The sequence below is a fragment of the Scomber japonicus genome, chromosome 19 (genome assembly GCF_027409825.1).
Source record: "Scomber japonicus isolate fScoJap1 chromosome 19, fScoJap1.pri, whole genome shotgun sequence".
Classification (NCBI taxonomy): Eukaryota; Metazoa; Chordata; class Actinopteri; order Scombriformes; family Scombridae; genus Scomber; species Scomber japonicus.
In genome coordinates this window covers 5,001-62,500 of record NC_070596.1, presented here as the reverse complement: position 1 = coordinate 62,500, position 57,500 = coordinate 5,001, and the positions used below count along the sequence as shown (strand labels likewise).

General features: G+C 44.5%; 2 protein-coding genes and 26 non-coding genes across 28 annotated transcripts in view; 11 read left to right on the top strand and 17 right to left on the bottom strand.

Moving 5' to 3' along the window:
- LOC128379791 (NACHT, LRR and PYD domains-containing protein 12-like) overlaps positions 1-9,956 on the bottom strand; it is a 178,950-nt gene extending 168,994 nt beyond the window's left edge. The window contains exons 1-3 of the mRNA XM_053339429.1: positions 9,917-9,956; positions 6,449-8,258; positions 4,823-4,993 (exon numbers count right to left, since the gene is read on the bottom strand). Coding sequence (XP_053195404.1) covers positions 4,823-4,993; positions 6,449-8,208 — 1,931 coding nt within the window. The 5' untranslated portion in view covers positions 8,209-8,258; positions 9,917-9,956. The remainder of the gene's footprint in view (positions 1-4,822; positions 4,994-6,448; positions 8,259-9,916) is intronic.
- Positions 9,957-19,481: 9,525 nt separating this feature from the next.
- On the bottom strand, positions 19,482-20,723 carry LOC128380620 (NAD(P)H dehydrogenase [quinone] 1-like). The gene is made up of 6 exons (XM_053340493.1): positions 20,720-20,723; positions 20,426-20,608; positions 20,214-20,344; positions 20,024-20,137; positions 19,852-19,953; positions 19,482-19,781 (listed from the first exon to the last, which is right to left on the bottom strand). The coding sequence occupies exons 1-6, from the start codon at positions 20,721-20,723 to the stop codon at positions 19,482-19,484; spliced, it is 834 nt and encodes a 277-aa protein (XP_053196468.1).
- Positions 20,724-22,706: 1,983 nt separating this feature from the next.
- On the top strand, positions 22,707-22,788 carry trnas-uga (transfer RNA serine (anticodon UGA)). The gene has a single exon. It is a non-coding gene; the product is annotated as a tRNA-Ser (tRNA).
- Positions 22,789-23,300: 512 nt separating this feature from the next.
- Positions 23,301-23,372, bottom strand: trnae-cuc (transfer RNA glutamic acid (anticodon CUC)). The gene has a single exon. It is a non-coding gene; the product is annotated as a tRNA-Glu (tRNA).
- Positions 23,373-28,816: 5,444 nt separating this feature from the next.
- On the bottom strand, positions 28,817-28,888 carry trnad-guc (transfer RNA aspartic acid (anticodon GUC)). The gene has a single exon. It is a non-coding gene; the product is annotated as a tRNA-Asp (tRNA).
- A 273-nt stretch (positions 28,889-29,161) lies between these two features.
- On the top strand, positions 29,162-29,234 carry trnav-cac (transfer RNA valine (anticodon CAC)). Its single transcript has one exon. It is a non-coding gene; the product is annotated as a tRNA-Val (tRNA).
- Positions 29,235-29,966: 732 nt separating this feature from the next.
- trnal-cag (transfer RNA leucine (anticodon CAG)) lies at positions 29,967-30,049 on the bottom strand. The gene has a single exon. It is a non-coding gene; the product is annotated as a tRNA-Leu (tRNA).
- Positions 30,050-31,333: 1,284 nt separating this feature from the next.
- trnal-cag (transfer RNA leucine (anticodon CAG)) lies at positions 31,334-31,416 on the bottom strand. The gene has a single exon. It is a non-coding gene; the product is annotated as a tRNA-Leu (tRNA).
- A 144-nt stretch (positions 31,417-31,560) lies between these two features.
- On the top strand, positions 31,561-31,631 carry trnag-gcc (transfer RNA glycine (anticodon GCC)). The gene has a single exon. It is a non-coding gene; the product is annotated as a tRNA-Gly (tRNA).
- A 1,013-nt stretch (positions 31,632-32,644) lies between these two features.
- Positions 32,645-32,717, top strand: trnav-cac (transfer RNA valine (anticodon CAC)). Its single transcript has one exon. It is a non-coding gene; the product is annotated as a tRNA-Val (tRNA).
- A 570-nt stretch (positions 32,718-33,287) lies between these two features.
- Positions 33,288-33,370, bottom strand: trnal-cag (transfer RNA leucine (anticodon CAG)). The gene has a single exon. It is a non-coding gene; the product is annotated as a tRNA-Leu (tRNA).
- Positions 33,371-34,026: 656 nt separating this feature from the next.
- On the bottom strand, positions 34,027-34,098 carry trnad-guc (transfer RNA aspartic acid (anticodon GUC)). Its single transcript has one exon. It is a non-coding gene; the product is annotated as a tRNA-Asp (tRNA).
- A 273-nt stretch (positions 34,099-34,371) lies between these two features.
- On the top strand, positions 34,372-34,444 carry trnav-cac (transfer RNA valine (anticodon CAC)). The gene has a single exon. It is a non-coding gene; the product is annotated as a tRNA-Val (tRNA).
- Positions 34,445-35,176: 732 nt separating this feature from the next.
- Positions 35,177-35,259, bottom strand: trnal-cag (transfer RNA leucine (anticodon CAG)). The gene has a single exon. It is a non-coding gene; the product is annotated as a tRNA-Leu (tRNA).
- Positions 35,260-35,403: 144 nt separating this feature from the next.
- trnag-gcc (transfer RNA glycine (anticodon GCC)) lies at positions 35,404-35,474 on the top strand. Its single transcript has one exon. It is a non-coding gene; the product is annotated as a tRNA-Gly (tRNA).
- Positions 35,475-36,142: 668 nt separating this feature from the next.
- On the bottom strand, positions 36,143-36,214 carry trnad-guc (transfer RNA aspartic acid (anticodon GUC)). Its single transcript has one exon. It is a non-coding gene; the product is annotated as a tRNA-Asp (tRNA).
- Positions 36,215-36,487: 273 nt separating this feature from the next.
- On the top strand, positions 36,488-36,560 carry trnav-cac (transfer RNA valine (anticodon CAC)). The gene has a single exon. It is a non-coding gene; the product is annotated as a tRNA-Val (tRNA).
- An 894-nt stretch (positions 36,561-37,454) lies between these two features.
- On the bottom strand, positions 37,455-37,537 carry trnal-cag (transfer RNA leucine (anticodon CAG)). Its single transcript has one exon. It is a non-coding gene; the product is annotated as a tRNA-Leu (tRNA).
- A 144-nt stretch (positions 37,538-37,681) lies between these two features.
- Positions 37,682-37,752, top strand: trnag-gcc (transfer RNA glycine (anticodon GCC)). The gene has a single exon. It is a non-coding gene; the product is annotated as a tRNA-Gly (tRNA).
- A 452-nt stretch (positions 37,753-38,204) lies between these two features.
- trnad-guc (transfer RNA aspartic acid (anticodon GUC)) lies at positions 38,205-38,276 on the bottom strand. The gene has a single exon. It is a non-coding gene; the product is annotated as a tRNA-Asp (tRNA).
- Positions 38,277-38,712: 436 nt separating this feature from the next.
- Positions 38,713-38,795, bottom strand: trnal-cag (transfer RNA leucine (anticodon CAG)). The gene has a single exon. It is a non-coding gene; the product is annotated as a tRNA-Leu (tRNA).
- An 883-nt stretch (positions 38,796-39,678) lies between these two features.
- On the bottom strand, positions 39,679-39,750 carry trnad-guc (transfer RNA aspartic acid (anticodon GUC)). The gene has a single exon. It is a non-coding gene; the product is annotated as a tRNA-Asp (tRNA).
- A 273-nt stretch (positions 39,751-40,023) lies between these two features.
- trnav-cac (transfer RNA valine (anticodon CAC)) lies at positions 40,024-40,096 on the top strand. The gene has a single exon. It is a non-coding gene; the product is annotated as a tRNA-Val (tRNA).
- A 732-nt stretch (positions 40,097-40,828) lies between these two features.
- trnal-cag (transfer RNA leucine (anticodon CAG)) lies at positions 40,829-40,911 on the bottom strand. Its single transcript has one exon. It is a non-coding gene; the product is annotated as a tRNA-Leu (tRNA).
- Positions 40,912-41,788: 877 nt separating this feature from the next.
- On the bottom strand, positions 41,789-41,860 carry trnad-guc (transfer RNA aspartic acid (anticodon GUC)). The gene has a single exon. It is a non-coding gene; the product is annotated as a tRNA-Asp (tRNA).
- Positions 41,861-42,133: 273 nt separating this feature from the next.
- trnav-cac (transfer RNA valine (anticodon CAC)) lies at positions 42,134-42,206 on the top strand. Its single transcript has one exon. It is a non-coding gene; the product is annotated as a tRNA-Val (tRNA).
- An 894-nt stretch (positions 42,207-43,100) lies between these two features.
- Positions 43,101-43,183, bottom strand: trnal-cag (transfer RNA leucine (anticodon CAG)). Its single transcript has one exon. It is a non-coding gene; the product is annotated as a tRNA-Leu (tRNA).
- Positions 43,184-43,327: 144 nt separating this feature from the next.
- On the top strand, positions 43,328-43,398 carry trnag-gcc (transfer RNA glycine (anticodon GCC)). The gene has a single exon. It is a non-coding gene; the product is annotated as a tRNA-Gly (tRNA).
- Positions 43,399-57,500: the final 14,102 nt, after the last annotated feature.

Genomic DNA, 57,500 nt, shown 5'->3' with positions numbered 1-57,500 from the left:
TAACTTTGTATTTGGGTTCCAGTGATTCAGCAGTAAGCTTCCTAGCTAGCGCTGCATGTACGTAGCTGCTAGGCTAAATAGTAAACTTCACTGTTAGAGTTTTATTTGATTTCCAACATTTGTACAGAGCTGACCATGCTCCTCTGATACTGATGATTCTGGACAGGAAACACTTATTATCAGTAAGGACTTCATCTTCATCATTAAGGGCTTCATCTTCATCATTAAGGACTTCATCTTCATCAGTAAGGACTTCATCTTCATCAGTAAGGACTTCATCTTCTTCAGTAAGGGTTTCATTTTCATCATTAAGGACTTCCTCTTCATCATTAAGGACTACATCTTCATCAGTAAGGACTTCATCTTCATCAGTAAGGGTTTCATCTTCATCAGTAAGGACTCTTCCGGCTTCCGGTGGCGCGGCCCTGCTGCGACTCGGGCATGTGAGACGCACAGCGTTTTTGTCTATTTGTTTGTACGTCCAGTGTTTGCCTGTAGTGATTAATCATGGGGGAAAAGAAGATCGCGGCACTATTAATACTACTGTTGGTGTTCGCGACCGCCAATGGATTACAACACAATGATGGTAGCGGCGCCGCACTCTTCAGGGGGCTCGATCAGCTGGCGGGGATCCAATGCAGGGAATGGCTGCTGTCCTTGTGGGGAAACTATACACCTGCCCCGGGCCTGCTAGACAAAGTTCCAGTGGAGCTGTTACGACGGAGGTCGCGGAAACGGGGTAAGAGAGGTGGAATCCAACACCGGCTTCGCCAGAGACGCACCAAGCCACCGCTACCCTCTATTCTGTTCAGCAACGTACGCTCACTCAGGAACAAGATAGAAGAATTAAGGATCAACACCAAAGTTTGTCACGAGTACCGGGAGTCCTGCCTCTTGATCTTCTCTGAGACCTGGCTGCAGAGTGACGTTCCCGACCAGCTAATAGAGGTACCAGGCTTCCTAAATGTTCGCAAAGACAGGAATTGTAACTCCGGGAAAACGAGGGGAGGTGGGATCTGCGCATATATCAATGACTCTTGGTGCCGAAACTACGCCGTAAAGGACTCGCTCTGCTCTCCCGATCTTGAACTATTGTGTCTGAGTTTAAGACCCTTTTATCTACCCAGGGAGTACGGAAACATTTTTATCTGCATTGTGTATATTCCACCTAGTGCCAACGCGGCCAAAGCAGCCTCGCGCATAGCCGACTGTGTCCATTCACAGCTTGAAATGAAGCCCGACGCACCTATGTTCATATTGGGTGATTTTAACCATTGCAAAATGGAATATGCCCTCCCTGGATTTCACCAATACGTTAGTGCAGGCACACGTAAGAATAACATTCTGGACAAATGCTATGGCAACATCAAAGACGCATATGCGTCAAAAATCAGACCTCCACTAGCGAACTCCGATCACAACACAGTCCGGCTGATTCCAACGTATAAATCTACCCTTAAACGCAATAAACCCACTATAAAGACTGTTACTGTCTGGCCGGAGGGTAGCAAAGAGGAGTTAAGTGGTTGTCTCTTTGCCACAGACTGGTCCGTTTTCTATCAGGACAACGATGATATAGACATTATAGCCGAGGCCATCACTGGATATATTGGTTTCTGTGTTGATACCGTGACTATACAGAGAACGATTAAATCATACCCGAATAACAAGGACTATATCACGCCTGAAATTAAACAGTGTTTACGACGGAAGCAACAGGCATTCAGGAGCAATAATGCTATTGAACTTAAACTAGCGCAAAAGGAGCTACGAGTGATGCTGAGGAACGCACGAGAGCAGCACAGCTTGCGCGTTAGGGAAGCCTTCTCCAACAAGAACTGTAAACAGCTCTGGGATTCAATGAAAGACATTTTGAATTTTAAGAAAGGGGAAGCTCTGCATGTTTTAAATGAGACGGAGACAGCAAATGAACTGAATGATTTTTATCTGCGATTTGATTGTGATGCTAATGAGGTTTTGGAGGAGTGTAACAGTGTGTTGAGATCAGTAACATGTGATGAACAGAGGAGGATTGTAATCAACCCTGAGGAGGTCGCCAGGGTTTTTAGGGGGCTACATATAAGAAAGGCCAGTGGGCCAGATGGCATACCTGCCTTCCTTCTTAAATCTTTTTCCCAGGAATTAACTCCAGCTTGGAGCCCTCTCTTTCAACTTTCCATTGACACCTGCACAATTCCAAAAAGCTGGAAGAAAGCTATTATTATTCCAGTCCCTAAAAAACCTTGCCCAAAGGATAACAATGACTTTAGACCTGTGGCCCTGACTTCAGTAATAATGAAAGTTTTTGAGCGTATAATGGTGGGCATCTTAAAACATGAGGTAAAACATCTTCTAGACCCTTACCAATTTGCCTATCAGAACAACAGGGGTACTGATGATGCTCTCAATACAACAACTCATCTGGTACTTAAACACACTGAAAACCCCAAGGCTTATGCCAGACTACTGTTCATGGATTTTAGCTCAGCTTTTAATATGATTCTCCCCCAGATACTTTTAAAAAAGCTTAAACGAATGGAGGTGAACCCCTTCATTATTAAGTGGTACTTTGCTTTCCTCACTGGAAGGCAGCAACAGGTGAGGGTCAACTCTACTCTCTCTAGCATAAAGGATATTAATATGGGAGCCCCACAGGGGGGTGTAAGTTCTCCAATTCTTTTCACGCTATATACTAATAGCTGTAGAAGTGAGCGCAGTGAGCATTATGTTATTAAGTTTTCTGATGATACGGCTCTTTTGAGCCTTCTGTATGCTAATTCAGACACAACTGTGTATCATACAGAGGTACAGCGCATAGTGTCATGGTGTGATGGTCACAACCTTATTCTAAATGCGAAAAAGACAAAAGAGATGATCTTTGATCCCAGGGGCGGGGGTGATCATAAGTCGGTGTCCATCAAAGGACAGGTTGTGGAGCAAGTTACCCATTTTAAATATTTGGGTATTACTTTGGATTGTAAACTACAGTGGAGTTCTCATGTGGAGTATGTATGTTCAAGGATCTGTCAGCGGCTACATTTTCTGCGTAGACTAAGGGTTCATGGTGTGGATAAGTATATTATGTTGTTGTTTTATAGAGCTACTATTGAGTCCATAATACGCTATGGCATCACAACATGGTTCTGCAACCTGACCGTAAAACACAAAGCTCAACTCCAGAACCTTGTTAAGAGGGCAGGGAAAATAATGGGGACTCAGCCCCCATCCTCCTTAAAGGAGATTTTTGAGGATACAGTTAGGAAGTTAGGTCTTAAGATAGCTACAGACCCAACCCATGTCCTAAATATGGAGTATGAGCTGTTGCCTCTGGGCAAAAGATACCGACTCCCATTCTGTAGGCTAAACAGATTCAAGTTCTCCCTAGTACCACTATCAATCAAGCTACTCAATGATGGAATAGTGCAATAACTGAATGGGCAATAGTGCAATAACTGGTGGGACAATGGTGCAATAATGGGTGGGGCAATAGTGCAATAACTAGTGGCAGTGCAATCATCCCTATGGACTTATCTTCTTTCTTATACTATGTATTATCTGATGAGCTGTGTGTGTGTGTGTGTGTGGGGGGGGGGGTTGCATGTATGCACTGTAGCGCTGAGACTATGTTTGTTTTATAATGGTTTTTGTGTCTCATGTCTTATGTATGTCTATGTAAAACTCTTTGTTGTATGTATCGCCGATGCTTCTTGTGTACCCAAGACAAATTTCTCTCGTGAGAGAGACAATTAAACACTTACTTACTTACTTCGTCTTCATCAGTGGGACATTTAGCATTAGATCATCATTCAGGTCAGTGTCTTCAGCAGCAGATATGTTAGCTCATGTCTTTAACACTGTTTTATTTTCTATATAGATGCATCAGCAGCACAAACTAAAAGACATTTTATTTAGCATCACTGTTATTCTAACATGATGATGTAGATGATAGGTGATGTGGTCTATAGACTGGATGTGTCCTTTGATTACAGTCAGGTGGATAGTTACTGTCGATGGAGGAAGGACTAACAATGTTCAACTGCTCAATATGATTTAAGAAGCCACTTTTTCTATCTGAAGATTAATTCATTCACCTATTTATTCATCCTTCAATAAGGTCTAAAGATCATATTATAATGCACGTTGATCTACCGACTGCTTCAAACAGCGTTTAGATTCTCTCAGGTTATTTATTAATGATGTCATGTACTCAGCAGACATGTGAGGTCATTATCAGCTCCTCTTCAACATCTAAACTGTTGGTCATGTACAGCATCCTGATGGCTCTACAATTAATGACAGATGAAAGGTGTGTAAAGCGAACAGCTATGGTAAGCTCTGCATATAACTGGTGGTTGGTGCTTCATGTTTAGTCTCACCATTCTTTAGCTGCTCTCTGATCTCTGGTCACTGCTGAGCTCCTTGGAGCTTCCAATCATCTCTGACTTCATCTCTGACTTCAATCAACTACTAACTAGTTTAATAAGTACAAGTTAGTCCTGATCTCTAGCATTGCTGGCTATGGCCCATCATGCAACAGGGCAGACTGGACAAGTTCACATTGGTAGCTGTTCAACTCATCATGCCCGTTAGCATCGCTGCTGCTAATGGAGCTCTGGTTTTATTATATCGGCTTATGATTGACATGTTTATTATTCTTAGTGTGCAATAAAGAAACCTGTCATGCTCATTATTTAGTTTCATCTCTTAGATCATTATTATTATTATTATTCAAGATAATCCTGAAAATTATGAACCAAACAGTGAAGGATGTGAATTAAATAAAAAGAAAACAATCTACCAAAGTTACAGTCAGTGAACTCACATCAGAGTCTTCAGTTTACAGTTTGGACTCTCCTGTACAGCAGACAGCAGCTTCTCTAATGAATCAGACTGGTTGTTGAGTCTCAGGTGCAGCTCTGTCAGATGAGGGTTGGACTTCACAGCTGAGGTCACAACTTCACATTCAGTGTCTGAGAGTTTAAAGTCAGTAAGTCTGTAATGACACAAATATTACAACATATTATCATGAAGTGGCTCAAGGTTCAGACTAACAATGAGAACACATGTTTGAATCTCAAAAACTAAAATAATGTATTAAAGTAAGTTATTAACAAACTAAATGTAAACTCCATGTGTAATGTGTAGAATCAGTAGTGTAGGGAAGTGCATGGATGAGGGGAAATGTGTGCTAGACAATAACAAACACATGAAGCAAAGAAAGAAAAGAGATGTTGCTGGTGGAAGAGAGAGGGAGACACTGAGCAGGCCAGCTTTGATAAGGTGATCCAGCCCAAAGCCCAGCTGATGCTTCAGACTGATGACTCTATTAAAAAATAAATAAATATGAATGTATTCAATATTTTGACGTTTACTGTCCACTTTCTTTCCTGAGAATCTGAAAAACTGATTCAGCACAAACACAATGAACAAACCAATAAGGTAGAATTATTTTAACATGATGTCATCAGAAAGATGTTATCAGTGTTTCAGCATTAAAATATAACACTGAGCTTTAATGTGTATCAGATCTCTTTAAACAGGCTAAATTCTGCCGTTCTGCTCTTATATATTGATCAGACCTCTGTGCATTTCCTGCTACTACTCTTCTCTACACCAACAAGAGAGAAAACAGCTGAGAGTTTCTTTCTGTGAGCAACCGAATATCAGAAAGACTTCAGAACGACACCATGTAACACCACTTCCCTCTTTACAATAAAAAGATGAACTGATGAGAAATAAAAGGCTCCATTGCTCGGTTCAACACACTCAGGGGTTTAGTTTCTATGACCAGTAGTTTACGGAGGCTAATGTTGCTTAACGTTAGCTAACTTTACATATTGTTGTATAACTGACATTACTGAATCAGTCTGCTGATTGGCTGATCCTCCGTGCTCACTATGAAATGTCTCAGAAACCTTTAAAAAAAAAAGATGATGAAAGCATTTCTCTCTGACTTCAGAAATCTTCTTTGGAAAATGAAACAGATCTTATTTTAAACTCTTAATCATAGTGTTAAAAACAGTGTGTGATTATAGTTGATTTACAGAAGCTGCTCATGTAATAATAACTTTACTGCATTCACTGATAACTGTAAAATACTGATATATCTTGTGATAAAATGCTGCTGTAATAAAACCTCAACCTCAACCTCTAAAGTCCTTCATGTGTTTCACCAGGTTTGAATGAATCCTCCAACACACAAAGGAAGAAAAGAGAAGAAAACACTGTCAAATCCAATAATGACTAGAAATAAATAGAATAACTGTTCATTAACTTAACAGCTATAAACATCAACATTATTTACACATCTGAGACTAAATATAACTGACATGTTATTTCAAATATAAACAACTATTTTAACTATAATAAAACATTTATATTATTTATATTTGAAGAACTAAACTACTAATCTACACTGATTTATAATGTTAATCACATCTGGACTTACTGAGCCTTTCTGCAGTTCCTCACAGCTGGGATCAGTCTCCGTTTTCCCTCCTCTGATGTGTTGTACTTCTTCAGGTCCAACTCATCCAGAACCTCCTCTGACATCTGCAGCATGTAGGCCAGAGCTGAGCAGTGGATCTCAGAGAGTTCCTTCTCTGATCTGTTCTCTGACTTCAGGAACTCTTGGATCTCCTGATGTACTGAGCCCTCGTTCATCTCCATCAGACAGTGGAAGATGTTGATGCTTCTGTCAGGAGAGACATACTCATCATCATCACTATCAATATCCTCACTGTTCATCTCCTTCAGGTTGTTGATGACTCTCTGGATGGTTTCTGGACTGTTGTCTGTCTGACCCAGCAGGCCTCCTAAGAGACTCTGGTTGGACTCCAGAGAGAGGCCATGAAGGAAGCGGACAAACAGGTCCAGGTGGCCATTTTCACTCCTGAGAGATTTCTCCATGGCTGTCTCCAGGAAGTCATCCAGAGATGAGTAACTGTAGTATTCTCCCAGGAAGTCCATCAGTACCTTTGTCTTCCTGCTGGTGTAACAGTGGTACATGTAGACTGCAGCCAGAAACTCCTGAACGCTCAGATGAACAAAGCTGTAGACTGTTGTCTTCTGGTGTTTCTCTCTTTTGAAGATCTCTGTACAAACTCCTGATAACACTGAGGCCTCTGTGACATCAAGACCACACTGCTTCAGGTCTTCTTGGTAGAACATGATGTTTCCTTTCTCCAGTTGTTCAAACGCCAGCCTCCCCAGCTTCAGAAGAAGTTCCCTGTCAGCCTCCGTCAGCTCCTGTGGACTCGTCTCATGTCCCTCATCATTCTTCTTCCTCTTTGTCTGAACCAACAGGAAGTGTGAGTACATGTCAGTCAGGGTCTTGGGCAGCTCTCCTCTCTGGTCTGGAGTCAACATGTGGTCCAGAACTCTAGCAATGATCCAGCAGAAGACTGGGATGTAACACATGATGTGGAGGCTCCTGGATGTCTTGATGTGTGAGATGATTGTGCTGGACTGCTTTTTATCACTGAATCTCCTCCTGAAGTACTCCTCCTTCTGGGGGTCAGTGAAGCCTCGTACTTCTGTAAACCTGTTAACAAATATCAGAGGGATCTGATTGGCTGCTGCAGGTCGGGTAGTTATCCAGATGAGAGCCCGGGGAAGCAGATTCTTCTTGATGAGGTTTGTCAGCAGCACGCTGACTGATGACTTCTGTGTGACATCAGACACAACCTCACTCTTCTTGAAATCCAGTGAAAGTCTGCTTTCATCCAGGCCGTCAAAGATGAACAGAACTTTACAGCCAGCAAGCTTCTCTGCTGTGAGCTTCTGTAATGTTGGATAGAAATGACAGATCAGTGTGATCAGACTGTGCTGCTTATCTTTGATCACGTTCAGCTCTCTGAATGGAAGTGGAATCAGCAGACTGATATCTTGGTTGTTGGAGCGCTGTGCCCAGTCCAGAGTGAACTTCTGCACTGTGAAGGTTTTTCCAACGCCAGCGACGCCGTACATCAGAACCACTTTGATGATGCGTTTCTGTTGGTCAGGTAAGACTTTAAAGATGTCCTGACACTTGATTGGAGCGTCATGGAGGGTCTTCTTCTTGGAAGCTGTTTCAAGCTGCATCACCTCATGTTGGGTATTAACCTCGTTACTCCTTCCCTCTGTGATGTAGACCTCAGTGTAGGAGCTGTTGAAGGGGATTTTCATTCCTGCTTCATCAGTTTCGTCAGTCACGTCTTGATATCTCATCGTCAGAGTATCCTGATATTCATCTAAAACCTCCTGCTTTCCACTTTGTGCTGAAAGAGAAGAAAAATCTAGATGTGAACATCTCTCAGTGTGTTTACATGTATTTATGTAAGCAGGTTACTCAGAGAAAGGTTAGCTGGGTAATCAGGGAACATGTTAACATGCACTGTACTGGTTACTGTCAATCTGTACAAGCAACAAATCAGTGATCAGATTTCTCCTCTACACTGACTTTATTCTCAAAGCATGTCTTTCTTATTCTATCAGTATTAGTAACAGAAGATGTTTATCAGTCCTGACTTTTTCTCTGTTTTGCTCTGTGTGTCTGAGTCACAACTTTTCCTCACAGCCTGAATGTGTCTGAATTCAACAAACAGTCAAATGTTAAGTGGTGGAAACTAAGTTATTTAGACTTCTAGAGGATCATTCGTGTTAGTTTAAGTTTTAGTTGGACTTTAAATTTAAGGATGAATCACTCTGAGTAATGATCTCTACTTTCATTCAGCTGCTGTCACTCTGATCTGCTCTACAGTCTTTGGTTCATGTTACGTGTTTACATGGCAGAGAAATCAACGTTCTCCAGGAGAAATCTACCTGGGAAATAATATAATAATAAAATAATACATTGAAATGTCTCTGATCTATAACCCTGATTACAGTTACCAATAACACTACTTTGTAGGATCACCTGTCAGAATTACATCACTCTCCACCTGACAAGAGTTCATTCATGTTTTCCACCGTTGCATCTAAAATCTTTTTATAATCCAATGGTCAGTGGAGATATCACCAGATTTAATGTGGACATAGATTCACATATTTAAACAATCATTTAGTCTGATTTCATGAGTATACACTACCAGTCAAAAGTTCTGGAACAGCCCAATTTTTCCAGTTTTTTACTTAAAAAATGTTTTCAAGTTTACCATCTTGGTCTTTTTGGTCCTAAGGTAGTTCTGGCATAGCTTGGACTTATGTTTTGGGTCATTATCTTGCTGTAGGATGAACCCTGACCAACTACGTGCATACCAGAGGCTACTGCATGGCATAGCCGACCCTGGATCCAGAAAAACATCAGGCTTCCTCCTCCAAGTTTAACAGTTAATGTCACACACTGAGGAACCATCCTTTCTACTCGACATAGTCCACAACAGCTTCTTCCAGTCTTCAGTAGTCCATTGGTGGTGTTCCATGGCCCAGGCAAGCCCCTTCTTCTTATTCTGACTCTTAGCAATGTCTAAGTCTTCTCTTCACAGTTGAAACTGAGCCTTGCTTACTACGACCGCTATGAAGCTGTGAGCCGCCGATCACCAAGCTGCCAGACCTTTTCCTTTCAGAGTTTGCCCCAGTTTCTGAGTGAAACTGTACTCACTGACACCTTGACTTTCTTCGCTTCTTTCTGTGTTTTTGTATAATTTTCAGTTTTGGGTAACCATACCTTTTTTTTTAACCTCTGGCAGTTCACTACTTACCTTTGTACCATTTCAAGCTATTCATTGGACTTGAACTGCTTGAATTTCAATAAAAAACTGGAAAATTTGGGGTGTTCTGAAACTTTTGACCGGTAGTATTTATCTCTCACACAGTTCTTTGTATCATGATGTAAACCTGCTCGAATTAAAGCTCAGACTTTAATGTAGAATCAGTTATTTTATCTAAGTTTAATATGAGTCTGATGAAAAAAATGCATAACTATTCAAATACTTACTGTGTGAGCAGTGAGGTGTCTCAGTTTTTGGCACTGTTGCCTCACAGCAAGAAGGTCCTGGGTTTGAACCCTTGTTGTCTCCGGTCGTCTCTGTGATGAGTTTAGATGTTTCCCCAGTGTTAGTGTGGGTTTCTGCTGGTTGCTCTGGTTTACTCCCACCATCAGAAACATCTGTGTTAGGGTTGATACTCCTGTCAGTGCCACTGCTCACTGCTCCTAGAGTATAGGATGGGTCAAATGCAGAGTATCAGCTTTGTTTCAGTGTATGTGAGTTCTGAGAAATGACAATAAAGGAATCTTAATGTAAAATGATTAAACTATATCAAGACACAGGCTGTTTCTCCTCAGATCTGCTGTCTGGATGTGATGTCATATTTGTCTCTTCCTGTGACTGACCTTCTGATCCTGAGCTGATGTTTGATAACTTCTTCACCAGATCATTCCTGCTGATCTTCTTTAAAACGCTCTTCATCACCTCCACAGCTCCAGCTAGTTCATATTTCTGCACCATCAGATTCACCACGTCCCTCCTCTTTGCCTTCTCCAGCTGGGCACATTGAATGGGTTCGATGTCGCCCACCTTTTCATCCTCGAGGGACCATTTGAAGTCCTCAAATTTATCGTCTTTTAAATCGTTGAGGATGTTGAGCAGGTCCCTCTTCTTCATCCTGGCTCTCTGTTAAAATCAGAGAACATTGATAAGAGAACAGTTGTGTTTCTGTCAGTCTGCCAATAGAAACTCATTGTGTGTTTGTACTGGATCTGACTCATTTGACAAACAGCCCAGTTTGGCTGCAGTCGTTTAAATGTCAGAGAAGCTCAAGAGGATCTTCAGTTAAAACATCTTACCACAAATCTACTCAGAAGCTGTTCTGGAGCTTTCTATCACATCCAGTTTTCTCAGTTATAGACATGTATGTGTTAAAACGGTTTTCTGTCTTTAATGTAGAGAATAAAAGCTAAAGTGTAATCTCAGCACAAGGTCCAGTTAGTGTTCTGCTTTCACAGCTCACCTGTTTGTTGTGGTTCAGTGAACTCTGGTGTCTTCACGTTCTGATTGGTTGGTTAACGCTGGTGTGAAAACTGTCACCAGAGAGCTCCTGAAGATGAGGGTCTGGTCTCAAAGTGAACTGTAGCAGCCGATAACGTTCTTCTTGTATCTACAGCTGAAAACATGTGAGAATAAAGAGATCTGAACTTGTAAATGTGTAAACTGTGAATGAATATGACACATCCTGAATATGAATCTCCTGTAAACTCACAGTGTGTTTGTAGAGTCTGAAGCATGCATGTAGTCTGACTGAATCATTTACACACATTTCTATGAGCTGCACAGCTTTGATAAACACATCAGCTGACTCTTTATATTAAGATGCTGAACCTGCTGCAGAAGATCTTCACACTAAACTAATAACTGATGGAGATGGTTTAGTAGAGAGTGTGTTGGTTCTTCAATAAGATATAAAAACTGAATCATCTTCAGGTCAGTTTAAATACAAACAGTCTCTTACTTTGTGTCTGAGGGTCCAGGTTCATTACTGAAGTTTAGAGGATCATCATCAGACTGCTCACTCTTCATCAACACAGCTGGATGTTAGAGACTCTGCTCCATCCTCATCTTCTGGAGTCTGAGAGATAAACCAGGAACATCTTACGTCTGTCAGTGCAGCAGCTCTCTCATGTTGTGATCATGTCTAAAAAAGAAGTTATTATTCAGTCAGTGTGACGACCTGCTTCAGTTAGAACTCCACTATCATTATTCAGCTCTGATTCTTCTACGTCATCAGTCCCTGTTACAGTAGGACGCTCCGAGGATCAACTCTGATAATCAGCCCTGTGTACGTGCTGCTGCTGTTTGCTCATAACTGATAAAAGATGATGAGGAATGATTCCTCGTATCAAAGTACAGTCACACTGATCTGATTGCAGTTCCAGAGAAATCAAAGTTCACTGTGAGTCTACAACAGTTTGACATTTACTGTAAATCCTCCGTCTACAGTGAAGTAAGAAGCCGGCAATGTTCCAGTCCTGATGAATGATGCTGATAATAAGTTATTTCTCTTTGAGAAGATCAATAAACTCAGCAGCTTCACTCTGTGATTTTAGGATTGTATGAAGAGTTTTGAGAACTCAACACCTTTTGGAGCTTTTTCTGTTGTAGAAATAAGAAACACAGTTCAGGTGTTTGTGTCAGAACTGGACCTTTTGTTTCTAACTGCTGATGCTGGACCCTCCTTAAGACCTTCATCATTTCAGCTCATATTCTACTTTTACTACATTTTCATAAACATGTTGAAATAAGTCTGAATATCAGCTCTGTGCTTCTTTTTCTATCTAAAACTGAATATTTATCTCCTGTAAATTCACACTTTATTTGAAGAGTGTGATGCATGCATGTAGTCTGATGTTATAACTTACAGCTTATAAAAATGAAGTCAATCATTAACATGACCATAAACCATTATCAGCACAATTAAAGCATGAACTCTGTGAACTCAGAGCAAAAGATTAAAGACAAACAGTCTGTACAAGTGTCACATTCAGTAATGAGAGAACAGGAAGTTCTCTTTGGCTTTAAACATCTTTTAAACTCTGCTTCTACACTCAAACATGAAGCACTCAATACATTTGATTCATTCATGAGTTCAAATATAGTTGTACATTCTCTCAGTAGTTTGGTAAATAGTGAAAATGTATTTTGAATCAATTGATCATTGTCTCTATTTAGAGCTCAGCAGTGAGTCACGTTACATCGCTGTGAGGACGCACAAACCAGGAAAACAACAGGAAACAACGTTTAACACCTCAAACTCTGTCATTTCACATTTAATCAACTAAACAATGAATGTGATCAATAATCATCAGATTGATCAATAATGACAGTAATCATTATCTACAGTCCTGATATTAACACTCACCTGCCTCACACTGTTTTCCTCCTTCTGCTCTGATGACTGTAACATGAAGTCTGTACAGACGTTCACCTTTACTCCCTACCTGTCTGCTCCTCCCTCCTTCTGCCTTACTGGAAGTCACATGACAGTCATAAAGCTGTGAAGCTTTATGACTGTGTGTGTGCTGCTTGGTACAAACAGACACAAAGACTTCCTCATGGTGTCATACTGAGTACCGTGTCGTGTTGCTGTCTGCAGTTGAAATCATTGTTTGTTGTGTTTATTTACATGTTTGTGTTTAGTTGCTTTCTTTAGTTATTATTTTGAGTGCAGCATTTTCTTACTTTGAGTTTATTGACTCAGGTGAACACAATGGAGGCAGTGATCACAGACTTGGACTGACAGCTGCTTCAGCCAGTCAACAGCTACAGGCTGGCCACACCGGCCAATGGTGACTCAGGGGAGGGTTTCTCTCCTTCTATACAGACAGAGCAGCAGGTTAGACTATGGCTGTGTCCCAATTTGGTCCAAATTGCGAGGCTGCATCCTCGAAGGACGCATTTCGAGGCCGATTACGTCACAACGCCGCGCGAAGGCTGTCCCAATTCGAAGAGTCCTTCAAATGCAGCCTTGAAATGCGGCCTTCTTTTCCCTCTTTTTCGAGGATGCATCGCTACTATCCTTCGCGGCCTCCCAAATCCCAAGATCCTTTGCGCGGCGCTGTTCAGTGCCGCGAAAACACAACAATGGCGACACCAACAGGTGAAGACTTTTCATTCAAGTGTATGTATTGGTTTGTTTTATTTAATTATTTGTACTTATTACTACTAATACTTTTATACTTTTACTAATTACTTATATTTTATTACTTGACTTATATCTTTATTTATATATATATATATATATATATATATATATATAGATATATATATATATATATATATACATACATATATATATAAATGGACTAAGATGAACAAATTTAGATTTTAATAAAGAGCTACGTTTGGGATTATCACTATTATATGTTATACTTCATTATTATCATTATTATGATAATTTTTTGCTATATTAGAACCCTTTTGTCTGTTGACATAGTAAAGAAAAAACATGTTTTACATTACATTTTGTTTTATTTTTGTTTTAGGGAGCAAGGAGCAAACCGAGCTCCTGATTAAACAAAGAGGGGAAAATGACCATCTATTCACGGGGGGCAAAAACTCCGCCACGGCGGGATGGAGGCAAGGCTGATGTCCATTTTTGTACATCTTTGCATCCCTGTGTTGATGTGATCTTGTGTTTACCTTTTCTCTTGCTTCCCTCTGTGTTTAGAGCAATACTGGGAAAGACTGGGCTGGAGGGGAAGGTCCAGCCCTACCAGGCCAAAAAAAAATGGGACAATTTAAAAAAAAATATATAAAGTAGCCTACAGGTTTGGATTAGTTTTACTGTTACTAAATACTTTTGCTGAAAATTGCTGACATGATTGATTTCCACTGCCTTAGGATTGCAAATATCCAGGGACAGGGGAGGGGGCCAGCGGCAAGTCCACTGCTGGCACTTGGCCGTGGTTTGTCCTCATGGATGAGGTACTGGGGCAGAGGCCATCTATTGCCCCCCCTGTCCTCATTGCCTCCATCCGTGAGGACACACCAGGGCCAAGTGCCGCAGTGGGTGAGCAGGAGAGTGAAGAGGAGGAGGAGGAGGAGGAGGAGGACCAGCCAGGGCCCAGGAGGAAGAGGAGGAGGGAGGATGACCTCCTTGACCTCATAAAGGAGGACATGAGAAGGCAAAATGAGGCAGAGGAGAGGAGGGAGCAGGAGGGGAAAGACAGGATGAAGAGGCTCTTCTCTCTCCTGGAAAAGTAATAGAAAAATAAATATACATCTATATAGATGTGTTTAATTTGATTTTATTTATGAACTGTGTTTATTTATGATTTTTCTTTATTTTTTATTTGATTGTGAAGATTTTGATGTTTTATGTTGTTATTAAATAAAAAATATTGTTCATTGTTACACGTCTATTCCATTTAGTATTTACAACTTCAGTACAATTTATAACAGGGTTGCATAAAGTGCTACTGTTCAGGAAGAACAAGGGATTAAATATTTTCTTTTATTATCAAGTGATGAAACATTTCACTATTTACAAAAATTACATCAGAAATAACTATTTAGAGATTATTATTATTTTATTATTCTTTCTCTTGTGTGTTTTCCTTCTTTCTTTCTTTCTTTCTTTCTTGTGTGTTTTCCTTCTTTCTTCTCCTTTCCTTTATTCTTCTCCTTTCTTCTCTCTTATAATTTTGTCAGATTTTTCTCCGTCTTTTCGGTCGAGACGTCTTTCTCGTCTTATGGGCGGGAACAGCTGGTGACGCAACCAGGAAATGCCTCGAAGGCTAGACCGTCTCATTTCACAACGGTTGATGCGTCCTTCGGAGGTTCCTCAAGGATGCATCCTTCGAAGGCCGCAAAGGCCGCGTCCTTCGAGGATGCAGCCTCGCAGTTGGGTCCAAATTGAGACACAGCCTGAGATCACACACCTTGTTAGTAGTGGAGGACAGACGCAGCAGTGGAGGCCTTTGGATGTGAGCAGCAGGAGTTTCTGCTTAAAGCTGGTTGTAGAATTAATGCTTTTTGGTTTCAATGTATTCTGCTGTTCTTAACAAAAACATCTTTAAAACTATTGATGAGGTTCTTTCAGGATTCTTATGGAACAATAAAGCTCCTAGGATCCGTAAATCACTATTACAAAATGTTCAATTATATTATTGGTCATCACATATTCAGAAGATAACTTATTGGCTTAACTTTGCAGACATGGTACCGTTCAACCCCTCTGGCTTTACTGACAATCCAGTAGTGTGATCCACCCTTAGGATTTCAAGTTCCTGCCAGCTTCCTCTAGAACACCTCTACTGAGAAACCAGTACAGGAAAAGAGGGGAGGTACTGCATTATATATGTGTTAATACCTGCAATAAAGAAATGAATATTAAAAAACAAAAAAGGTGGTAGATTGTTCCAGGACCAGTGGATGATACCTGGAGGTGAGGGGTCAGCAGAGGAGGGCTTGGAGAGGGGTCAGAGCAGGCCAGACTGAGACAGCAGCACTGGAGGCAGGAGCTTCTGCTTAAAGCTGTGAGAGACTGCTGGCTGTTGTTCTCGGTTCCAGGAGTGAAGAAGGTGGTTTTGGGCCTAACCGATGTCATCTGGATAGAGAGCTAGAGCCAGGACTGGGAGTACGACAGGGACTCTTCATGGACTCATTATTTTAAGACTGTTAACTTGCCTTTTTTTAAGACCTTCCCCCAATTTAGAGACGTTTGCTACCATAAGTTTTATCCTTTGAACAATAAATATTTATTGTTGCAGCCTCTGTATTGTAGTTCATCAAGTACTGCTCGCCCTCGTATCAAAGAACACAAGTTACCTTATTGGTGGTTTGTTTCTTATATAGTTATAACAACTTTATTACAGACACCTCCTTTTACAATTGTAATAAAACACTTATCTTCCAGTAAAGGTGTGTTCTGTGTTATTAGATAAATGTGCAGCTACAGTCCACAGAGAGACTAAACTAAACCCTCTGACAGTGATGATCATTATACTGTAACACTCAGACTGGGTTATTTGATTTGAAATGTTCCAGTCTGGTTTTAAAGCCTTTCACAGCACTGAATCTCCACTTTAAAAGAGTTGATGATGTTTTATTAGCTACTGACTGCTGAGGTTCTGCCATTCTTCTGCTTTTAGAGCTCTGAGCTGGACCACAGCATCCTTCTCTCTCTCTGAGCTGGACCACAGCATCCTTCTCTCTCTGAGCTGGACCACAGCATCCTTCTCTCTCTGAGCTGGACCTCAGCATCCTTCTCTCTCTCTGAGCTGGACCACAGCATCCTTGTCTCTCTGAGCTGGACCACAGCATCCTTCTCACTCTGAAGCGCGCGGGAGGTGGGCAGGGGCGGCCAACGTGCAGCGGTCATCGCTTCTCGGCCTTTTGGCTAAGGAAAGAAGGAAGGAAGGAAGGGAGGGAGGGAGGGAGGGAGGGCGGGAGGGAGGGAGTGAGGGAGGAAGGAAAGACAGAAGGAAGGAAGGACAGAATGAAGGAAAGAAGGAAGGAAAAGAAGGAAGGAAGGAAGGAAGAGAGGGAGGGAGGGAGGAAGGAAGGAAAGGAAGAAAGGAAGGAAGGACGGAAGGAAGGACGGAAGGAAAGGAAGGAAAGAAGGAAGGAAAGGAAGGAAAGGAAGGAAAGGAAAGAAGGAAGGAATGAAAGGAAGGAAGGAAGGAAAGGAAGGAAAGGAAGGAAGGAAGGAAGGAAGGAAGGAAGGAAAGGAAGGAAGGAAGGAAGGAAGAGAGGGAGGGAGGGAGGAAGGAAGGAAAGGAAGAAAGGAAGGAAGGACGGAAGGAAGGACGGAAGGAAAGGAAGGAAGGAAGGAAGGAAGGAAGGAAGGAAGGAAGGAAAGAAGGAAGGAAAGGAAGGAAAGGAAGGAAAGGAAGGAAAGGAAAGAAGGAAGGAAGGAAAGGAAGGAAGGAAGGAAGGAATCAAAGGAAGGAAGGAAGGAAGGAAGGAAAGGAAGGAAGGAAGGACAGAAGGAAGGAAGGAAGGAAGGAAAGAAGGAAGGAAAGAAGGAAGGAAAGGAAGAAAGGAAGGAAGGAAGAGAGGGAGGGAGGGAGGAAGGAAGTAAAGGAAGGAAGGAAGGAAGGACGGAAGGAAAGGAAGGAAGGAAGGAAGGACGGAAGGAAAGGAAGGAAGGAAGGAAAGGAAGGAAAGGAAGGAAAGGAAAGAAGGAAGGAAGGAAGGAAGGAAGGAAGGAAAGGAAGGAAGGAAGGAAGGAAGGAAGGAAGGAAGGAAGGAAGGAAAGGAAGGAAGGAAGGAAGGAAGGAAAGTAGGAAGGAAGGAAGGATACAATTATTGATACATTTATTTATTACTGTAAACGCTCTGGCTGCCTTAAGAACTACTGCGAGTGCTATGAGGTTCACACACACACACACACACACACACACACACACACACACACACACACAGATTGGATCACTGAAATAAAGCAGGTAAAGTTTGATGCTGAAGCCAGAGTGGAAGCATCAACACATTGAGACAGACAGCAGCCTTCTGCACAAACACTGCAATAGTCTTCACTGCTGGCAGACATGAGGACATGAAATATGAATCAGAAGGTCCAGTTTGAAGGTGTCTAACACAGGAATCACACAACATTTAACTTCTTTCAAGTACATTTTACTGAACACTTGCACATATTCAATTCACTTTAATTTAACTTGAATTTCACTCATTGAAAGAAACATTCTCTCACTTAGTCCATCATGACCAAAGTTCCCATCAGCTAACTGTACCTCCTGCTGTTTAACTGACAGCTCTGTCAGGCTTCACTACTCAGTGCAGTACTGAGTGGGCATGGGCCTTAACTGGGCATATGGGCTGGCTAGATGGGCCCCATTTAAGGTCCATTCTGATCCCACTTAGACCCTATATGGGCAAACATATGGGGCCTACATGGGTCTCACCCAGTCAGAACCCACTTGAAGCCCATATGGGCAAAAATAGATGGGGCCACCATGGAAACTGCAGACAAACCCACTTGGGATCCATATTTGCAGCCCAAAATTAACCCTTATGGGGCCCACATGGACATGCTGGCTGGGCACAGAATTTGAAACAGATTCATATGTAAGGATAAATTCTACACTACTCATTCTTATCTCTGACATTCCTGTTTCATGCCTCCTGGTATTGTGACTAGTCATTTCTAGACATACCCGTAAAGATTTTATTTTATTTTTATAATGTACAGCATAAAATCAGTGACCTCAAATAACCTAAAAAAGTGTTTGTAACATTTGTTCAGAGTGAGTTAAACTGTTGTGTCTGCAGGCTAACATCATGTGCACCTCCAGCTGTAAATGTGTTGGCTGCAGAAACTATGACAACGGCTCAGAAAGGCGTCCCAGTGAAAAGGCTGTCCATGTCAAAGACAAGTGAGTCAGTGCAACATACTGTATAATGGAGGCTTTAGAAAATGACTCATGTTCCTGTTAGTGAACATTTGGATGATTAGGAAATCTTTCATAGACTTCTGGCTTCAGCTGGAGACTGTTTGCCATCAAAACAGTCATGGAAGTAGGAGAGGGGTGTTTCCACTCCCAGAACATCTAGGGATTGATGCTTTAAAGAGTTACTGTGAGAAAACCAAGTACAGAAGTGTAAGGATAACCAGAAAGATTGTGTTGCACAGGGTTGGGTGTATGGGTCAAACTCATGGTTGCATGAAACCATGATATTGCAGTAAGAAACCTGGTAGTCAGCTAAAATGTTAGTGAAGAAAACTCATGGACTTTAAAGTCAGTTTTCTAACTGCCAGAAATGTTTAAGTAGCCCAGCAGAAGCTGTGTAGCTGCTGCTTGCATTGCTGGTGAGAGTTACATACTTCTTAATGCTAAACATTAAACAAGCCAGTGGTGAATGATGGCATGACTTCTACAGAGGTCATTGTGTTGCTGCCAACCAGTCAGATTCCTTAATGTCATAATTTCCTGGTTGTACCTATCCAAGCCCCTCAACAAGAAATAACCAAGTGTGTTGTGATAAAGCCAAACAGTCAGGTTTTAGTCAAAAACTTTAATGACACCAAATGAGACCCTGCAGTCTTCAGACTCCAGCCTTCATCTGGTTGTTAGGTGGTAGTGCTTTGCCCAGGTGGATCCCAACTGTCAGCCCAAACTCTTTTCTGGCATGTTTCTCATGGACCTCAGGCTTCAGCTGGAAACCCTTCTCCCCATCAAAGCAGTCCATGGGAGTGAAAGAAAGTGGCTTTTCTTCCAGGAGGCCCTGTAGTCGTGCACGCCAGGCCTCCAGCATGGTGCTTCGGGCCTCAGAGGGAATGTGAGACGGAGCCCAGAAGATCTGAGGGGCAAGAACCTGGAAGCCACAGTAGTGCAGGATGCCATTCTGCAGAAAGATGAAGATGTATAAGTGTTGGACAGCGGTTAAGCAACAGAAGAGCAACATTTTGAAATACCTGGAGTGGCCATAGTGTCACATTCATGTCTCCATTAATGCCATTAGCACTGAACATTGACTCATAAGATCCAGTGGTAAAGGACAGCATGGCTTTCTTGTCCTATAAAGTAGGAGGAAGTTTAATTAAATGAGGAAAATTTAAATTAAAAAAAAAACTTGTAGAGCTGTACCTTGAAGATGCCCTCTGTGTATCTCTTCTCTTGTGAGTAGGCAAAGCCCAGTGTGAGCACACGGTCAAACCAGCCCTTCACAATAGCAGGAACAGTGAACCAGTACATGGGGAACTGAAAAGTGGGTTTCAAGGTTAGCTTTTAATGCAGGCAACTTGATATATAAACATTACTGTCACTCAGGCTCTACCTGAAAGATGATCAGGTCTGCCTCAGTGAGTTTACGTTGCTCTTCAGTGATGTCAGCAGATAGCTTCCCTGCCTCCCATGCTAATTTGGTCTCTTCCGCATAACGGAAGTGTTCAGTATTTTTTATTTCGCCTAGAGATAAAAAGCAAAAGTTGACTGTAAGGCTAGAGAGCAAGCCAAGTAGGATGTTATACCAGCACAATATTTATATACCAGTGATGTCCTCCGCAGTAGCAGTGGCTTTAAACTTCATAGCGTAAAGGTCAGAAACTTCCACTGTGCAGCCCTGAGCAGTTAAAGCCTCCATCGCAGCATCTTTAGCTGCTGCATTGAATGATCCAGCACTCTGATGAGCATACACAATAAACACTTTCTTTGCTGCCAAGACAAGAGGTAACAATCAGATGAAACACTGGCATATGTGTGGCCAAATTCAGGCTGAACAAAAGCTTGAGTTAAACACTGTCAAAACTTTCAGCTATTAGAATGCAAGGCAGAAAAACTTACCCATTCCTGAAACAGGTTGTCAGCTGTGTGCAATGAGTTTTACAAATAGATTGTGTTGACAGGAAAAGGCAGCACATACTAAAGTAGAAGTCAAGATGCTGTTTTTATACTCCAAGCCTCCTGGTTCATTTGAACCCACACAGGTGTTGTAAATTAGCAATCAGGGTCATCAATCAGTCAGCTGGTGACCTCACAGAACTCTGATCCACATATTCTTTAACTGATCCAGCCACAGATTTAGCCTATTTTGAATAGAGGGGTAAACTCGCAATAGTGTAAAAATAAATGTGTCATTTATTTACAGGCAACTAGTGCAAAATCTGTTTTTACTACAAAGTCAGACATCCAAACTCTCCCGCATATTGATAGCGGCTCCTTGACGCCTGCAAATGAGATCCAATCTCCTGGAATCTGGAGCGTGCAAGCAAGAGCATGCATTAGAGAGTGACTGCATGTTTATGTGTGTGTGGGACTATTAATGATGAACAGTTCGAGAGATATGCTAATAACAGACAGACAGACAGACAGACTTTCCTGTCATTTATAGATAGATACATATAGATATCTGCAATGTACCATCAAACTGTCCATATGAACTGGGTCTTATTTTTTAGTTTCTATTAGTTATGATAACACTGCATTTGGTAATAGTGAAATAGCGAGAGGAAGAACTCGAGTGCGAGCGCAGGAAATCTGCGCGATCAGCGTTGTAACCGAGTGCGAGAGCAGAGTTTTGAGAAAAAATATCACAAAATCTGAGCATGAAATCAATAAATACTGCTCTCAGATCAATTTAATATGCTCTTGAATTAAGATAGGGAATAAACTCCATAACTTGTTGTCTCCACGAAAGTCAGTGTAGAATGAAGAATGACTCTGGAGGAGCAAGCTGGTAAAAACAACGCCACCAAGTCGTAGCGGCCGAAAATATATTACATCTGTAGTGGTTTAGCACTACCATAGAGAATGAATGGGAAATGTTTTAGGGCATTTAGCTAAAGAATTCTCGGTCGGCAAGCCGGTTCGATTCCCGGCCAATGCATGAAGTGAAGAGTCAGTTGTGCCATCTGGTCATCTACGGGGGAAGTGAGAAGTCCTTTTAAATAAGTTGCAGTACACAGAGCACTAACCACTAGATGGTCAGGGAGACACCAGGGTGTGGAAGGATGAAACCACTGAAAATCACCCCTGACACAAAATTGGCCTGGCTAGACCAATTTACTGGCTTGGCTATATAAGCAGCAATCTCATGCCACCTCCGCTTTCCCTTACCAGGAATCGAACCTAGGCCTCGGCGGTGAGAGCACCGAATCCTAGCCACTAAACCATCAGGGAACCACGACCTTGGGGGGAAGGACGACACAACTGAAATCATACACTGTGATCACCCTGACACAAAACTGGACGAATTCGACCAAATAACTGCCACGGCTACCTGAGTAGCAATCACACTTCATGCCACCTCCGCTTTCTCTGACCGGGAATCTAACCCTGGCCACGGCGGTGAGAGCGCCGAATCCTAGCCACTAGACCATCAGGGAACCATGCCTGTCGGCAAGCTTAACACAAAAGTAAATCAGACACTGATCACCCTCTACCAACTTTGGCCTGTCTAACTAAATGACGCACATCGCTATTACCCGCCTCTGAGTCACCTCACACGCCACCTCATCGTTCCCTGACCGGGAATCTAACCCGGGCCGCGGCGGTGAAAGAGCCAAATCCTAGCCACTAGACCATCAGGGACCCTCTTTTCCCTGACTGGAAGAAGCAAGTTCAATCAAAACTTGTGCTCATAGAAAAGATGTTCCACAGGGTTCAAAATCTCGGGGCTGTCCCACTTAGCATGCTTGTAACTGATATTGCAGTGGCTCTGAATTATTGTCATTCCCATATGTACTGCAGCCTTTTTTCATCCAATTGGGCTGGCATTGTAAACATGGAAAGCTCTAAAATTGGCTGAACCCATTGAAAAAGGGGAGGGAAGGTAGTTGTGGCCGAGTGGTCAAGGCGATGGACTTGAAATCCATTGGGGGTTCCCCGCGCAGGTTCGAATCCTGTCAACTACGGAAACCTCAAACGTTGCTCCTTCCTTACTTCCTTCATGACTGTGTCTGACGAACGTGTGTTGTTGAAGTGAGGCATTACACCGAAACGTGTGCGATTGCTGAAATCAACAGTGTGTTCATTGCAAATGCCAGTCTGGCATTGTCGACTCTGACTTAGTAAAAATTCTACGATGTCTGGCAAATGCTGTTATGGGTTCATCGTTTGTGTTGGCGTTGAAAGCGCACTTTTCAAGGCATAGCTGCTTCCCAAGCAGTTGACCTGGGTTCGATTCCCGGCCAATGCATGAAGTGAAGAGTCAGTTGTGCCATCTGGTCATCTACGGGGGAAGTGAGAAGTCCTTTTAAATAAGTTGCAGTACACAGAGCACTAACCACTAACCACTGGATGGTCAGGGAGACACCAGGGTGTGGAAGGATGAAACCACTGAAAATCACCCCTGACACAAAATTGGCCTGGTTAGACCAATTTACTGGCTTGGCTATATAAGCAGCAATCTCATGCCACCTCGGCTTTCCCTGACCGGGAATCGAACCTGGGCCGCGGCGGTGAGAGCGCCGAATCCTAGCCACTAGACCATCAGGGAACCACAACCTTGAAGGGAAGGATGACACAACTGAAATCATACACTGTGATCACCCTGACACAAAACTGGACGAGTTCGACCAATAACTTCTAGAGTGTGCAACCTCACTACAGTGTTGACAGACATAGCTACTCAATTGTACATTGGCAGTCATGGGCAACTCTAGGATCAGGCTCGCAAAATAATTAAAGTTGTATAAAATAATTTATAGGAAAAAAAGATAATTTACTCATTTTCAGGGGTGCTTGAACAACCTTGAAATGGATCTAAACTCATCAGTGCTGCTAGACTGGCCTACCTACTCAGTTAAGTTTTTTTTTCATATTACAGTTTTTCTCTATTGCTTAAACACATTTCACGATACTGCCCTCACTTTTCACAAAACTCTAAACACAAAACACTTTTCTAAAGCTACATACACTAAACCTCACAGTTTCTTTTCAAAACCAACCCATCACACCAAATCAGATGCTCATATGCTCAAAAGCAAACTCTGACACCAAAATACCACTCAAGGCCTGCAAAAATGTAAACACTACTGAGCATCATTAACCACATTACCAAAAAATTGAAAACACAATTTTCACAATGTGAGACTGTTTTTTTTACAGTTTCACAACTGCCAGGATGCATTTGAGCAACCCTTATTTATTCTCAAATATGTTTTGGGCATTTACTATAGATTTGTGCATTTCATGGGAATAGTTACATAATGCAGAAAATGCAGTAATATCACAACTCAATGCAAAAATGAGTACTGTAAACTCCATGGAGGATCCATTACACACAATAGATACAGTACAGTAACAATTGAGAACACAATGTTCAGGGTGCGATTTCTTTTATTACAGTACGTTGAAAATTGACACAGTATGTTGTATCTTGACACCGAAATCATGGGGCGGCATCACGTCGTCGGGCTGAGTCGGGCCACAGGACCTCATCAACGTCACAGGCAATATTGTCCATAGCCAAACAACGTGGGAAGAATGCCCTGGCATGCCGCACCCAGCCTTGGAACGCCTCCACAGCCACATCATCACAGGCCAGGTCCATAGCCCTGAGAAGGTTCTCTCTGGTGTAAAGTTGGCGGTCATAGACCTTCCACCGCCATGATGAGAAGAACTCCTCTATTGGGTTACGAACGGAGAGTAGGGTGGCAGACACACATTAATGAATTGCTGATTGATGTTAAACCACTCTCTGACCTGGATGCTGCGATGGGAGCTAACATTGTCCCAGAGGATGACGTATATGGGAAGATCAGCTGGCCCAGGAATCTGCTGGTCGTGGTGATCTGCTGGCCGAGCATTCAGGTGGTCATTGTCATGCAAAACATCTCTGAGCTCTCCTAGGAAGATGAGGAGACGCTCAGTGTTGTAGGCACCAAGTTCAGCATGCCGGTGGAGAAGCCCTCTAGAACTCATGGCAGCGCAGAGAGTGATGTTTCCTCCACGTTGGCCGGGCACATCAACGATAGCTCTCCGTCCTATGATGTTACGGCCTCTCCTCCTCCTTTTTGTGAGGTTGAAGCCAGCCTCATCCACAAATATAAATTCATGGGGTCTGGCCATGGACTCCAACTGGAACATCCTCTGTGGAAACAAATAGTGTTTTCAGGTGTTCAGAAAGACAGTCAATACAGCACATTACAGTACGACAGTATAGTATTGTATGTAAAGTACTGTAGGCCATGGATTGTACTGTACTTACTTGCACATACTGGTGACGGAGGTGTTTTATTCTGTCAGAGTTGCGCTCAAAGGGTACCCTATAGGCCTGCTTCATGCTTACTCTCTGGCGCTTGAGGACTCTGTCTATGGTTGTCAGGCTGACATTGTCAATGGTCGGAAAGTTCAAATTGTCACCAATGATCCTCTCCCGTATCTCCCGTAGTCTGATCACATTGTTCTCCCGAACCATATCCACAATGAGGACCTCTTGGGCTGGTGTGAATCTGGAAGCCCTCCCACCTGCAAATGGCAATCTTTCAACTCTAGAGAAACAAACATAGTCATTTGGTCAGAAATGGTCCTTGCAGTACACACTTTTACTGTAACCATGATTGCACTTGTCTGTATGTAGGTGCACTCCACTATACTACTGTATACTGTGAACATCTAGTGTAGTGACTAAAAAACTACTACCTACAGTACCTGTTGTGTTCTCTGAAGGCCCGAATAATGGTGGCCACTGAGAATCTGCTGAGGTTTGGTTGGACTCGTTGTCCCGCTTCGGTCATTGTCATGCCATGGACAATGACGTGGTAAATGACTGTTGCTCTCATTTCATCTGTAATGAAAATGCGTTGTCTTGCTTGCCCTCCTTCTCCTCTCCCTCCTTGGCCTGCTCCTCTTTGGACTGCTTCTCGCCCTCTTTGGCCCACTCCTCGGCCCGCTCCTCTCCCTCCTTGACCTGCTCCTCTCCCTCCTCGGCCTGCTCCTCTTTGGACTGCTTCTCGCCCTCTTTGGCCCACTCCTCGGCCCGCTCCTCTCCCTCCTTGACCCGCTCCTCTCCCTCCTCGGCCTGCTCCTCTCCCTCCTTGACCTGCTCCTCTCCCTCCTTGACCTGCTCCTCTGCCTCCTCTGACACAAACTCCTCTCCCTCCTCTGACACGAACTCCTCTTCTTCTGTCTTGATCATCCATTTTTGTTTTTGAACCTTCAGCAAACTGCACTGACTTATATAGGTGTGGTCACATCATTTGCAATAGGTGTTTTCAATTATGAGTCGTTGTGTTTACTGATTGACACCAGAGGCCTGTACTACGAAGCTGGATTTTCTCTAATCGAGTTAACTTCAGGGTTAACCCTGGGTTTTCCGTACTACGAAGCTGGTTCACTTCTTACCGGGGTAAATCACCATGGTAACTTATGCTGAACGGCTAACCTGCTCCGGAGCAGGTTATGTTCTGGATAAGAGATCAATGAGTACAAAAGCACCACCTCCTGACCAATCAGCTCTCTCAGAAAATGACCTGCCCATTCTTAAAAGATCCTGGCTGTCAACATTGGTGCGCGGATCGCGAGAGGAGAGCTTAGGAGAGAATGAGCTTTTAGGGATAGATGCAATTTTTTAATTGGCCAAAATATATATTTAAAAAATAATCATTGAGGCACATGAGGGATATTATTCTGTATGTTATACAGTTGGTTTGACATCATTCACTCAAATGGTTGAAGCGCATAACAGGTTTGTATTTTGAATGTTGAATATTAAACTAACTTAATGTCTCTTATGAAAGGAAGGGCACTGAGGAAGCGCTCTGCCCCAAACGTCTGTGCCGTAATAAAGTGGCATTGTGTGATCAGAGTGCTGTCCGTTTATATTGTCTGATAAATTAATATTGTATGATCTCGTGAATTTACACATTAACAGAGTCGGCTATTTCCTGCCAGCATTCCTTCCTGGCTTTTGCTGCAGCAACAGTGTTGCTTTTGGCCTGGATGATGTGTTTGAATTCTCCATATTGTTGAAGAATAATTGTCTGCTCCTCCATGGTAAAGTAGTCTGCTCTGCAGGGTTTCTGCATGTTTGTGATTGGTCAGACGCTGCAAACACCTCCCCTTTATGTGAACGCGCAGAGATCTTTATGTGAACGCGCAGAGATCCTGGATAGGTTAATCCAGCTTCGTAGTACAGGCCTCAGAGGCCTGTACTACGAAGCTGGATTAACCTATCCAGGATATCTCTCCGTTACCTGGGTTGACTTACCCAGATATTCGCAGTCTAGGATAAGCGGTACTACGAAGCTGGTTATCAACTCGGTAAATCAACCCAGGGTTTTCCAATCTGGATCTCTGCACGCTCACATAAAGGGGAGGTGTTTGCAGCGTCTGACCAATCACAAACATGCAGAAACTCTGCAGAGCAGCCTACTTTACCATGGAGGAGCAGACAATTATTCTTCAACAATATGGAGAATTCAAACACATCATCCAGGCCAAAAGCAACACTGTTGCTGCAGCAAAAGCCAGGAAGGAATGCTGGCAGAAAATTGCCGACTCTGTTAATGTGTAAATTCACGAGATCATACAATATTAATTTATTGGTCAATATAAACGGACAGCACTCTGATCACACAATGTCACTTTTAACCTATTATGCGCTTCAACCATTTGAGTGAATGATGTCAAACCAACTGTATAAAAGACTAATATCCCTCATGTGCCACAAGGCTTATTTTACAAATATATCTTTTCGTCAATTTTTTACAATTACAATAAATAAATACAGTTATTATGCTCCCTGACCCTTTGATCTCAGGATGTCAAACCTACAGAATAATATCCCTCATGTGCCTCAATGATTATTTTTTAAATATATATTTTGGCCAATTAAAAAATTGCATTTATCACTAAAAACTCTTTCTCTTCTAAGCGCTCCTCTCACGATCCGCGCACCAATGTTGACAGGATCTTCTAAGAATGGGCAGGTCATTTTCTAAGAGAGCTGATTGGTCAGGAGGTGGTGCTTTCATACTCGTTGATCTCTTATCCAGAACATAACCTGCTCCAGAGCAGGTTAGCCGTTCAGCATAAGTTACCATGGTGATTTACCCCTGTAAGAAGTGAACCAGCTTCGTAGTACGGAAAACCCAGGGTTAACCCTGAAGTTACCTCGATAAGAGAAAATCCAGCTTCGTAGTACAGGCCTCTGTACCTATTCTATTTATAGACGTTGATAACGAGCTGGCCCCTACAGCTGGCCACCTGCACAACACAGAGCAGAGCAGTGAGATTTGAGCTCAGTATAGTATGTATGTATAGTATAAATAGTATGAAAAGAGAAAAGATATAGCAACACTGTCCTGAAAAAGCTGCACGTTTTGATATATTAATTGTTGAAATAGCACAAAGTATGAAGGAGGAGTTAAACGCAGTAAAAGAGCGGAAGTAAAAATAATAATAATAATAATAAGTATAAAGAGTTGAATAAAAATAGTGTGAATGAGAAAGACAAGTGTAGAGTGAAAGTAAAAAGTTACAAACAAAAAATGAGGAAAGACAGTAGGTGTGGAGTAAGAGTTAATGCAGAGACCTAATTGTACATGATGAATGAATGTCTCTATGTCCAAACATTTCGGCGCGTGCTCTGTGCGTGCATCTGCGCTACTCTTCTAGGCTAAGCCCCGGATGTGTCAAAATCCTAGAGACGCCCCTGATCAGCCACCCTAAAATCGGGGACGAAAGGTCCCCGGTTCAAAACCGGGCGGAAACACTTGGAATTTTGTGTTCACTCTGAGTAATGGAATCAAACTGTGCTGTCTCAAATGACTGGTAACTGGGACGCATCGACGCAAAGGTTTGTGCTCCACATCATCTGAGAACTTGCCCTTGTCTTCTTTTGAACTGCTTCTTGTTTGGACGGGCATGCACGATGTGGACGATGTGCCGCTTTGGTCTGTCCTGGCAAATTATCGGCAGCTGCTTGAAAACTCAACTCTCCCCGTCGGGGAATCGAACCCCGGTCTTCCGCGTGACAGGCGGAGATACTGTCCACTATACTAACGAGGACTGCTGCGTGGGTGAGTTATGGCACATCAACAGGCTGGCAGGGCAGTTCTGACGTTGACGCGGAACGTTCCCGTCGTTACAGAGACATTGGGATGAAGAAGTCAAATGTCAACCTTCTGGTGGGGCTGTAGTAAAAAGGCAGAGGATCACCACAGCCGTCGGAATACATCGCCCGCGGATACGTGAACGTCCGTAGCAGGTGAAGACCCGTTCGGAGGTCAGTGTGAACAGATGCTTTAAGTCGGCCTCTTGGACGGAGAGAACCCTTTCATGGTTTCCGTAGTGTAGTGGTTATCACGTTAGCCTCACACGCGAAAGGTCCCCGGTTCGAAACCGGGCGGAAACACTTGGAATTTTGTGTTCACTCTGAGTAATGGAATCAAACTGTGCTGTCTCAAATGACTGGTAACTGGGACGCATCGACGCAAAGGTTTGTGCTCCACATCATCTGAGAACTTGCCCTTGTCTTCTTTTGAACTGCTTCTTGTTTGGACGGGCATGCACGATGTGGACGATGTGCCGCTTTGGTCTGTCCTGGCAAATTATCGGCAGCTGCTTGAAAACTCAACTCTCCCCGTCGGGGAATCGAATCCCGGTCTTCCACGTGACAGGCGGAGATACTGTCCATTATACTAACGAGGACTGTTGCGTGGGCGAGTTATGGCACGTTAATTGGACGGCAGGGCAGTTCTGAGGTTATGTCTTGCAGAAAAGGCTTTTACTTAGGCAACAGAGGACACTTTTTAAAGTATAGAGTTGTCACTGAGCTGTGAGTGATAAACATCCTCCTGCTCTGCTAAACTTGTACTGTGTAGAACGTGACAGATAGACAACTCACCAACTAATGGCAAATTCTTGGAATATCGATGGATGGGGTGTCTGGATTACAGGGTCCAATGTCAATCTAAAACACCAGTGTCAGAAGTGAGATTCGAGTGATAAACATCCTCCTGCTCTGCTAAACTTGTACTGTGTAGAACGTGACAGATAGACAACTCACCAACTAATGGCAAATTCTTGGAATATCGATGGATGGGGTGTCTGGATTACAGGGTCCAATGTCAATCTAAAACACCAGTGTCAGAAGTGGGATTCGAACCCACGCCTCCAGAGGAGACTGCGACCTGAACGCAGCGCCTTGGACCGCTCGGCCATCCTGACTTAAGTTACGCACCCCAACTGCATTTTCTGTGCCAGTACTTCAGTCGCGCCCAAGACAAGAAGTTCAGGGCAAAATTGCTGTTGCTGCAAACAAGTCAGGTTCATCCTGACACGGTGTCAGTCCACATTTGACGAGTACGTCAAGCATTGGTGGCAGAAGCACCCTTCCAGGAGCAGTGTTAGCTATGGATAGATAGTAACTGCAGATACTGCAACAATTCATTGCGTCAGTCACACTGCAAAGCAGTCGCTGAGCTGACAGCTACCTGATCTGATTGAGTCAGCGCTAGTCAGCCAGTCGCCGTAGCTCCTGGGCCTTCTTGCTACTGTACTCATTGCTTTCCCCTGCCAGTTTTTCCCCATTGCACACCAGTTGGTGCACTACAAAGCCTCTGAGGAGGTGAAATGACCTTCTCAGAGCTTACAAGATTGCTAAGTGTCACCACTTAGCACCACACCAGCAATCTTCTAGCTGATGTGTCTTCACCTTGCCAGCGCGTCATTACGTATTGCACTCGGTGATCGAGCGTTGGCGGAAACCGGGCGGAAACACTCGGAATTTTGTGTTCACTCTGAGTAATGGAATCAAACTGTGCTGTCTCAAATGACTGGTAACTGGGACGCATCGACGCAAAGGTTTGTGCTCCACATCATCTGAGAACTTGCCCTTGTCTTCTTTTGAACTGCTTCTTGTTTGGACGGGCATGCACGATGTGGACGATGTGCCGCTTTGGTCTGTCCTGGCAAATTATCGGCAGCTGCTTGAAAACTCAACTCTCCCCGTCGGGGAATCGAATCCCGGTCTTCCACGTGACAGGCGGAGATACTGTCCATTATACTAACGAGGACTGTTGCGTGGGCGAGTTATGGCACGTTAATTGGACGGCAGGGCAGTTCTAAGGTTATGTCTTGCAGAAAAGGCTTTTACTTAGGCAACAGAGGACACTTTTTAAAGTATAGAGTTGTCACTGAGCTGTAAGTGATAAACATCCTCCTGCTCTGCTAAACTTGTACTGTGTAGAACGTGACAGATAGACAACTCACCAACTAATGGCAAATTCTTGGAATATCGATGCCTGGGGTGTCTGGATTACAGGGTCCAATGTCAATCTAAAACACCAGTGTCAGAAGTGAGATTCGAGTGATAAACATCCTCCTGCTCTGCTAAACTTGTACTGTGTAGAACGTGACAGATAGACAACTCACCAACTAATGGCAAATTCTTGGAATATCGATGGATGGGGTGTCTGGATTACAGGGTCCAATGTCAATCTAAAACACCAGTGTCAGAAGTGGGATTCGAACCCACGCCTCCAGAGGAGACTGCGACCTGAACGCAGCGCCTTGGACCGCTCGGCCATCCTGACTTAAGTTACGCACCCCAACTGCATTTTCTGTGCCAGTACTTCAGTCGCGCCCAAGACAAGAAGTTCAGGGCAAAATTGCTGTTGCTGCAAACAAGTCAGGTTCATCCTGACACCGTGTCAGTCCACATTTGACGAGTACGTCAAGCATTGGTGGTTCAGTGGTAGAATTCTCGCCTGCCACGCGGGAGGCCCGGGTTCGATTCCCGGCCAATGCAGCAGCAAACTTTCACTGTCCATCGTGTGACAGAAGCACCCTTCCAGGAGCAGTGTTAGCTATGGATAGATAGTAACTGCAGATACTGCAACAATTCATTGCGTCAGTCACACTGCAAAGCAGTCGATGAACTGCTGCTGGTGCTGAGCTGACTGCTACCTGATCTGATTGAGTCAGTGCTAGTCAGCCAGTCGCCGTAGCTCCTGGGCCTTCTTGCTACTGTACTCATTGCTTTCCCCTGCCAGTTTTTCCCCATTGCACACCAGTTGGTCCACTACAAAGCCTCTGAGGAGGTGAAATGACCTTCTCAGAGCTTACAAGATTGCTAAGTGTCACCACTTAGCACCACACCAGCAATCTTCTAGCTGATGTGTCTTCACCTTGCCAGCGCGTCATTGCGTATTGCACTCGGTGATCGAGCGTTGGCGGAAACCGGGCGGAAACACTCAGAATTTTGTGTTCACTCTGAGTAATGGAATCAAACTGTGCTGTCTCAAATGACTGGTACCTAGGACGCATCGACGCAAAGGTTTGTGCTCCACATCATCTGAGAACTTGCCCTTGGCTTCTTTTGAACTGCTTCTTGTTTGGACGGGCATGCACGATGTGGACGATGTGCCGCTTTGGTCTGTCCTGGCAAATTATCAGCAGCTGCTTGAAAACTCAACTCTCCCCGTCGGGGAATCGAACCCCTGTCTTCCGCGTGACAGGCGGAGATACTGTCCATTATACTAACGAGGACTGTTGCGTGGGTGAGTTATGGCACATCAACGGGCTGGCAGGGCAGTTCTGACGTTGACGCGGAACGTTCCCGTCGTTACAGAGACATTGGGATGAAGAAGTCAAATGTCAACCTTCTGGTGGGGCTGTAGTAAAAAGGCAGAGGATCACCACAGCCGTCGGAATACATCGCCCGCGGATACGTGAACGTCCGTAGCAGGTGAAGACCCGTTCGGAGGTCAGTGTGAACAGATGCTTTAAGTCGGCCTCTTGGACGGAGAGAACCCTTTCATGGTTTCCGTAATGTAGTGGTTATCACGTTCGCCTCACACGCGAAAGGTCCCCGGTTCGAAACCGGGCGGAAACACTTGGAATTTTGTGTTCACTCTGAGTAATGGAATCAAACTGTGCTGTCTCAAATGACTGGTAACTGGGACGCATCGACGCAAAGGTTTGTGCTCCACATCATCTGAGAACTTGCCCTTGTCTTCTTTTGAACTGCTTCTTGTTTGGACGGGCATGCACGATGTGGACGATGTGCCGCTTTGGTCTGTCCTGGCAAATTATCGGCAGCTGCTTGAAAACTCAACTCTCCCCGTCGGGGAATCGAATCCCGGTCTTCCACGTGACAGGCGGAGATACTGTCCATTATACTAACGAGGACTGTTGCGTGGGCGAGTTATGGCACGTTAATTGGACGGCAGGGCAGTTCTGAGGTTATGTCTTGCAGAAAAGGCTTTTACTTAGGCAACAGAGGACACTTTTTAAAGTATAGAGATGTCACTGAGCTGTGAGTGATAAACATCCTCCTGCTCTGCTAAACTTGTACTGTGTAGAACGTGACAGATAGACAACTCACCAACTAATGGCAAATTCTTGGAATATCGATGCCTGGGGTGTCTGGATTACAGGGTCCAATGTCAATCTAAAACACCAGTGTCAGAAGTGGGATTCAAACCCACGCCTCCAGAGGAGACTGCGACCTGAACGCAGCGCCTTGGACCGCTCGGCCATCCTGACTTAAGTTACGCACCCCAACTGCATTTTCTGTGCCAGTACTTCAGTCGCGCCCAAGACAAGAAGTTCAGGGCAAAATTGCTGTTGCTGCAAACAAGTCAGGTTCATCCTGACACCGTGTCAGTCCACATTTGACGAGTACGTCAAGCATTGGTGGTTCAGTGGTAGAATTCTCGCCTGCCACACGTTCGATTCCCGGCCAATGCAGCAGCAAACTTTCACTGTCCATCGTGTGACAGAAGCACCCTTCCAGGAGCAGTGTTAGCTATGGATAGATAGTAACTGCAGATACTGCAACAATTCATTGCGTCAGTCACACTGCAAAGCAGTCGATGAACTGCTGCTGGTGCTGAGCTGACTGCTACCTGATCTGATTGAGTCAGCGCTAGTCAGCCAGTCGCCGTAGCTCCTGGGCCTTCTTGCTACTGTACTCATTGCTTTCCCCTGCCAGTTTTTCCCCATTGCACACCAGTTGGTCCACTACAAAGCCTCTGAGGAGGTGAAATGACCTTCTCAGAGCTTACAAGATTGCTAAGTGTCACCACTTGCCCTTGTCTTCTTTTGAACTGCTTCTTGTTTGGACGGGCATGCACGATGTGGACGATGTGCCGCTTTGGTCTGTTCTGGCAAATTATCGGCAGCTGCTTGAAAACTGAACTCTCCCCGTCGGGGAATCGAACCCCGGTCTTCCGCGTGACAGGCGGAGATACTGTCCACTATACTAACGAGGACTGCTGCATGGGTGAGTTATGGCACATCAACGGGCTGGCAGGGCAGTTCTGACGTTGACGCGGAACGTTCCCGTCGTTACAGAGACATTGGGATGAAGAAGTCAAATGTCAACCTTCTGGTGGGGCTGTAGTAAAAAGGCAGAGGATCACCACAGCCGTCGGAATACATCGCCCGCGGATACGTGAACGTCCGTAGCAGGTGAAGACCCGTTCGGAGGTCAGTGTGAACAGATGCTTTAAGTCGGCCTCTTGGATGGAGAGAACCCTTTCATGGTTTCCGTAGTGTAGTGGTTATCACGTTTGCCTCACACGCGAAAGGTCCCCGGTTCGAAACCGGGCGGAAACACTTGGAATTTTGTGTTCACTCTGAGTAATGGAATCAAACTGTGCTGTCTCAAATGACTGGTAACTGGGACGCATCGACGCAAAGGTTTGTGCTCCACATCATCTGAGAACTTGCCCTTGTCTTCTTTTGAATTGCTTCTTGTTTGGACGGGCATGCACGATGTGGACGATGTGCCGCTTTGGTCTGTCCTGGCAAATTATCGGCAGCTGCTTGAAAACTCAACTCTCCCCGTCGGGGAATCGAATCCCGGTCTTCCGCGTGACAGGCGGAGATACTGTCCATTATACTAACGAGGACTGTTGCGTGGGCGAGTTATGGCACGTTAATTGGACGGCAGGGCAGTTCTGAGGTTATGTCTTGCAGAAAAGGCTTTTACTTAGGCAACAGAGGACACTTTTTAAAGTATAGAGTTGTCACTGAGCTGTGAGTGATAAACATCCTCCTGCTCTGCTAAACTTGTACTGTGTAGAACGTGACAGATAGACAACTCACCAACTAATGGCAAATTCTTGGAATATCGATGCCTGGGGTGTCTGGATTACAGGGTCCAATGTCAATCTAAAACACCAGTGTCAGAAGTGAGATTCGAGTGATAAACATCCTCCTGCTCTGCTAAACTTGTACTGTGTAGAACGTGACAGATAGACAACTCACCAACTAATGGCAAATTCTTGGAATATCGATGGATGGGGTGTCTGGATTACAGGGTCCAATGTCAATCTAAAACACCAGTGTCAGAAGTGGGATTCGAACCCACGCCTCCAGAGGAGACTGCGACCTGAACGCAGCGCCTTGGACCGCTCGGCCATCCTGACTTAAGTTACGCACCCCAACTGCATTTTCTGTGCCAGTACTTCAGTCGCGCCCAAGACAAGAAGTTCAGGGCAAAATTGCTGTTGCTGCAAACAAGTCAGGTTCATCCTGACACCGTGTCAGTCCACATTTGACGAGTACGTCAAGCATTGGTGGTTCAGTGGTAGAATTCTCGCCTGCCACGCGGGAGGCCCGGGTTCGATTCCCGGCCAATGCAGCAGCAAACTTTCACTGTCCATCGTGTGACAGAAGCACCCTTCCAGGAGCAGTGTTAGCTATGGATAGATAGTAACTGCAGATACTGCAACAATTCATTGCGTCAGTCACACTGCAAAGCAGTCGATGAACTGCTGCTGGTGCTGAGCTGACTGCTACCTGATCTGATTGAGTCAGTGCTAGTCAGCCAGTCGCCGTAGCTCCTGGGCCTTCTTGCTACTGTACTCATTGCTTTCCCCTGCCAGTTTTTCCCCATTGCACACCAGTTGGTCCACTACAAAGCCTCTGAGGAGGTGAAATGACCTTCTCAGAGCTTACAAGATTGCTAAGTGTCACCACTTAGCACCACACCAGCAATCTTCTAGCTGATGTGTCTTCACCTTGCCAGCGCGTCATTGCGTATTGCACTTGGTGATCGAGCGTTGGCGGAAACCGGGCGGAAACACTCGGAATTTTGTGTTCACTCTGAGTAATGGAATCAAACTGTGCTGTCTCAAATGACTGGTAACTGGGACGCATCGACGCAAAGGTTTGTGCTCCACATCATCTGAGAACTTGCCCTTGTCTTCTTTTGAACTGCTTCTTGTTTGGACGGGCATGCACGATGTGGACGATGTGCCGCTTTGGTCTGTCCTGGCAAATTATCGGCAGCTGCTTGAAAACTGAACTCTCCCCGTCGGGGAATCGAACCCCGGTCTTCCGCGTGACAGGCGGAGATACTGTCCACTATACTAACGAGGACTGCTGCATGGGTGAGTTATGGCACATCAACGGGCTGGCAGGGCAGTTCTGACGTTGACGCGGAACGTTCCCGTCGTTACAGAGACATTGGGATGAAGAAGTCAAATGTCAACCTTCTGGTGGGGCTGTAGTAAAAAGGCAGAGGATCACCACAGCCGTCGGAATACATCGCCCGCGGATACGTGAACGTCCGTAGCAGGTGAAGACCCGTTCGGAGGTCAGTGTGAACAGATGCTTTAAGTCGGCCTCTTGGACGGAGAGAACCCTTTCATGGTTTCCGTAGTGTAGTGGTTATCACGTTTGCCTCACACGCGAAAGGTCCCCGGTTCGAAACCGGGCGGAAACACTTGGAATTTTGTGTTCACTCTGAGTAATGGAATCAAACTGTGCTGTCTCAAATGACTGGTAACTGGGACGCATCGACGCAAAGGTTTGTGCTCCACATCATCTGAGAACTTGCCCTTGTCTTCTTTTGAACTGCTTCTTGTTTGGACGGGCATGCACGATGTGGACGATGTGCCGCTTTGGTCTGTCCTGGCAAATTATCGGCAGCTGCTTGAAAACTCAACTCTCCCCGTCGGGGAATCGAATCCCGGTCTTCCACGTGACAGGCGGAGATACTGTCCATTATACTAACGAGGACTGTTGCGTGGGCGAGTTATGGCACGTTAATTGGACGGCAGGGCAGTTCTGAGGTTATGTCTTGCAGAAAAGGCTTTTACTTAGGCAACAGAGGACACTTTTTAAAGTATAGAGATGTCACTGAGCTGTGAGTGATAAACATCCTCCTGCTCTGCTAAACTTGTACTGTGTAGAACGTGACAGATAGACAACTCACCAACTAATGGCAAATTCTTGGAATATCGATGCCTGGGGTGTCTGGATTACAGGGTCCAATGTCAATCTAAAACACCAGTGTCAGAAGTGAGATTCGAGTGATAAACATCCTCCTGCTCTGCTAAACTTGTACTGTGTAGAACGTGACAGATAGACAACTCACCAACTAATGGCAAATTCTTGGAATATCGATGCCTGGGGTGTCTGGATTACAGGGTCCAATGTCAATCTAAAACACCAGTGTCAGAAGTGAGATTCGAGTGATAAACATCCTCCTGCTCTGCTAAACTTGTACTGTGTAGAACGTGACAGATAGACAACTCACCAACTAATGGCAAATTCTTGGAATATCGATGGATGGGGTGTCTGGATTACAGGGTCCAATGTCAATCTAAAACACCAGTGTCAGAAGTGGGATTCGAACCCACGCCTCCAGAGGAGACTGCGACCTGAACGCAGCGCCTTGGACCGCTCGGCCATCCTGACTTAAGTTACGCACCCCAACTGCATTTTCTGTGCCAGTACTTCAGTCGCGCCCAAGACAAGAAGTTCAGGGCAAAATTGCTGTTGCTGCAAACAAGTCAGGTTCATCCTGACACCGTGTCAGTCCACATTTGACGAGTACGTCAAGCATTGGTGGTTCAGTGGTAGAATTCTCGCCTGCCACGCGGGAGGCCCGGGTTCGATTCCCGGCCAATGCAGCAGCAAACTTTCACTGTCCATCGTGTGACAGAAGCACCCTTCCAGGAGCAGTGTTAGCTATGGATAGATAGTAACTGCAGATACTGCAACAATTCATTGCGTCAGTCACACTGCAAAGCAGTCGATGAACTGCTGCTGGTGCTGAGCTGACTGCTACCTGATCTGATTGAGTCAGCGCTAGTCAGCCAGTCGCCGTAGCTCCTGGGCCTTCTTGCTACTGTACTCATTGCTTTCCCCTGCCAGTTTTTCCCCATTGCACACCAGTTGGTCCACTACAAAGCCTCTGAGGAGGTGAAATGACCTTCTCAGAGCTTACAAGATTGCTAAGTGTCACCACTTGCCCTTGTCTTCTTTTGAACTGCTTCTTGTTTGGACTGGCATGCACGATGTGGACGATGTGCCGCTTTGGTCTGTCCTGGCAAATTATCGGCAGCTGCTTGAAAACTCAACTCTCCCCGTCGGGGAATCGAACCCCTGTCTTCCGCGTGACAGGCGGAGATACTGTCCACTATACTAACGAGGACTGCTACGTGGGTGAGTTATGGCACATCAACGGGCTGGCAGGGCAGTTCTGAGGTTATGTCTTGCAGAAAAGGCTTTTACTTAGGCAACAGAGGACACTTTTTAAAGTATAGAGTTGTCACTGAGCTGTGAGTGATAAACATCCTCCTGCTCTGCTAAACTTGTACTGTGTAGAACGTGACAGATAGACAACTCACCAACTAATGGCAAATTCTTGGAATATCGATGCCTGGGGTGTCTGGATTACAGGGTCCAATGTCAATCTAAAACACCAGTGTCAGAAGTGAGATTCGAGTGATAAACATCCTCCTGCTCTGCTAAACTTGTACTGTGTAGAACGTGACAGATAGACAACTCACCAACTAATGGCAAATTCTTGGAATATCGATGGATGGGGTGTCTGGATTACAGGGTCCAATGTCAATCTAAAACACCAGTGTCAGAAGTGGGATTCGAACCCACGCCTCCAGAGAAGACTGCGACCTGAACGCAGCGCCTTGGACCGCTCGGCCATCCTGACTTAAGTTACGCACCCCAACTGCATTTTCTGTGCCAGTACTTCAGTCGCGCCCAAGACAAGAAGTTCAGGGCAAAATTGCTGTTGCTGCAAACAAGTCAGGTTCATCCTGACACCGTGTCAGTCCACATTTGACGAGTATGTCAAGCATTGGTGCTTCAGTGGTAGAATTCTCGCCTGCCACGCGGGAGGCCCGGGTTCGATTCCCGGCCAATGCAGCAGCAAACTTTCACTGTCCATCGTGTGACAGAAGCACCCTTCCAGGAGCAGTGTTAGCTATGGATAGATAGTAACTGCAGATACTGCAACAATTCATTGCGTCAGTCACACTGCAAAGCAGTCGATGAACTGCTGCTGGTGCTGAGCTGACTGCTACCTGATCTGATTGAGTCAGCGCTAGTCAGCCAGTCGTCGTAGCTCCTGGGCCTTCTTGCTACTGTACTCATTGCTTTCCCCTGCCAGTTTTTCCCCATTGCACACCAGTTGGTCCACTACAAAGCCTCTGAGGAGGTGAAATGACCTTCTCAGAGCTTACAAGATTGCTAAGTGTCACCACTTAGCACCACACCAGCAATCTTCTAGCTGATGTGTCTTCACCTTGCCAGCGCGTCATTGCGTATTGCACTCGGTGATCGAGCGTTGGCGGAAACCGGGCGGAAACACTCGGAATTTTGTGTTCACTCTGAGTAATGGAATCAAACTGTGCTGTCTCAAATGACTGGTACTTAGGACGCATCGACGCAAAGGTTTGTGCTCCACATCATCTGAGAACTTGCCCTTGTCTTCTTTTGAACTGCTTCTTGTTTGGACGGGCATGCACGATGTGGACGATGTGCCGCTTTGGTCTGTCCTGGCAAATTATCGGCAGCTGCTTGAAAACTGAACTCTCCCCGTCGGGGAATCGAACCCCGGTCTTCCGCGTGACAGGCGGAGATACTGTCCACTATACTAACGAGGACTGCTGCATGGGTGAGTTATGGCACATCAACGGGCTGGCAGGGCAGTTCTGACGTTGACGCGGAACGTTCCCGTCGTTACAGAGACATTGGGATGAAGAAGTCAAATGTCAACCTTCTGGTGGGGCTGTAGTAAAAAGGCAGAGGATCACCACAGCCGTCGGAATACATCGCCCGCGGATACGTGAACGTCCGTAGCAGGTGAAGACCCGTTCGGAGGTCAGTGTGAACAGATGCTTTAAGTCGGCCTCTTGGACGGAGAGAACCCTTTCATGGTTTCCGTAGTGTAGTGGTTATCACGTTTGCCTCACACGCGAAAGGTCCCCGGTTCGAAACCGGGCGGAAACACTTGGAATTTTGTGTTCACTCTGAGTAATGGAATCAAACTGTGCTGTCTCAAATGACTGGTAACTGGGACGCATCGACGCAAAGGTTTGTGCTCCACATCATCTGAGAACTTGCCCTTGTCTTCTTTTGAACTGCTTCTTGTTTGGACGGGCATGCACGATGTGGACGATGTGCCGCTTTGATCTGTCCTGGCAAATTATCGGCAGCTGCTTGAAAACTCAACTCTCCCCGTCGGGGAATCGAATCCCGGTCTTCCACGTGACAGGCGGAGATACTGTCCATTATACTAACGAGGACTGTTGCGTGGGCGAGTTATGGCACGTTAATTGGACGGCAGGGCAGTTCTGAGGTTATGTCTTGCAGAAAAGGCTTTTACTTAGGCAACAGAGGACACTTTTTAAAGTATAGAGTTGTCACTGAGCTGTGAGTGATAAACATCCTCCTGCTCTGCTAAACTTGTACTGTGTAGAACGTGACAGATAGACAACTCACCAACTAATGGCAAATTCTTGGAATATCGATGCCTGGGGTGTCTGGATTACAGGGTCCAATGTCAATCTAAAACACCAGTGTCAGAAGTGAGATTCGAGTGATAAACATCCTCCTGCTCTGCTAAACTTGTACTGTGTAGAACGTGACAGATAGACAACTCACCAACTAATGGCAAATTCTTGGAATATCGATGGATGGGGTGTCTGGATTACAGGGTCCAATGTCAATCTAAAACACCAGTGTCAGAAGTGGGATTCAAACCCACGCCTCCAGAGGAGACTGCGACCTGAACGCAGCGCCTTGGACTGCTCGGCCATCCTGACTTAAGTTACGCACCCCAACTGCATTTTCTGTGCCAGTACTTCAGTCGCGCCCAAGACAAGAAGTTCAGGGCAAAATTGCTGTTGCTGCAAACAAGTCAGGTTCATCCTGACACCGTGTCAGTCCACATTTGACGAGTATGTCAAGCATTGGTGCTTCAGTGGTAGAATTCTCGCCTGCCACGCGGGAGGCCAGGGTTCGATTCCCGGCCAATGCAGCAGCAAACTTTCACTGTCCATCGTGTGACAGAAGCACCCTTCCAGGAGCAGTGTTAGCTATGGATAGATAGTAACTGCAGATACTGCAATAATTCATTGCGTCAGTCACACTGCAAAGCAGTCGATGAACTGCTGCTGGTGCTGAGCTGACTGCTACCTGATCTGATTGAGTCAGCGCTAGTCAGCCAGTCGCCGTAGCTCCTGGGCCTTCTTGCTACTGTACTCATTGCTTTCCCCTTTTTCCCCATTGCACACCAGTTGGTCCACTACAAAGCCTCTGAGGAGGTGAAATGACCTTCTCAGAGCTTACAAGATTGCTAAGTGTCACCACTTAGCACCACACCAGCAATCTTCTAGCTGATGTGTCTTCACCTTGCCAGCGCGTCATTGCGTATTGCACTCGGTGATCGAGCGTTGGCGGAAACCGGGCGGAAACACTCGGAATTTTGTGTTCACTCTGAGTAATGGAATCAAACTGTGCTGTCTCAAATGACTGGTACCTAGGACGCATCGACGCAAAGGTTTGTGCTCCACATCATCTGAGAACTTGCCCTTGTCTTCTTTTGAACTGCTTCTTGTTTGGACGGGCATGCACGATGTGGACGATGTGCCGCTTTGGTCTGTCCTGGCAAATTATCGGCAGCTGCTTGAAAACTCAACTCTCCCCGTCGGGGAATCGAACCCCGGTCTTCCGCGTGACAGGCGGAGATACTGTCCACTATACTAACGAGGACTGCTGCGTGGGTGAGTTATGGCACATCAACGGTCTGGCAGGGCAGTTCTGACGTTGACGCGGAACGTTCCCGTCGTTACAGAGACATTGGGATGAAGAAGTCAAATGTCAACCTCCTGGTGGGGCTGTAGTAAAAAGGCAGAGGATCACCACAGCCGTCGGAATACATCGCCCGCGGATACGTGAACGTCCGTAGCAGGTGAAGACCCGTTCGGAGGTCAGTGTGAACAGATGCTTTAAGTCGGCCTCTTGGACGGAGAGAACCCTTTCATGGTTTCCGTAGTGTAGTGGTTGTCACGTTCGCCTCACACGCGAAAGGTCCCCGGTTCGAAACCGGGCGGAAACACTTGGAATTTTGTGTTCACTCTGAGTAATGGAATCAAACTGTGCTGTCTCAAATGACTGGTAACTGGGACGCATCGACGCAAAGGTTTGTGCTCCACATCATCTGAGAACTTGCCCTTGTCTTCTTTTGAACTGCTTCTTGTTTGGACGGGCATGCACGATGTGGACGATGTGCCGCTTTGGTCTGTCCTGGCAAATTATCGGCAGCTGCTTGAAAACTCAACTCTCCCCGTCGGGGAATCGAATCCCGGTCTTCCACGTGACAGGCGGAGATACTGTCCATTATACTAACGAGGACTGTTGCGTGGGCGAGTTATGGCACGTTAATTGGACGGCAGGGCAGTTCTGAGGTTATGTCTTGCAGAAAAGGCTTTTACTTAGGCATCAGAGGACACTTTTTAAAGTATAGAGTTGTCACTGACCTGTGAGTGATAAACATCCTCCTGCTCTGCTAAACTTGTACTGTGTAGAACGTGACAGATAGACAACTCACCAACTAATGGCAAATTCTTGGAATATCGATGCCTGGGGTGTCTGGATTACAGGGTCCAATGTCAATCTAAAACACCAGTGTCAGAAGTGAAATTCGAGTGATAAACATCCTCCTGCTCTGCTAAACTTGTACTGTGTAGAACGTGACAGATAGACAACTCACCAACTAATGGCAAATTCTTGGAATATCGATGGATGGGGTGTCTGGATTACAGGGTCCAATGTCAATCTAAAACACCAGTGTCAGAAGTGAGATTCGAGTGATAAACATCCTCCTGCTCTGCTAAACTTGTACTGTGTAGAACGTGACAGATAGACAACTCACCAACTAATGGCAAATTCTTGGAATATCGATGGATGGGGTGTCTGGATTACAGGGTCCAATGTCAATCTAAAACACCAGTGTCAGAAGTGGGATTCGAACCCACGCCTCCAGAGGAGACTGCGACCTGAACGCAGCGCCTTGGACCGCTCGGCCATCCTGACTTAAGTTACGCACCCCAACTGCATTTTCTGTGCCAGTACTTCAGTCGCGCCCAAGACAAGAAGTTCAGGGCAAAATTGCTGTTGCTGCAAACAAGTCAGGTTCATCCTGACACCGTGTCAGTCCACATTTGACGAGTACGTCAAGCATTGGTGGTTCAGTGGTAGAATTCTCGCCTGCCACGCGGGAGGCCCGGGTTCGATTCCCGGCCAATGCAGCAAACTTTCACTGTCCATCGTGTGACAGAAGCACCCTTCCAGGAGCAGTGTTAGCTATGGATAGATAGTAACTGCAGATACTGCAACAATTCATTGCGTCAGTCACACTGCAAAGCAGTCGATGAACTGCTGCTGGTGCTGAGCTGACTGCTACCTGATCTGATTGAGTCAGCGCTAGTCAGCCAGTCGCCGTAGCTCCTGGGCCTTCTTGCTACTGTACTCATTGCTTTCCCCTGCCAGTTTTTCCCCATTGCACACCAGTTGGTCCACTACAAAGCCTCTGAGGAGGTGAAATGACCTTCTCAGAGCTTACAAGATTGCTAAGTGTCACCACTTAGCACCACACCAGCAATCTTCTAGCTGATGTGTCTTCACCTTGCCAGCGCGTCATTGCGTATTGCACTCGGTGATCGAGCGTTGGCGGAAACCGGGCGGAAACACTCGGAATTTTGTGTTCACTCTGAGTAATGGAATCAAACTGTGCTGTCTCAAATGACTGGTACCTAGGACGCATCGACGCAAAGGTTTGTGCTCCACATCATCTGAGAACTTGCCCTTGTCTTCTTTTGAACTGCTTCTTGTTTGGACGGGCATGCACGATGTGGACGATGTGCCGCTTTGATCTGTCCTGGCAAATTATCGGCAGCTGCTTGAAAACTCAACTCTCCCCGTCGGGGAATCGAATCCCGGTCTTCCACGTGACAGGCGGAGATACTGTCCATTATACTAACGAGGACTGTTGCGTGGGCGAGTTATGGCACGTTAATTGGACGGCAGGGCAGTTCTGAGGTTATGTCTTGCAGAAAAGGCTTTTACTTAGGCAACAGAGGACACTTTTTAAAGTATAGAGTTGTCACTGAGCTGTGAGTGATAAACATCCTCCTGCTCTGCTAAACTTGTACTGTGTAGAACGTGACAGATAGACAACTCACCAACTAATGGCAAATTCTTGGAATATCGATGCCTGGGGTGTCTGGATTACAGGGTCCAATGTCAATCTAAAACACCAGTGTCAGAAGTGGGATTCGAACCCACGCCTCCAGAGGAGACTGTCACGCAGCCCAACTGCATTTTCTGTGCCAGTACTTCAGTCGCGCCCAAGACAAGAAGTTCAGGGCAAAATTGCTGTTGCTGCAAACCACTGGTTCAGTGGTAGAATTCTGGCCCTGTTGCTGCAAACAAGTCAAGTTCATCCTGACACCGTGTCAGTCCACATTTGGCGAGGACATTAAGCATTGGTGGTTCAGTGGTAGAATTCTCGCTTGCCACGCGGGATGCCCGGGTTCGATTCCCGGCCAATGCAGTGGCAAATTTTCACTATCCGTCGTGTGACAGAAGCAGTGTTAGTAATGGATAGTAACTGCAGATACTGCAACAATTCATTGCAGCTGTCACTGCAATGTAACCTGGACTGTTTTGGTGAGAGCAGCCCCCCTTTCGTTTATTTATTTCAGGTGTTTTGCAAAAGCACTGAGTTTGTATGTGAGCAAACACACACTGTAGGAGGTGTGAAGAAGGGGGGAGGGGAGGTGTGATAATTAACATGAGAAAGAGTGAGGGGTTAACCCTTATAAGGTATTCTGTTTGTGGGACCCATTTTCAGTTTTTAGCTTAAGAAAAATGATACAAATAATAATTTTTTCAAACTAAGGTTCATTGGCCTTGGCACATTTTCTGTGAGGAACATGAATCAGAATTTTTTTTCGATGACCCCCCCCCCCCCCCCCCCCCCCCGTATACCTCCTCTTCATATTTATATTACATACAGGGTTTTCGGGACTCGGGTCTAGTGAAAGTGTGTAAAAGATCCTGTGCACCCTCATTTTCCCTTCCTCCACTCTGGGCCTGTGTGTGTGTGTGTGTGTGTGTGCGTGCGTGTGAGAGAGAGAGCGAAGGAGAGTGCGGGAACAGGTGCACCCACCTGTTCTTCAAGGTTGCAAAATCTGCACACTCTCTGCACCCACATTCCCACACATTTCACCCTGTGTCTTGCGGGAACCAATCTTGGGGACCTGACACTATGAATAGCTGTCTCAGCGTGGTTCCATACCACAGCTGATAAAGATGGCAAAGCGATTCTCTGTTCAGACTGCTACAATTGATTTTGGAAGAGAGAGAAGATTTAGATGGCGATGCAGCGGATGAAGTTTCAGAGTGTGAGGATCACATCTCTGAAAATTCAGAGTCTGACACTGAGTTGGAAGAGGAAGATGAGCATCAGCCAGCTTAGAAGCTTTTCATTATTCTGGATTGTGGCCAGCAACAAAAAGAAGCGCTGTGAAGTGTGTGGAGCCAAGATGGACAGAAAAACACAATATACAAGCACCCAGTGCAAGAAGTACATTTGCAATACACACACAGTGAAACTCTGTATGGTATAGTCTGGTATTTAAATGGCCATTTTCAATGGGCTAATGTTTTATTCAGACAGATGTTAGATTACATTTCTAATAAAATTCAAATAAAACAGTAGTTTTGGAAAATCTTCCTTCATTTGTACATGTGCGTGTTGATTATTTTCTAGTTTTGCCTGCTTTATGATGCATTTTCTTATTTTGTTGCATTTCTTTTAAACAAAAAAAAACAAGTGACATTTCTATTCATAAATGTGATTTAACAATGGTAAAGGGGACAAATTTAACATATGTGTTGTTTATATTACTTGCAATTGGGATGAAGTAAAGACCTGCTGAGTATTTTAACAAAACAAGGTTTGATTATGTGGAATTTAAAGCCCCAAAATGCAATGGGTCCACAAGACCCAGCAGGACTCCCTATGTAACAAAAAAACGAATACCATATAAGGGTTAAAAAAGATGTGTGCGAAGAAGAGTGGAAATACAGGGTAAAAACATACATTTGAATAATACTGCGGCTACAATGGTATAATAATTATAATAATAATAATAATAATGATAGTAGCTACCAATCAAGTCACCATACAAGCCGTATACATGATAACATGACCTCTCAACATCAATACTATTCAAATAAGTGTAAAAAAAAGTTCATGTTCACTCATGAATTAACGCAGAATTTCACCACATTATAATTAAAATTAAAATAATTACTGACGACTCGTTTTAACATGGTGACATAAAAAAACAGTGTAATAAAACAATAAATGTATCCCGTAATTACACCAAACCTGTCTAAAACAGAAAAGTTGACTATTCCCTCACATCACTCAACAGGTGAATCAGCGGTAAAGTTTGAATGAGATCGTAACACAAACCCGGTGACATGACTGTATATTCATCCTGTAGTGTATTACTATTTTATATCATATTTATCACAAACTACGTGTCTTACTTTTGATAAATGACCGTATGAAGTGAACCGTTCAGTTGACTTGTTGTCTCCACGAAAGTCAGTGTAGAACAGGGGTGTCAAACATGAGGCCCGTGGACCAGAACCGGCCCGCCGAGGGGTGCAATCCGGCCCACTTTCCTTCCTATGTTCTTTTCCTTCCTTCCATCTGTCCTTCCTACCTTCCTTTTATCCTTTCTTTGTTCCTTCCTTCCTTCCATCTGTCCTTCCTCCCTTTTTTTCTTCCTTTCTTCCTTTCATCTGTCCTTCCTACCTTTCTTCCTTCTGTCCTTCCTTCCATCTGTCCTTCCTCCGTTTCTTCCTTCCTTCCTTCCTTTCTTCCTTCCTACCTTTCTTCCTTCTGTCCTTCCTTCCATTCTCCCTTCTGTCCTTCCTACCTTTCTTCCCTCCTTCCTTTTGCCGGTCTTTCCTTCCTTCCCTTCTTTCTTCCTTCCTTCCTTCCTTCCTTCCTTCCTTCCTTCCTTCCTCCCTTCCTTCTTTCCTTCCTCCATCCCCCTTTCTTCTTCCTTCCTTCCTTCTTTCTTCCCTTCCTCCCTCCCTCCTTCTCTCTTTCTTTCCTCCCCCCTACCTTCCTTCCTTCCTTCTTTCCTTCGTCCTTCCTTCCTTCCTCCCTGCCTTCTTTCTTCCCTTCCTCTTTTCCTTTCTCCCTCCCTCATTCCTTATTTCCTCCGTCCTTCCTTCCTTTCCTTACTTCCATCTGTTCTTCCTCCCTCCCTCCTTCTCTCTCCCTTCCATCTTTCCTTCCTCCATCCCCCTTTCTTCTTCCTTCCTTCCTTCTTTCTTCCCTTCCTCCTTCTTGATGCCCCCCCCCCCCCCCTTTCATTAGGGAGTCAGAGGCAACTCACAGGCCGCTGCCCGTTATAATCAGCTGGAGAGCTTGATTAGCCAACTCACTCTAGCTGTGCTCATCAACTCACCAGCTGTGCCTCTTCTATAGCTGACTGACCAAACCATGCCTTCCTCCACATTTATCTTTTCAGGACAGATCAACTGTAGTAGACTCCAGGACACGGTATAAACTTGGCACCTGCCACTCGCCAAATGTGTATAAATATTAGTTTTGGCAAATAAAAGATTTAGGTCAGTTGCCATTGGCGGGTTGCTGAAATATGGGTTAGGGTTAAACACAGCTAGAGCTATGTTGTCCCTGGCTGTCCACAGTCATTTAACATCTTATCTGCAATAATAATGGGTTATAATAATAATAAAGCGGTGGAAGTACTGCTACGCCACAGAAAAAGTTTCATGAAAAGTTTCACTGACACACGAGTCCTGCAGTCCTGCCACCGTGAGCTGCAGTATCTACCGTAGGAAGGTAAACCGTTCATTTGATGTCGGAACAAGTTCTATGAAAGTGTGTTAAAGTCAGCGTGGTCACGATTTCCACCGCAGCAGTGGATCAAAAACTTCAACACAAACTGTACAGAGACTTACTGCTATGAACGACCTGACTGTACCTGCGAGCGCGTCTGTGTGTGTGTGTGTGTGTGTATGTGTGTGTGTGTAAGTAACTGTGTGTAGGTGAGTGTGTGTGTGTGTGTGTGTGTGTGTAGGGGAGTGTGTCAGGCAGGGGTGAATCTAGGATCAGACCTTTAGGGGGCTTAGCTCCTAATGACAGTTTGAAATACAATGGCTTGCAAAACCTTTTCAAATAAGAGTTTGGATGTTGTTACATATTTTGGCCGGTAAAATATCACGCCTTACCTGCCCCAGGATCTTTAGTCCACTATCACTAGACACCACTAGACACCCTAACCTGAGACCTTACCTGCCCCAGGATCTTTAGTCCACTATCACTTGACACCACTAGACACCCTAACCTGAGACCTTACCTGCCCCAGGATCTTTAGTCCACTATCACTAGACACCCTAACCTGAGACCTTACCTGCCCCAGGATCTTTAGTCCACTATCACTAGACACCCTAACCTGAGACCTTACCTGCCCCAGGATCTTTAGTCCACTATCACTAGACACCCTAACCTGAGACCTTACCTGCCCCAGGATCTTTAGTCCACTATCACTAGACACCACTAGACACCCTAACCTGAGACCTTACCTGCCCCAGGATCTTTAGTCCACTATCACTAGACACCCTAACCTGAGACCTTACCTGCCCCAGGATCTTAAGTCCACTATCACTAGACACCCTAACCTGAGACCTTACCTGTCCCAGGATCTTAAGTCCACTATCACTAGACACCCTAACCTGAGACCTTACCTGCCCCAGGATCTTTAGTCCACTATCACTAGACACCCTAACCTGAGACCTGGCCTGTCTGATCAAGCCTGAGAGTCTGTCCTGTAGCCAATTTTACTGTTTGCAACTTTAACATTTTTTTTTAGAATAATTTTGAGAAATCTGATCAAGCTCGTCTATTAAGTCTAATTTTGTGTCAAGGTGCATCCGCTACGGAGAGTAGTTTGAGCACTGACCCTGACTAAGCCTTTCTCCATTAAAAAGGAAAAACACACGAACCAAGCAGGGGATAAACGAAGGGTTAGGGTTCGGATAGGGGAACTCCTATAAAAGGAGACCGGGTTAGGGTATGGCTCTCCATCCATGGACCTCTCCCCATTCCAGTCCCAAAAAGACTGACGGTTCCGCTGGGGTCTTCTTCCACGACGGACCTGAATCCAGCCGGCATCACCCATCCTGTGGGTGTTATCCAATTTTTAAATCAATCAATTAAATGTGTTTTAATAAAGTTATCCAAAATGTAAAATCAAATTGTTCTCAAAAATAAAAACAGAAAATTCAAATACAATAAATAAAATACAATAAACAACTAAAAAAGGTTTCGACCCTCTCCGGGTCTTCCTCAGGTCCAATGGCAAAACCCTAACCCTAAAACTCTGAGGTCAAGAGAAAAGAGAGCGCTCTGTTTTTGTATGTCCATTAGTAAGTAGTTATATTCACTACCAAGTGTAACCCTGTAAATCCCAACTCAAATGATTTATTATTGCAATTCTTTATATATTTATTAAACCCTAAATGAAATTTAAAAAACTATTATTTTAACCCTGTTTTAGCCAAATTTTTTTGTTCCACATACTTAGTGTAATACATTTACTATTTATTAGTATATTATAAAATCCAAAAATCTATATGAAGTATGAATTTAGGTTGTAGTAAAATTAAATATAAAAATCTAATTGTTTAAAAAAATATATTTTCATTGCCTATAAAATAAAATAAAATAAAATAAATATATAAAAAATTGTGCCAATGGGCAATGTTTTGATCCGCTTTTTTTCCTCTCTTTTCAGAATTAAACCAACCCAAACTCCCAAAAGAAGCACATGAGTGATTTCTGTAAACAGCTGAGGTGGGTATCAAACAGACACACCAAAAACATCTTCAGAATTTACAATCAGGGAAATATCAAATCCAATCATTGTGTGTATCATCATTTGTAAACAATGTAGCCTACAATATGTTGGTGAGACTGGAAACACAATCCATACCAGATACACCCAACACAGATATAAGATGTTGAGAAAGAAAGCCCCCCACACTCAGCTGGTTAAACACTTTATTCAGCACAATTGGTCTGCAGAGCCTCTGCCCTTGAATCAAACCCTAACCCTGGCCCAGAGGCAGAGAGCAGAATGAACATGGATTCATAAACTAAACACCAGATTCCCACAGGGTTCAAATGAAAAGTAAATGAGTAATAAAGGATGAGCTGTTGCAGGTCTTGATGGAGCATGCACAAAAAAGATGCTCCCCGACCGCAACGCGGTCGGGGAAAATTTTTGCCTAACCCCAACCCCTAACCCTAACCCTAATTGATAACCCTAACCCTAACCCCTAACCCTAATTGATAACCCCTAACCCTAACCCTAATTGATAACCCTAACCCTAATTGATAACCCTAACCCTAACCCACGGTGGGTGGACCGTGCACCTCCCTTCTCCGGCTGGAGGAGGGATCGCTTCCCCCAACCTAACCCTAACCCTAGGGGGGGGGGTATATGAAGTGGGTTAGGGTTAGGGTTAGGGTTAGGAATGGGGATGATAACCACGATGACATATTTGAGGATGACATATTTGTGAATAACTCTTGATAGGAAGGTCGTATCAAAATGTGCCATACCTTCATGTGTTTGTCTCGTCAGGCCGCGTTGATGGATACTAGGATCGTCGATGTCCGTAATAGGGGGGCGGAGTTATGGTCGAAAAACAAGTGTTTTTGTTGATATCTCCGGAAGGGAAGGTCGTAGAGACACGTGCTTGGTGTCTACGTGTCGGGCGTGGCCGAATTATGGCAGACGGAGACGGGTTGCAAGTCTCTAGGATGTACCGTTCTCGAGTTATCGCGAGAAAACCGTTTTCCCATAGGAATCAATATATTTTTCGAAAAATTCCGGGTTAGGGTTAGGGTTAGGAATGGGGATGATAACCACGATGACATATTTGAGGATGACATATTTGTGAATAGGGTTAGGGTTAGGGGTTAGGGGTTAGGGGTTAGGGTTAGGTGTTAGTAGAGATCAACTCTAAGTACTGACCCAAAGTTAACTAACGTTCAACTTGGTGTTTGTCAGTACCGGGCAAGGCACGGGCCGTCGCAGGTCAGTACAAGTCCCCCCTCCCACTTGCTCCATAAACCACGTATAGAGTAGAATTAGAGATGAGAGAATGAAAAAAATGGAACGGTGAAAAGAATTGTTTTATTTTTGGATGTTTCGTTTTTTAAGAAATTGTTTCTAAGTGAGTTCCTGAACAGAGTAGAGTTGGTTGTTCTTCCCCCCGGAAGAGCTTTGTTTGTGCAGTGTGAGTACTCTGAAAAGTGATCAGAAACATCTCTGTGTATTAATTTCAAAAGTCCAGAAACCAAACCGAATGCACCTTTTAAACCTGAAACCCAGGCGGAAACGCTAGTATCACGGATATGGGTTAGGGTTAGGGTTAGGGTTAGGAATGGGGATGATAAGGGTTAGGGTTAGGGTTAGGGTTAGGTTTGGTTAGTTTAGTTCTCATGAGCCCAACTGTGGTTTTGGTGCACTGGCCTGGGGTTAGGGTTAGGGTTAGGGTTAGGGTTAGGGTTAGGGTTAGGGTTAGGAATGGGGATGATAACCACGATGACATATTTGAGGATGACATATTTGTGAATAACTCTTGATAGGAAGGTCGTATCAAAATGTGCCATACCTTCATGTGTTTGTCTCGTCAGGCCGCGTTGATGGATACTAGGATCGTCGATGTCCGTAATAGGGGGGCGGAGTTATGGTCGAAAAACAAGTGTTTTTGTTGATATCTCCGGAAGGGAAGGTCGTAGAGACACGTGCTTGGTGTCTACGTGTCGGGCGTGGCCGAATTATGGCAGACGGAGACGGGTTGCAAGTCTCTAGGATGTACCGTTCTCGAGTTATCGCGAGAAAACCGTTTTCCCATAGGAATCAATATATTTTTCGAAAAATTCCGGGTTAGGGTTAGGGTTAGGAATGGGGATGATAACCACGATGACATATTTGAGGATGACATATTTGTGAATAGGGTTAGGGTTAGGGGTTAGGGGTTAGGGTTAGGGTTAGGTGTTAGTAGAGATCAACTCTAAGTACTGACCCAAAGTTAACTAACGTTCAACTTGGTGTTTGTCAGTACCGGGCAAGGCACGGGCCGTCGCAGGTCAGTACAAGTCCCCCCTCCCACTTGCTCCATAAACCACGTATAGAGTAGAATTAGAGATGAGAGAATGAAAAAAATGGAACGGTGAAAAGAATTGTTTTATTTTTGGATGTTTCGTTTTTTAAGAAATTGTTTCTAAGTGAGTTCCTGAACAGAGTAGAGTTGGTTGTTCTTCCCCCCGGAAGAGCTTTGTTTGTGCAGTGTGAGTACTCTGAAAAGTGATCAGAAACATCTCTGTGTATTAATTTCAAAAGTCCAGAAACCAAACCGAATGCACCTTTTAAACCTGAAACCCAGGCGGAAACGCTAGTATCACGGATATGGGTTAGGGTTAGGGTTAGGGTTAGGAATGGGGATGATAAGGGTTAGGGTTAGGGTTAGGGTTAGGTTTGGTTAGTTTAGTTCTCATGAGCCCAACTGTGGTTTTGGTGCACTGGCCTGGGGTTAGGGTTAGGGTTAGGGTTAGGGTTAGGGTTAGGGTTAGGAATGGGGATGATAACCACGATGACATATTTGAGGATGACATATTTGTGAATAACTCTTGATAGGAAGGTCGTATCAAAATGTGCCATACCTTCATGTGTTTGTCTCGTCAGGCCGCGTTGATGGATACTAGGATCGTCGATGTCCGTAATAGGGGGGCGGATTTATGGTCGAAAAACAAGTGTTTTTGTTGATATCTCCGGAAGGGAAGGTCGTAGAGACACGTGCTTGGTGTCTACGTGTCGGGCGTGGCCGAATTATGGCAGACGGAGACGGGTTGCAAGTCTCTAGGATGTACCGTTCTCGAGTTATCGCGAGAAAACCGTTTTCCCATAGGAATCAATATATTTTTCGAAAAGGGTTAGGGTTAGGGTTAGGGGTTAGGGTTAGGGGTTAGGGGTTAGGGTTAGGGTTAGGGTTAGGGTTAGGGTTAGGGTTAGGAATGGGGATGATAACCACGATGACATATTTGAGGATGACATATTTGTGAATAACTCTTGATAGGAAGGTCGTATCAAAATGTGCCATACCTTCATGTGTTTGTCTCGTCAGGCCGCGTTGATGGATACTAGGATCGTCGATGTCCGTAATAGGGGGGCGGAGTTATGGTCGAAAAACAAGTGTTTTTGTTGATATCTCCGGAAGGGAAGGTCGTAGAGACACGTGCTTGGTGTCTACGTGTCGGGCGTGGCCGAATTATGGCAGACGGAGACGGGTTGCAAGTCTCTAGGATGTACCGTTCTCGAGTTATCGCGAGAAAACCGTTTTCCCATAGGAATCAATATATTTTTCGAAAAATTCCGGGTTAGGGTTAGGGTTAGGAATGGGGATGATAACCACGATGACATATTTGAGGATGACATATTTGTGAATAGGGTTAGGGTTAGGGGTTAGGGGTTAGGGTTAGGGTTAGGTGTTAGTAGAGATCAACTCTAAGTACTGACCCAAAGTTAACTAACGTTCAACTTGGTGTTTGTCAGTACCGGGCAAGGCACGGGCCGTCGCAGGTCAGTACAAGTCCCCCCTCCCACTTGCTCCATAAACCACGTATAGAGTAGAATTAGAGATGAGAGAATGAAAAAAATGGAACGGTGAAAAGAATTGTTTTATTTTTGGATGTTTCGTTTTTTAAGAAATTGTTTCTAAGTGAGTTCCTGAACAGAGTAGAGTTGGTTGTTCTTCCCCCCGGAAGAGCTTTGTTTGTGCAGTGTGAGTACTCTGAAAAGTGATCAGAAACATCTCTGTGTATTAATTTCAAAAGTCCAGAAACCAAACCGAATGCACCTTTTAAACCTGAAACCCAGGCGGAAACGCTAGTATCACGGATATGGGTTAGGGTTAGGGTTAGGGTTAGGAATGGGGATGATAAGGGTTAGGGTTAGGGTTAGGGTTAGGTTTGGTTAGTTTAGTTCTCATGAGCCCAACTGTGGTTTTGGTGCACTGGCCTGGGGTTAGGGTTAGGGTTAGGGTTAGGGTTAGGGTTAGGAATGGGGATGATAACCACGATGACATATTTGAGGATGACATATTTGTGAATAACTCTTGATAGGAAGGTCGTATCAAAATGTGCCATACCTTCATGTGTTTGTCTCGTCAGGCCGCGTTGATGGATACTAGGATCGTCGATGTCCGTAATAGGGGGGCGGATTTATGGTCGAAAAACAAGTGTTTTTGTTGATATCTCCGGAAGGGAAGGTCGTAGAGACACGTGCTTGGTGTCTACGTGTCGGGCGTGGCCGAATTATGGCAGACGGAGACGGGTTGCAAGTCTCTAGGATGTACCGTTCTCGAGTTATCGCGAGAAAACCGTTTTCCCATAGGAATCAATATATTTTTCGAAAAGGGTTAGGGTTAGGGTTAGGGGTTAGGGTTAGGGGTTAGGGGTTAGGGGTTAGGGGTTAGGGGTAGGGTTAGGGTTAGGGGTAGGGTTAGGGTTAGGGTTAGGGTTAGGGTTAGGGTTAGGTTGGGGGAAAGAACGGGGTCCCTGCTCACACCAGGGTCCGTGGTGCACGGGCATCTCCGTTTGGGTGGTCAGCCTCCCACACTCCATCTTCCATTTTTAGGGTTTTATTTATTATTTATTATTATTATTATTAATTAATCCTTCTTTTAGGTTTCCTTTTCTTCTTTCTTTGTCCTTTGTTTAGGTTTTATTCTATGCCTTCTTTGCGTTTCTTTTCCTCGTCCTTTTTTCAGGTTCTGGTTTCGCCTTGGCTATATCAAATATTAAATCATTTTTTGTCTTTTTGTTTTTCTGTTTTTTTTATATTTTTTTGTGTTTTTCAGTTGGTTTATTTATTCTTCATTTTTCTTCTTTTTCCCTCCCTTTAGGTTTACCATGGTTTTGTTTTTTTGTCTGTAGGTGGCGCTCGCGACGTTTCGGCCTCATTTCGGGCCTTCTTCAGGCATGCCACCCCAGACGGTAAGTATGCCTCTTTTGGCTTTTCAGGAGATGTTGCTCCCTCGGTGCTTTTCTTCCAACTGATTTGCTCTCTGTGTTTCTCCCTTTTATACTCTCCCTCCAGTGATTATTCCGTGTCCTATTTTCCCGGTAAGTATTTCGTTTCGTGTTGTGTTTTCCCCGGTAAGTATATTGTTTTGTATTTTTCTGTATTTTCAGCTTGTACTATCCTTCGTAACCCTTTTTAACATCAAATAAACAACGTTATAAACTGAAACTGTTTGTTTATTGTATTTATTTATTTATTAATTTATTTTCTAACCCTTTATCTTTAATTTATGTCCCTTCCCATTTTCCTGATTACCATCCTTTACTTTTTCCCTTGCGTACCTCGTATATTTCTTTTTGCCTTTTTTAACCCTGCTTTTATGGCTATATACGGTATCTTCAGCCGGGAATTACCGTAACTGGAATATTGTTTATTTGTTTATTTTCCTCCTTTGGACTTTTAGGACCACATTTCGGGTTCCTTGGGGTTAGGGTTAGGGTTTGGGGTCAGGGTTAGGGTTAGGAGACAAACTAAGGTTAGGGTTAGGGCCACAACTGGGCATCGGTCAAATTAGGGTTAGGTTTAGGGTTAGGTTTAGGCACACAATTGGGGCTGGTTAGGTTTAGGGTAGAGTAGGGGTTAGGCTTAGCTTAGCATAGTATGGAGGCAGGGGACTGACCATTGATCCGAAACGTGGCGCTGGCCGGTTAGGTTGGGGGAAAGAACGGGGTCCCTGCTCACACCAGGGTCCGTGGTGCACGGGCATCTCCGTTTGGGTGGTCAGCCTCCCACACTCCATCTTCCATTTTTAGGGTTTTATTTATTATTTATTATTATTATTATTAATTAATCCTTCTTTTAGGTTTCCTTTTCTTCTTTCTTTGTCCTTTGTTTAGGTTTTATTCTATGCCTTCTTTGCGTTTCTTTTCCTCGTCCTTTTTTCAGGTTCTGGTTTCGCCTTGGCTATATCAAATATTAAATCATTTTTTGTCTTTTTGTTTTTCTGTTTTTTTTATATTTTTTTGTGTTTTTCAGTTGGTTTATTTATTCTTCATTTTTCTTCTTTTTCCCTCCCTTTAGGTTTACCATGGTTTTGTTTTTTTGTCTGTAGGTGGCGCTCGCGACGTTTCGGCCTCATTTCGGGCCTTCTTCAGGCATGCCACCCCAGACGGTAAGTATGCCTCTTTTGGCTTTTCAGGAGATGTTGCTCCCTCGGTGCTTTTCTTCCAACTGATTTGCTCTCTGTGTTTCTCCCTTTTATACTCTCCCTCCAGTGATTATTCCGTGTCCTATTTTCCCGGTAAGTATTTCGTTTCGTGTTGTGTTTTCCCCGGTAAGTATATTGTTTTGTATTTTTCTGTATTTTCAGGGTTAGGGTTAGGGTTAGGGTTAGGGTTAGGTTGTGGAATAGAGCCAGGACCCTCGAATGAGGAATCCCGGAGGTGCACTCTCCATCCTGTGGATGGACAGTCCCCCATCCCCATCTTCCATATTAGGGTTAGTCAGGTAAGTATATTTATTTAATTATATTTTTTGTAATTATATAAAATATATTGTTTTGCTTAACATATATATTTTAAATTATGTCTAGTCGGGTCGCCTTGGGTATATCAAGTATGAATTCTATTTTTTGTCTTTTTGTTTTTTTCTTTTTTTAGGTTTTTTATTTTTCTATTTTTTTATTTTTCATTTTTTCCTTGTTTGGCTTCATATAATTCCCACCCGTATTTTGTTTTGGTTAACCTGTAGTTCTTCTGTGTGTCTTAAGGTGGCGTTGCAACGTTTCGTCACGCATCTTGGGACTTCATCAGGCTGCCACTGCACACAGGTATGCCCCCTTTGTCTGTCTTCTGGAGAGATGTTGCTCCCTCAGAGGTCTGTGCCAAACTGAATGTTCGTGCTTGTTCGTCTCCTTTTATACTCTCCCTTCTTACCGTTAGTTTTAAATTTCGTGTCGAATTTTCCTCCGTCTGTTTTAGCCTAGTACCCTTATTTTCCCATTTTAAATTAACCAGAATGTTTTTTAACCTTTTTAACCATAAATTATATTAACCCTATGAATTTTGTATTTATTATACTTGTATTTTATATTAATTTATTAACCCTTTTCCAATTTCCTTCTTCCCTTAGGTATTTCCGTTCCCGTTACTTAGCTTCCATCCTTCCCTATTCCTGTTTGCGTACCTCGTGTTTCTCTTGCCTTC

Bases quoted from the DNA above. Each gene is read 5' to 3' on its own strand.
- LOC128380620 (XM_053340493.1), bottom strand. The intron at 20,345-20,425 runs GTATATAAATAT...TTTTATCTCTAG, and splicing joins TACTGCGGAGGACATCACTG to GCGAAATAAAAAATACTGAA. The intron at 19,954-20,023 runs GTACAGCTCTAC...CCTACTTTATAG, and splicing joins ACACAGAGGGCATCTTCAAG to GACAAGAAAGCCATGCTGTC.